Source organism: the organism of the source record quoted next, unplaced genomic scaffold (genome assembly GCF_019419815.1).
Source record: "Pyrus x bretschneideri cultivar Hongxiangsu unplaced genomic scaffold, Pyrus_bretschneideri_v1 Contig29, whole genome shotgun sequence".
Taxonomy (NCBI): domain Eukaryota; kingdom Viridiplantae; phylum Streptophyta; class Magnoliopsida; order Rosales; family Rosaceae; genus Pyrus; species Pyrus x bretschneideri.
In genome coordinates, this window is record NW_025999601.1 from 5,271,460 (window position 1) to 5,343,548 (window position 72,089).

The window sequence follows — 72,089 nt, forward strand, 5'->3', positions numbered from 1 at the left end:
TTAATAGTAATATGTTTACCTGAATTCTAATTATAATTAACCAGTTGCAGCCTCCAATGGGGTATATATGTATTGTCATGGCAGAATGATTATTTCATTACTTGTGTTTGTTTCAATTCATAGACTACTCCTACTTCCAGCATTTGCTGTTTTTTGTTTGCTTCAGTTTGTACCAAACCCTAGCGTCTTTTAGGAGAAACCCAATTACAATTGCCATTAGTTTATACATAAATAGAGAAAACAAAACAAATTTAGACTAATAATAAAAGTTTATCACATAAAAGAATAAGGAAAAGGAAGGAGAAGGTGATGAAAAATAATATTCACACTAATTTAAGGGTTTTTTTTTTTTGGGAACAAACAATATTATCTACATTAAGGGAGAGAGGGGTGAGCTTAGCAATAATGTGGTTCAAATTCACCTTTGGCGAGAATCGAACCTATAATATGTATCATCAACAAGCATTATTGAGGAAAATATATAAATTATAATAACTATATATATATGTGTGTGTGTGTGTGTGTGTGTGTGTGTGTGGAGAAAGAGGGAGAGAGTTTGTAAATGGACCCATGATCTCTTTTTAATTTGAGAAATTAAGAGACTGATATATAATGTTCTGCTCATCTACTACCTGTCTAGGTAATATGCCTTCTACCAATTATTCCTTTATGATATACGCCAATATTGATTGGATTTTAAAAAGGTGGTTTGGTTCAAATTAAGAAGTGTTTAGATGGATTAGGTGAACATGTATTTAATCCTACTTTTGTTCCCAGTAAACCTTACAACATCTCCTCCATATGAAAGATCTCCAAACTTTGTCAGATGATTACATATTGCATGCATAGAGAGAAAGATCTTACATTCCTTCCAACTGCAGTTGTTTATATGCTCTTTTGCTTGTTTTAATTATGCCTGTGTTTAGGGTTTTATAATGTTAATTAAATGGATTTAATCATAATTATTGCTTGTCACCTAAGCAATCAGGACGAAATAAATAAAATATATAGAAATGTGGTAATGTAAATGTATATATATTATTGGATTCAACCAGACCAACTTACATTTTATGACAACGTAAATTGCATGCGTGTCAAGTTTGTAAGGATACATGCATGCATGCATATAAATCTGCTCCTTGTATAGGTGAAGTGTAACTCACAAATTTAGGAAGGGGATGCCATGGAGGGTATATAAATATATATAGGTGTTTTATAGATCGTGGCGTTGACCTTACTCCTATTAATGACAATAGGATTATGTTGGCCAATGATTAATTAGCAATTAATAGACCCAATTATAAGATAGTAATCATGAACATCATGATTTGTAAAATTGATCAAATCTAAGAAATTAACTAGTTCTTGTTTGCAACAGGTGAGAAATTGAGTTTCGTAATGTGCTAATCAAGGGCGAAGCCAGAAACTTATAATGAGTTATCAAACTATTTTGTTAACAGGACTGGGTAGATGCTATTAATACTCTAAAAACTTAGGTATTCTTGTATGCGGCTCTGTAATTAGTGTTACTACAAATAACTTATAGTTCAATTAGTTACGAATATTTATGTTTAGGGTTAAACTCTATTTACTACCCTCATGTTTCGTGGTTTTCAACGTTTAGTACATCAAGTTTTTTTCATCCCAAAGTCATACCTAAAGTGTTAATTTTTGGACAGTCTCATATATCCGTTAGTCAAACTGTTAATTCTCCCGTTAAGTGATGACGTGGTGCCCAGGTGGACAATGACTGGGCGCCATGTGTCATTAAAAATATTAAAATAATTAATTAAATAAAATTTAAAAAAAAAATGGCCCATCCTTCCCCCCCCCCCCCCCAACATAGAAGAAGAAGAAGAAGAAGGAAAAAAAAATAAAAAAAAACGAGTTCACCATTTCCACATTAATGGAGATCTACCACAAAACCAGTCCAAAAATCATCTCAAACTCAAACTCCCCATCTCAAAGTATTTTCGGAATTCACCGACACTGAAAATCCCAAAAATACAGAGTTCATGGTCTGGGTTCGCGTTCGCGGTTGTGGGCCGGGGGGGGGGGAGGAGGAAGGCAGGTGGGTCGCAGGGAGGACTCCCCATCTCAAAGTATTTTCGAAATTCACCCACACTGAAAATCCAAAAAATACAGAGTTCATGGTCTGGGTTCGCGTTCGTGGTCGTGGGCCGGGGGGGGGGGGTGTGAAGGCAGGTGGGTCGCAAGGGGGGACTCCTCATCTCAAAGTATTTTAGAAATTCACCCACATTGAAAATCCCAAAAATACAGAGTTCATGGTCTGAGTTCGCGTTTGCGGGGCAGGGCAGGGGGGACGAACTGGGTTTAGGCTGCTGTTTTTTTTTTTTTTCTTTATCCTTCTTCTTCTTCTTCTGCATTGGGGGCCCTGGGGGGGTGAGAAGGGATAGTTTTTTTTTTTTTTAACTTTTATTTAATTAATTATTTTAATATTTTTAATGAAACGTGGCGTCCAGTCATTGTCCACCTACGCGCCACGTCATCACAAAAAAAACTTGATGTATTAAATGTTGAAAATCACGAAACATGAGGGTAGTCCTCACTGTTTCTTATGTTCATAGAATAAATATATATAATTTGTTACTTCTTATCCTATATGTAACTGGATGCATGCTGCAATGGGAAGGACTTGAAAGCCCAAGTGATGGTTGAAGTGGTCAGCAAGCGCAGCGGTGGCATATGCATAATCCAAATTTGCGCACCAGAAAAGAGAAAAAATATGCAAACGGTTTTGTATTTATTGCTCAGGGGTACATAGCCCTTGAATTATAAAATTGTTTGCTTCCCAATACACACATTCACACGGTTTGGAGAGAACTTGACCCACCCAATATGTGATGGCATGATTTTATTTTTACTTTTTCTTTTCAAAAAGAAAGAGAATTCCGTCAACACAACGCCAAAGAATACAAATTAAGGTACGGCTCGAAAATTTTTCCGGAAATCACAAACCAAATCAAAAAAATCTCAATCCCATACTGAGAAATTCTTAAACCGATAATACTGAATTTTTTGGGTTTCATATCGAACCTTTCGGTTCGGAAATCAGGATTACATATTCAATGATTCGGGAATCCCGAACCAAACCGAAAAAATATATATGTTTATTTTAGTTGCATGCATGTTGAATGTTGAATTTAAGTAGTTTGATAGTAGACTATATTAGAAATAAAAGTATGAAATTAAATAGTTTGGAACTTTGGAACATCAATTTGACTTGGTATGAATGAATTGATATTTCAATTGGTATGAGGTAAAAAGCCTAAATTTCAATTGATACAAAATTGGGGGACACAATTTTAGGTCAAATGCCCAAATTTTAACCCACAGCCCAAAAATCCCAAATTTTAACCCAAAATCCCAAAAGTTCAAAACCAAAAATCCAATCCCGATCCGTTCCAAAATACCGAAACCATTTCGGGAATCTCGAAAATTGGGAATATTGAAATTTTGGTTTGGGATTGGTCTTCAAATTCCCGTCCCAAAAATGTTCAGTTTGGGATTCAAGATCCCATTTTCAGTTTGGGATCCCATACCAAACCATCCCTAAATTAAGGCATGTCCATGACAACATCTCCAATTTAAATACGACAATTTCTCGTACAACCGGTTCACGTGACACGAAATGATACGAAAAGAACGGATTTTGGGTCAACATGTTAACTAATCGAGTAACTCGTTTCAAGCCGTTAAAAAAAAAGGTTAGTTTGGTAATTTTAACTACTAAGAAAACCTTACTACAATATCCATAGAATTTAATATCATATAAGTGAGATTAAATCCTTACCGTTGGTCAATGGTCAACGTTGGTCAGCAACTGGCAATAGTGATCAACGGTCTTAGTTGGTCAACTTTGACTGCTCATGATGAAATTATGAATTTCTTAATGTAATTTGATTTAGCCTACAAAATACCAACACAAGTCGAAATATTCATAATAAATAATTTACAAGTGTGAAAAACGCGGGAAAAAAAAAATATAAACGCTCATGATCGCACCCCTTACACATTGACAATGGGTACATCGTCGTTTGGATTTTCAAAACCCTCCAGACTCTCATGAACAATGTTTTTAGCGTGAGTTCAAAATAAATGAAAATTTATAATAATTAATGTACAAGTGTGAAAAAGGTGAAAAAAAATATAGCTCATGATTGCATCCTCTACGCTTGGATGATGGTTACATTATCGTTTGGGTTTTTAAAACCCTCCAAAATCTCATGAATATATATATATATATTTTTTAAATATGAATTTTTAGGGTGATTCTCACTTTACTACCTTGAAGTATTGTGGTTTTCAAACTTTCATACATCAAGTTTTTTTCATCTCAGTCTCATACCTATAGTTTTCTTCCATATTCATACTTCTTTTAGGTTGACTGTTAGTACCTTTGCTAAAGTGTAACGTGGGTCCCATGTTGATGATAAATGTGCATCCACGTGTCACTATGGCTCCACGTGGACTATTAAAATAATTAAAAAAATAAACTAAGGCTCAATTATTCAAGAATTTCAAAAATTCATTTAAAAATATTTAATATAAATAATTAATTAAAATTTTCTTCAAAATACTTAAGAAAAAGCTTAATCAACCATCTTCATACTTTACCGAGAAACCTGTAACCAAACAAAAACAAAAATGTTTTATCAACCCGGAATCCTAGTCCCTCATCCCAACTACCGCACCCTCAATCTCCAGATATGTCAAAGAACAAAAGGAGTTTCAGAGCATATTACTTAGTTGTCGCCGGATACACTTGGATCTGCTACATGTTGTTGGTGCTTGGGTGTTTAGAGTTTTTGAATGCAGCGTATTAGACTTCGACTGGCTAGAAACACAGTGTAATAGACTTCGATTGACGTGAACTGGTATTGTACTCTCCCTTTCTAGAGGTGCAGTTGTAGCTGCTTGCCTGAACCCAGATCAATCGCATCGATCCAACCACGAGCTACTGCGTGAACTAATATGCATGGCCGGCCTTGGCCCAGTGCCAACTGGGCGACCGTCCCAAGCCTAAAAAAATATGAGGCGCAAAATTATTAGGGTAGTGTATTCATATATGTTTCCATAAGTGTATAAATTAAAAACATTTGGTTGAATCATCAAGAATTATAATTAGAGGTGCTGATTTTGTTGTTGACTAATAACGAAATCAGCATGACTTTTTCTTTGCAATTTTTTAACTAATTTTTGTTTGGTTGTTAATTTCTTATAATTACTAGCTATGAGTAGATTGTAGGGGTTTTTACTTTCATTCCAATTTAAGTTTAACCTTCAACAAATTAATGTATGTGTGTCTTTACTAATTTAATTTGGCAAGAGCGGAGATTATTCAAAAAATAAGATCACTTTCAAGCAGTTGAAAAAAAATGGAATTTTCTTTTCTACCAAATCTACAAGGCTTTTACTTAGAAAATTGCTTTGTCCCTATGCTTAGACACTTTAGACATCAAATTGCTAGATTGAGTTTAGGATTTCTCCTGATGGATTACTCCTAAGTGATTTAAAACCTGAAACACCACAATTAACAGAAGCAAAGGAAGAAGGAAAAGATGCAGCGGAAAAATAAGAAGCAGAAAAAAAAAAAAAAAAAAAAAAAAAAAACATTACGCAAATATTCACATATTAGATATTTGCTTTTCCTTTTTTGTGTGAAGGAAGAGAAAGAAAAAGTACTCATCTGTATTGGAGACACAAAATAATCTTTGTTTACCTATTCTCTTACTCTATACATTTTAATACTAAGGATGAAGAGTGTAATTTTATTTATTGCTTAATTTTACTTAGAAGTGCATAACACTAGTACAAAAACATATTTGCGCAACAGAGCAAATTGCGTCGTGCAAAGTATGTTTGCGCAATGGTGACAACAAAATGTCATGCAAAGGCATTTTGTGCAACGGAACTTTGTGCGACGAAGATCGCCGTCGTGCAAAACAGCTTTGCACAACAAAGGAATCATCGCACAATGTTGGGGAAAAAACGGTAAGTCTTGATTTGGTGCTAAAATCTTACGCAACGCACATGCCGCATCACACAAACGTCCTTTGTGCGACGAATGTGCGCATTCGTTGCGCAAAATAGCTTCAAAATAGCTTTGCGCAACGTAAGTTCACCTTCGTCGCACAAAACTGTTTTGTGTAACAAATACTGCCGCAGCTTTGCGCGACGAAGGTGCACCTATGTCGCGCAAAGCTATTTTGCACGACGAATGCACACTTTCATCGCGCAAAGTCAACAACTTTGTGCTATAACATTAGATTTGGTGGTATCCACTTGTTTAAATATTTTAAATTGCCAATCGAATTAGTTCATTGTATTCATATAGGATCAAGTAGAGTAGCTGAAAAAAATCATCAAAATCGAAGTTAAAATAACAGTTAAATCATGAATTTTTGTTTATAACCGTCGAAAAGTTTTATCCCGTTACTTGATCTTTGAATGTTTGTTTTTTTGCGATTTTTGGTGTATACGATCTCGAAGCATATGCAAACACGTTTGACGGTTGGATCGTTAAAACTAGTTTCGTAGAATATGTATCCCATCAAAATAACATATTCACTAACACTTAAGAGTTTATTTATACTTTCATTAAGTATAACATAAGATTTTGTGGTATCCACTAGTGTAAATATTTTAAATTGAAGATCGAGTTTATTCATTGTATTCATATAGGGTCAGGGAGTGTAGCTTAAAAAAATCATCAAAATCGGAGTTAAAATAACCGTTAAATCATGATTTTTCGTTTATAACCGTCGAAAAGTTTTGTTCCGTTACTTGATCTCTGAATATTTGTTTATTGCAATTTTTGGCGTATGCGATCTCAAAGTATATAGAAACATGTTTGACGGCTCGATAGTTGAAACTAGTTTCGTATAATGCGTATCCCATCAAAACAATAGATTCACTAACACTTAAGAATTTATTTATACTTTCATTAACTAGTGTAAATATTTTAAATTGAATATCAAGTTCATTCATTGTATTTATATAGTGTCAAGGAGTGTAGATGTAAAAAATCATCAAAATCAGATTTAAAATAACTGTTAAATCATGATTTTTTGTTTATAACCGTCAAAAAGTTTTGTCCTATTACTTGATCTCTGAATGTTTGTTTTTTGCGATTTTTGGCGTATGCGATCTTGAAGTATATAAACAAGTTTGACGGTTCGATTGTTGAAACTAGTTTAGTAGAATGTGTATCCCATCAAGTTTAATGGTATATATATTTATTAATTAGTTTTAAATTTATTTATTTTGTATGTATAACACTTAAGAAATTGAATGGTATATATATTTATTAAGTACCTTTAAATTTATTATTGTAGTTCTAATTGGGTTTTTATTAGAAAAATATATTATTGTGTTTTATGTAAAAAAAATAAATAAATAAATAAAAAAGAATTTGAAAGGAGTAAAGTCACATTTTTAGTAAATTTTATAATAATTTTTTTTTAAATACAATTTGCGTGACATAGGTTCACCTTCGTCGTGCAAAACTATTTTGCGCAATGAATGCACACCTTCGTCCCGCAAAGTTAATAACTTTGTGCTATAACATAAGATTTTGTGGTATCCACTTGTGTAAATATTTTAAATTGACGATCAAATTAGTTCATTGTATTTATATAGGATCAAGCAATGTAGCTATAAAAAAAAATCATCAAAATCGGAATTAAAATAATCGCTAAATCATGAATTTTTGTTTACAACCATCGAAAAGTTTTGTCCCGTTACTTGATATCTGAACGTTTGTTTTTTGCGATTTTTGGCGTATGCGATCTCGAAACATATGAAAACATGTTTGACGGTTGGATCGTTGAACTAGTTTCGTAGAATGCGTATCCCATCAAAACAATGGATTCCCTAACACTTGAGAGTTTATTTATACTTTCATTAAGTGTAACATAAGATTTTGTGGTATCCACTAGTGTAAATATTTTAAATTGAAGATCAAGTTCATTCATTGTATTCATATAGGGTTAAGGAGTGTAGTTGTAAACAATCATCAAAATCAAAGTTAAAATAGCCGTTAAATCGGAATTTTTCGTTTATAACCATCGAAAAGTTTTGTCCCGTTACTTGATCTCTAAATGTTTATTTTTTGCGATTTTTGGCTTATGCGATCTCGAAGAATGTACAAACAAGTTTAACGGTTGGATAGTTGAAATTAGTTTCGTAGAATGTGCATCCCATCAAAACAATAGATTCACTAATGCTAAAGAGTTTATTTTTACTTTCATTTAGTATAACATAAGATTTTATGGTATCCAGTAAGGTAAATATTTTAAATTGAAGATCGAGTTCATTCATTGTATTCATATAAGGTCATGGAGTGTAGTTGTAAAAAACCATTAAAATCGGAGTTAAAATAATCGTTAAATCGTGATTTTTCGTTTATAACCGCCGAAATGTTTTGTCCCGTTACTTGATCTCTGAATGTTTGTTTTTTGCGATTTTTGGCGTATGCGATCTTGAAGCATATACAAACAAGTTTAATGGTTGGATCGTTGAAATTAGTTTCGTAGAATGCGTATCCCATCAAAACAATAGATTCACTAACACTTAAGAGTTTATTTATACTTTCATTAAGTATAATATAAGATTTTGTGGTATCCACTAGTGTAAATATTTTAAATTGAAGACATTGTATTCATAGTGTCAAGGAGTGTAGCTGTAAAAAAATCATCAAAATCGAAATAACCGTTAAATAGTGATTTTTCATTTGTAACCATCGAAAAGTTTTGTCTCATTACTTGAACTCTGAATGTTTGTTTTTATTTTTTATTTTTGGCGTATTCGATCTTGAAGTATATACAAACAAGTTTGGCAGTTGGATCTTTGAAACTAGTTTTGTAGAATGCGTATCCCATCAAGTTGAATGATATATATATTTATTAAGTAGTTTTAAATTTATTTCTTTTGTACGTATAACACTTAAGAAATTGAATGATATATATATATTTATCAAGTAGCTTTAAATTTATTATTGTAGTTCGGATCAGATTTTTTTTAGAAAAAATAATATTATTGTAGATTTTATGTAAAAAAAAAAAAAATTGAATTTGAAGAGAATAAAATCAAATTTTCAGTAAATTTAACAATAATTTTTTTCTTAAAAAAATTAACTTGCACAGCGCTGCACGCATTGATTGGTGCGTTGAGCAAAGTGTGTTTGCGCAACGGACAAATGTGTGGCGCAAATTGGTAAAATTTTGGCTGTCTAATTGAAAAAAATAGGCGTTTTTTTTTTTTTTTTTAATTTTTCCCAAATTACTCATAATGGAGGAGCAATTAAAAGAGTCCAGACGCTACCCTCTCTCTGTCTTTCACTTGATCTCTCTTTTCCCTCTCGCTCATCTTGCCCTCTCTCATTCCGTTAGACGAAGACAAAGACGAAGGAAGACAGCAGCCACTACCCACCCATCTGCTTCTCCTCCACTCCACCCTTCGTTGGCGTTTTGGTCGTTTTACTTGATAGGGATGTGCACCACCAGTAATGCCGCGACGTGTGGTGTGCATTCAACCGAGAGTCACACAATGACACAAGTACACTCTCTACCTGTAATCTTCGTCTTCGCACAACACACATATGTGGGTCGGTAAGCCCTTCCAGTTTCCCAATTATTTCCTTTCTCAATTTTCGCATATATGAATTCTCACTATTCCAATTACCAGGAATCCACAGTGTTTGCTTCTTGCGTTCCCATTTCACTGTAAATTTCAATCCTCACTGCCATTTTTCACCTTAGTTTCCAGTAATCAGTGAGAAAAAGTGTAAATTTACCTGTTTAAATTTGTGGGTTTTCGTTCTTTTACCGTATAATGGCGATTTCTATGCTTTACAGAGCTCAGAATCTCAAACTTATCAATGGAATAATAGCAGTAAAACCAAGTGGGTTAGGTTCTGGTGGGAAAAATTACCCTTATGGGGGTTTTCCCAGAAGGGTTTAGTGAGCTATGGTGATAGGAGTTGAAGGACCAGAACTTTAGTGGGATCGATATGCAGTTTGTCATCCTCAAGGCCTGCTTCCCAGCCTATTCTCATACAGCACAAGCAGGAGGCTTTCTGGTTCTATAGGTTTTTGTCTATAGTGTATGATCACGTTATAAACCCTGGGCATTGGGCTGAGGATATGCAAGACGAGGCGCTTGAGTCCGCTGAACTTTACGATAGGAATATGGTGGTGGTGGATATTGGAGGTGGAACTGGGTTTACGACTCTTGGCATTGTTAAGCATGTGGATGCCAAGAATGTGACCATTCTTGACCAATCGCCACACCAACTTGCCAAGGCTAAGGAGAATGAGCCCTTGAAAGAATGCAGGAAAATTAAAGGAGATGTCGAAGATCTGTCGTTCCCAACTGATTACGTGGATCGATATGTCTCTGCTGGAAGGTACAATTTCTGCTTGTTTTGCTTCCTATAATCAGTGTAATGAATTTGCATTTAAAGGAATCTCAAAGTGTAATGTGTTTGCATTTAAAGGAATTTCAAGTGGCGTTTTGAGCAATGGGGTTATTTGCCCGAAGTTTAGGTGTAGAAATGTATCATAAATTTAGCCAAGCTTATTATTACTTATTTCAAATTTTAGTGTCAAATTATGTTATAATGTTTCCTAGTGGGTTAATAGCACTTTATCATAATGTTTAAAATTTTAGTGTCAAATTATGTTATAATGTTTCCTTGTTGTCAGGTTTGTTTCAGATTTACATCTTTTTCCTTTTGCCTTTGCTAGATTTTCAATTCTGTTATAATGTTTCCTAGCGGGTTAATAGCACTTTATCATATTATACATGTAAAGCTTGGCATGCCCGTCTTTGCTTCAATCTTGAGGTCCAGTAGCTTTTAGTGTCAAATTCCATTTGACAATGAATTGTAGCTCATCGCCTGCTTTAAAATTCAGAACTTGTCTGCCTGCTTTGAATTGGAAGGATTCAGTTTACGTTTAAAACTTGTGATTTAAGATGTTGAGTTTTTTGCTTTTGCTTCAAAATGCTCATGGATTGAGGAAAATTTCCTGTTATTTGATTTAGTCCTCTCAGTTCTCAATGTGGTTATGCATTTATTGCGAATTCTTAGGGCATATTGCATTTGTCTTTGGGTATTCAATTATTTAGAGTTACCGTACTTACTCTTGCACTCTTGTCACCATTGATGATCTATCTACCTGTGTATTTGCTTTGTTATATATGTTTTGGGTCGTGTCTGTAATTTGTACTTCTATACTTAAATGTGTGGGGTTTGGCATTTTAATGTTTTAAGGTTGTTTAATTGCAGATAAATGGTTGAATTTTTCAGTGCAAAATGTTAACTAGATTTATTGTGGGATATAGTCAATGATTGGGCAATCTCTATGGGATTTGGTATCTAGAATTAAAGATTACTCCATTCTTTTCAGTTAATGCGGATTGATACGCTGCTGTATCTTCAGTCAGTTCCCTTTTTCAGGAGGTTTTGATGTCTTTAGGGTTTGGTGTCATTCTACAATGTAGTTTTGATTGTAGGTTTTTATTTTGGGGTATATATCTTGTATTGCTGGTCCATTGCTTGTTGTATTTTGCTGTTTAGCACATTTTAGTAAAATTTATCAATCTTCTACAAAAAGCATTATTTTTGTAAAGTGATCTGTATAAATTGTGCATGGCCTAAAGTGTGTTTTTCCCTGTAGGCATCTCCAATTCATTTACATTGAGGAGCGGAGGCCAAACAACGCTGGAGTAGCAGCTCGAGGAAGTATGTGCTTAATTTCATTATTCTTTTCTTAACATCTTTGATGTGGCAAAATTGTCTGACTTATGCATGCATGATGTAATTCTTAAATACTGTATCTGTTGGAAAAAATGAGTGTAAGGGGATGTATCGGGGATGTTGTGTGGAGTCCTCAAGTGGCACTTACGGCTGTGTTTGTCCTAATGTTGGCAGCTGTTGCAAGGAAGTGGTATTGCCTTCATAAATCTTAGAAATTTTTTGTGGTAGAGATAGAGAAGATGCTTTTTCATAATCAGTCTCGGAATCAAATTTGCATTGCAATCTTCCTTCTTCTAAGATGTCGTTTAGATGTGCATTACTCTAATTTGTCAGTACGATGTGCATTACTAGTGTCAAGGTTTTTCATGGAACCAAATCATTTGTCCTGTTCATGAGCTTACTGAGTCTATTGGCATAGCCAGCATTTAGAATGTGATCTACCAAACTGCTAAGCATCTATGCATCTGTTTTCGTTAGACATAAGATTTAATTTGCTCAACTTTTGGTATCCTTACGTGGATTTTGAATTTTTCAACCAGGAAGATGGGGCAGAGGCAGAGGAGGTTACCAAACTGACGCCGCAAGGGGGCATTTTGGTCGTCGGAGTTCAGGCAGGGGTAGTTACCAGGATGGAGATTACAACAGACCGAGAGGCAATGGTTTCCATCAGCGTGGCAAGGCTACACCACCAGCCGATACTCAGTAGCCTAATGCATCAAGCCTAGAATACTACTTCTTGTAGTTTTTTCTTTTATGTTTGAACATCTTGTATGTACATTTTCATATATGTTATAATTAAATACTTTTTCTTGGTTTATTAATTATTATTTATAATTTAATTACAATACTTCACCTTCGTCACGCAAAAGAATATTTATAATTTAATTACAATACTTCACCTTCGTTGTGCAAAACCTTTTGCGCGACGTAGGTTACTTCTTCGTCACGCAAACCCTGCTTTCACAGCCTTTGTGAGACGGTTTGCGCACGACGTAGATGTCGTTGGGCTAATTTTCATGCGACGTTTTTGACTTTGCGCGACGAAGGTACCTGCGTCGCGCAAATTGTTTTTTATACTAGTGGTAAGGACGATATAAGAAAATAGCCTCTCACACAAACTAACAGAGAGACAAGTATTTTTTTACCATATGACAATCTTCTTTTCTTTATAGCAAATTGACCAAGTATTACTATGTAACTTTATTCTTTATACACGACGAACTTATTGTCCAACAAAGAAAAATACATATTCAAATACCTACTCGAAAAGGAGGAAAAATCCCATAAAAAACATAAATTTTCTTGTGCGTAGTTGTAGGTTTGTGGACTCGTTTATATTTTTGCCTAGGGCCTCCAAAATGTTTGGACCGGCCATGCTGATATGCTGCATCGGAACGTCCTAGCCTTTGTCATCGCCTCCACCGTCTCTCTCTTTCTCTTTCTCTCATCTCTCTCTTGCGTCGGGTGTCGTCTTGTTTTCTCTAGCATCATCTTCATCGATGCAACGTCTCCTCAGGCATCGTCTTCATCCTTGTGTTCACCGACGATCTTAAGTTCAAAACCCCCAATAGCGATTGAATCACTGAATCGACTCAGTACTTCATATTTGTAGCCAAGTCGCAAATCCAAGAATGATTCCATTGCCGAGTCGATTCAGGCCGACTGCAACTCCTGTTAGAACCAAAGAACAAACACAAGAGTTTCTGCAACGCAACATTAGAGAGCTTTCACAATTCAGGGAGAATTCTAATTTGATTGAATAACATTTGTGGCTATTAAATAGCCTTACAATGAAACTGAAAAGCGAAAACAACTGCCCACGATTTTACAGCTCCTGGGATCGTGGTAAAGACTACGTCAAAACAGAAAATGCATACTTGTCCCTTAAGAATAGGGATTATTGAATAACAACCCTAAAAGCTAGGAACCCTAGCAATAACAGAAAACCCTAATAACTTTAACATCCTCCCTTAAACTGAATACCTCAAACATTCAGTTTACTTCTGAAAACTTGCAGACGCCCAGTAATCCTCGCAACTTCAAGAAAACATCACCCTTCAAAGGTTTTGTGAAAATATCTGCAATTTGTTCTAGAGTTGAACACTGCACCAGCTCCAGAACTCCACTTTTAACTAAGTCTCGAAGAAAATGAAACCTTACATCAATATGCTTACTACGACCGTGCATCACAGGATTCCTTGAAGGTTTGATTGTTGAGACATTATCACAATACACTAGAATGGGACCATTTTGTTCCTGATCAAGACTATTCAGAATTCTTCTTAACCATACGACTTGACAAGCACTCGATGCTGCAGCTATGAACTCCGCTTCAGTGGTGGATAAGGTTACAACTGGCTATTTCTTTGAGGACCAAGAAACAGCCCCTGAACTTATTATAAACACATAACCTGAGGTGCTCTTTCTATCGTCTTGATCACCTGCATAATCGTTATCCGTATATCCAGTAAGCCCCTCAGTTCCTCCCTTTTTGTAGAATATCCCTAAATCAACAGTCCCTTTTACATACCTCAGAGCTCTTTTTACTGCCTGCATATGAGACTTAGTTGGACGATCCATGTATCGACTTATCAAACTTACAATAAACATCAGATCAGGTCGTGTAGCTATTAGGTACATGAGACTCCCCACCATCTGCTTATAGACAGTGTTGTCCACCTCAATACCTCCCTCATCCTTTGTAAGTTTAAAGCCAGGAACCGCAGGATTTAGTACTGGGTTACATTGGTCCATGTTGAATCTTTCTAAGACCTCCTAAGCATATTTTTGTTGACTGATGAAGATCCCTCAAGAACTTTGATTTACTTCAATACCAAGAAAGTATCTCATTTTTCCAAGATCAGTCATGTCGAATTCATCCTTCATTGATTTTTTAAATTGTTCAAACATTGCATAATCATTGCCAGTAAAGATGAGATCATCAACATAGAGACATACTATTAAGATCTTACCTCCTTCTGCTGACTTTATGAACAAAGTATGCTCATAAAGGCACTTGTTGAATCCTTCCTTTATGAAATATGACTCTATACAACTGTACCAGGCTCGGGGGGCCTGTTTCAGTCCATATAAAGCCTTCTTTAGTCAATACACCTTTGACTCTTGGCCCTTCTGTTCATATCCCGGTGGCTGATCAACAAACACCTCTTCATCAATCTCCGCATGCAGAAATGCAGATTTAACATTAAGCTGGTAGATCACCACATTCCTTTGTGCAGCGAGAGAGATGACGATTCGAATGGTATCTAGGCAAGCTACTGGTGCAAACACCTCTGCATAGTCAATTCCATACTGTTGACAGTAGCCCTTGGCAACCAAACGAGCTTTGTACTTGTCCACTTTGCCATTCTCATTCAGCTTTGTCTTAAACACCCACTTCACCCCAATAGTTTTCCCTCCTGGTGGTAGCTCTATCAATTCCCACGTATTGTTTTTCTCTATGGCCTATATTTCTTGATCCATAGCATTTCTCCACTTCTTAGACTTTACTACATCTTCAAAGGTAGTGGGATATTGTGTAATACATAACGCCAAGTGAGCCATGCTAGCACCCTCTTCATCAGATAAGCCTTGACCCTTCTCATAATCTCTCATCCACACTGGTGGTCTTCGAATTCGTCCCTCGTGGGGTGAACTCTCATCACTTTGCATGTCCCGTTCAACCAATAAGTCACTTGAATCCGAATCAGGTTCAGTTTCTCCCATAGCTTCATCTTCATCAGACTCAGGGTCATTCTCCTCCCTTGATGAGTTATTCTCTTCATCAGTGTCCCACTCAAGTTCTGTCACTATGGCTTCCTTGTGACTGTCTCCCCATTTCCACTGTTGATCCTCTTCAAACACAACATCTCGACTAATAATTATTTTCTGCGAAACAGGTTCATACAGTCGATATGCTTTAGATTCTTCACTCACCCCAAGCAAGATACACTTACAGCTTTTGGCATCGAGCTTCACCCTTCTATTGTCAGGGACATGAGCATGTGCAATGCAACCAAAAATCCTGAAATGATCCACAAATGGTTTGTGTCTATTCCAAGCCTCCTCCGGTGTTTTGTTCTTTACAGCAAGAGTAGGGCATCGATTTAACACATGCACCGTCCAATTCACCGCTTCAGGCCAGAAAGTTTTAGGGATTTGTTTTGCTAACAGCATGCTTCGCACCATGTTCATGATGGTGCGATTCTTCCTTTCTGCAACCCCGTTCTGTTGGGGAGTATAAGCTGCAGTTAGTTGCCTGTGAATTCCATTCTCAAGACAGAAGTTTGCAAACTCATGCGAGATGAATTCTCCTCCTTGATCTGTCCTCAGACTTCTTATAAATACTCCAGTCTCTTTTTCAGCCCGTGCCTTGTAGGATTTGAATACGCCAAAAGCTTATGACTTTTCTACCAAAAAATAAACCCATGTTTTTCTACTGAAATCATCAATAAACGTAATAAGATACCTCTTATTGCTGTTTGAAGTAGGGTTTATTGGCCCGCATATGTCTGCATGAATCAGTTGAAGGATCTCGGAGGCTCTCCATAGGCTTTCTTTGGGAAATGGATCTCGATGCTGTCTTCCTACCAAACAATCTTCACACACCCTTTGAGAGGCTATGAACTGAGGCAATCCTCTCACCATGTTCTTCTGTTGTAGTACTTTCAGCCCGTTCCAACTGAGATGCCCAAAGCGACGGTGCCATAGGTTTGCTGGATTTGTGGTGAGAGAGGAAAAACACTTTTGTTCCTTTGGAGAACAGCGAGTCAACACTGCAAACATTCGATTGTGACTCATCGTGGTTTCTATAATTAATCCTCTCTCAGCGTGAAAGATCTTGCATTTTCCATGTTGAATGAGCACTGTAAGCCCATTCTCTTGCAACTGACCAATGCTCAACAAGTTGTTTCTCAAATCTAGCACATAGAAAACATCTGTGATCACATGTATGATGTCGTTCACCTCCATTCGCACACTTCCCTTGCCTTGCACAGTCAAACTTGAATCATTTCCCAACTTAATTGATTCTCTGAAACTGTCATCAAGCTCACAAAATAGGTCCTTCTTGCCACACATATGGTTGCTGCACCTGGAATCCAGAAACCATATGTGCTCCATTGTTGTCTCCTTGATATCCACGAGTGCCATCAGCAGCATCTCTTCCTTTGTCTCCACAAAGTTTGCTTTCTCTTCCTTGGATTTCTTAGGGCACTCCCACTGAAAATGCCCTAGTTCATGACAATTATAGCATTCTAGGGTTGACTTGTCAAACCCTCTACCCCGTCCTCTTCCTCTTCCTCGAAAGGTTCCTCGTCCTCTCCCTCCTTGCTGGACTCCATGAGTGACTTGGAGAGCCTGTTCATCTACCATATGTCGGCTGATCATTTGCTCGTGGACCAGTAGACTGCTTTGAAGCTCATCAATGGATAAAGTGTCCAAATCGTTAGATTCCTCAATGGAACAAACCACATAGTCAAATTTTGAAATCATGGATCTCAAAATTTTCTCTATGATTACCAAATCATTCATCTTCTCCCCATGAGTCATCATCTTGTTTGCTATGGCAAGTGTTCTCCCAAAATAATCATTGACTGTTTCTCCATTCTTCATATGGAGTACCTCGAATTCCTTGCGCAGAGCCTGCAACTGAGCACGTTTTACACGTGCAGTTCCTTGATACTTTTGCTTCAAGAAGTCCCATATATCTTTTGCAGTATCCTTCTTCAGGATAGTCTCCAATATTGATCGATATATGGCTTGAAACAAATAGTTCTTCGCCTTCAAGTCCTTCAACTTCAGTTCATCCAGAGTCTTCTTCTGTACTTCACTGGATTCTGACCCTTCTGCTGCAGCAGTAATCCCATTCTCCACCAGGTTCCAATACTCTTTGGAACGAAGAAAGTTTTCCATCAGCATACTCCAATGGTCGTAATGACCATCGAACCTTGGAATAGCTGGTTGCACGAAACTGTTCTCGGACGCCATGTTTGTTTCTTCACTCTAGCACCTAGGTTGCAAGCTATTGATCAGGCCCCGTATCGGGGCTCTAATACCAGATGTTAGAACCAAAGAACAAACACAAGAGTTTCTGCAATGTAACACTAGAGAGCTTTCACAATTCAGGGAGAATTCTAATTTGATTGAATAACATTTGTGGCTATTAAATAGCCTTACAATGAAACTGAAAAGACATAACAACTGCCCACGATTTTACAGCTCCTGGGATCGTGGTAAAGACTACGTCAAAACAGAAAATGCATACTTGTCCCTTAAGAATAGGGATTATTGAATAACAACCCTAAAAGCTAGGAACCCTAGCAATAACAGAAAACCCTAATAACTTTAACAACTCCAACTTAATCAATCATCTGCATCTCCATCCGCAACAAACTCGAGGCGATGAGGTTGATGTGTTGCATCTCCATTGTTAATATTTTGTAATGTTCTAAGTAGATGCAAACCTGAATTATGTATCAAAAATCCTCAAATTCCAGTTCAGTTAGTAATTCTAATCTATGATAATTCAACCCAATTTCATAAATCTACCAAAGAAACTTATTCCTTTGCAAAATAATTTTCTGGGTATGCCTCAATTCAGTTTCGTTGGCCCTACATCTCAACCGGGTCAGCCAAATGTTGGGTTTTAAGTGCGCAAAGTAAAGGGCAAGGAATAAGCTCGAATGGGCAATTATGGTCAATCATAGGATTTTAACCACTTGCAAAAGTAGGGATAAAAACATTTAAAATACTTACAAGATAACAAGGTAGTTGTAGTATAAACAGCTTAAGTAATGTTTTTTCCACATTAATTATTTAAAACAATTTATGCAAAACCAAAATCTTAGTTAATTATTTAAAAACAAAGATTGGAAAGGGTTGTTTTTTTAATTTAAATATAACAAAATCGGATTTAATAAAAATAATTTAGGAAAGACAACTAGTAATCAATTAAGAAGAAATCATATCAAAAAGAAAAGGTTTTGAGAAATAAATTTGGAAAAGAAAAATAAATAAAAATTTGGAAAAGCACTAGAGTTTTGCCATCCCCTTAACAATCCTATGTAGATTTACTAATTACTTATGAATTACCCATGCAACTTTGAAGGTTAGGTTTTCCTAATGTATATTCTACTTGTGGCATTCAAGCTAGAACGTACATCAAACATGCAATCAGTCTATGACATTCAGATCAAATATAAACATGCATGACTCATTACGCTTTGTGAAAATCCTTTAAAAAACAATGCAACCCTTAAGACATGACATTTGCCATAAGTGAAATTACAACTATCAATCACAAGAAGCAATACTCAATCCTCCGGTGGCATTCCAACTGAATTGCATCCGATTACTTATCTAAACATGCTAATGGTAGCTAAGCATTAAAATATAGAGATGGTTTAAACACAGTGATTAATAATTCAAAGTATGCATGCATAACATCATAAGCAATTAAAATATTTATGCTAAGGTTCAAGACATCGTCTTAGCAGACGGAAATTAGTTACGAACAACCATAAAACAAAATATTATTGAGAACATGGATAAAAAAAACACATTTTAGGTAAAAAGTCAAATAGTACCTCCATTCCCTCCCTAATGGCTAAAAAGCCTTATTTATACTACTACAAAATAAAACCTACCTAGGAAAGGTCTTAGAATAAAACTATGAAACAAAATAAAATAAGATAACTAGCAAATAAAAGGTTTCCTATTTGAATTGAAATTCAGACTTCTCAGAAAATCAGACTTATGACCGACCAAATCAACTCTGATTTGGTCCCATAATGTCATTTTTTTTTTCTTTTTGTTTAAAGCTTGAGACGTCCCTAACAAATCCTTAGAATGAATCTTCCTCAAAATACGTCATCTTAACCTTCAAAATACCAAAAACGTCCAGAAACATCAATTCGGGAAAGCTACGCGTTGGACTTTCTTTTCTTCGCCACAGTCAAATGGTTTGGTAGAAAAATCTGGAATTTTGATACAATCATCTTAAAAGACTCATGAACATCCTGCAATTAGAATCACTCTAAAATTCCACCATTTGATTACGTTTTGCTCAAGAGGAAGTCAAATGTCCTACATTGAAAATATAATCCAAAGTATCAAAATCTCACAAAATAACCAATAAATTAATACTAAGATTAGGGTAAAATATATAGTATAAAAGTGACTCATCAACTCGGCTTGTTCTTCGTCGGCGTAGGAGAAAGACATCAAGATGGTAATCGGCATGCTCGACTCTAACGCGGTGGAGTATTTGGTGGCTATTATAGAATATTTATTAAGGATTTCTCTCAAATAGTCATTCCCATGACCAAGTTAACACATAAGGGAGTTAAATTTATTTGGATTGATGAATGTGACACTAGTACAAAAAACACTTTGCGCAACGCAGGTCCTTCGTCGCGCAAAACTTTGCCCAACGAACCTTCGTCGCGCACAAACCGTTGCGGCAAGACAGTGACAGAAGGCTTTGCGCGACGCATGTAACCCCTTCGTCGCGCAAAGACACTTTGCGCGACGCAGTTTGCGCGACTCAACATACGTCGCGCAAGTGTCTTTGCGCGACGCAAGTAAACCTTTCGTCGCGCAAAGCCACTTTGCGCGACGCATTTTGCGCGACTCAACCTACGTCGCTCAAGTATCCTTACGCGACGTAGATATGGTCGCGCAAAGTGTCTTTGCGCAACGCATGTTGCGAAGTTGCGCAAAGATACTTTGCACGACGCAGTCTACGTCACGCAAAGATACTTTGCGCAACTTAGGAACATGCTTTGCACGACGTATCGTATGTCGCGCAAAGTGGATTTTTGGTTTTGGTAAAAAATATTACTTTCTTAATTTTTAATAATATTGTAATTAAATTCTAAATAATAATTAATTAACCAAAGAAAAGTATTTAATTATACAATATATGAAAATGTACATACAAGATGTCCGAATAAAAAAGAAAAAACTACAAGTAATCTTCTAGGTGAAGTGGCTACTGGGTATCGGCAGGGTGAAGTGGCTCGGAGGTTGAAGGTGTAGCAAGATCAGGTATTGGTAGCGAGATTTGGAGGCTGGTCATCTGTATGGCTCGTATAAGATCTCTCACCTGTCCGGCATAAGTATGCAGCTGCTCGCCCTGGGCCCTTATCTGCTCCTTCATCTGCTCGCCCTGGGCCCTCATCTGCTCGCCCTGGACCTCAAGCTGACCCTTTAGGGTTATCACTTCCTCCTTCAATGAATCGACCTCTGTGGTGTTCGATCTGGAAGAAGAAGCACCAGTCTCACGAAGTCGTGCTTTCCCCATGCACCGAACAACCTTGCCGTGACGACGACCGAAGTTCTGATCCAGGACATCAATTAGGATCTGAAAACCTGCATCCTCAGGTACCGTGACGTCCTCAATTGGGGTCTCTGGGGGAAGCTGCGATGTTGCTTCTTGGAGAACAGTAGTGCTCTTTTCCACCATAAGAGCCTGTAATAATAAAGAAAAAACATATATATAAATAATATTTGAACGATTCATACATATAAGAATAATAACAATTACATATACTTACATGAAGCTGCCCAGCGGTCTTATCTCCAGGTCGAACGTAAACGTCCTCGAACATGTCGATCTCTGGGAACTTAGAACCCTCCTGAAGAAAGAAAAAAAACACTAAGAAAATTTTATTAATCAATAATAATAAATAAATTGTATAAAATTTCTAAATTAATATACTTTTACCTGACGTCGTGTCTGAAGCCTATATGAAAAGGGCTTCGAACCGGAATGGTGGAGAAGTGTCTTTGACTCCCGAGCTATCTTGCCAGCAACAGATTTCTTCTGTTAAACACACAATATACATGTTAATGCGACTATTTGAAATAAATTAATAAAAAAAGCTTTAAAAAATAACTAAAACAATAATAAATTATTATTCAAATATTATGCACATACCACAAATTTTGGGTCCGTAAAATGTTTGCAAAGCCATTCCCAATCCTCTGGCCGATCCTTCAACTCGGTTGGGCAACCATGTAGGCGAGCTATCTCCGGAGTATCCCATAGCTTAAAATGCATGTGAGGATAGTTCTTCCAATGTTTGTACCGGATTGCTAAGGTCTCGTCTAAGTAGGCCTTGACCTCGGGGGATATATCATCAAGATCAAAAATTACCTACGAATATGAAAAACAATAAAATAATAGTAAGAAATATAATAATATTAAGATAATATATTTTGGTTTTTAATATTTGTAAACAAAACTAAAAAAATGATATTGAATCCGAATTTGTTTATTTAGATGAAGAAAAGAATGCAAGAATCGGAAAAATAATTTATGAACCCAATGACATTCATGAACAAGCAACTCAGACATGGCATAAAGTACAAGATTATAATAAACAAGAATCGATAAGATTAGCTTATGAATTTGAAAAAGAAACAGAAGAGTTAATTTCAAAAATTGATGAAATAGATCAAAATGAATTAAATAACCAGATAAAAGAGTTGGATGATTTAATTTCATTACTAGATTCGATACATACCTAAGTAATCCAGTGAGTCAAAATGAATATACAGAACATCAAGAAGAACAATACTTTTATGCAGAACCAAGTAGTTAAAGGTTAAAAATTAATATACTAACCGACAACTTGTCTCGCACCAAATCCTTCGTCCAATCTGGAATTTCTGCCCACTTGTCCCACTGCATAGGACAATTTTGTTTAATAACAACACCACAGCTACTAGCGACGATGCTATGTTGTTGTACTGTAGCCGCTCCACGATGTAGTGGGTCATACTCAATCTTGATCTTGGAGCCAGTTAGACGTACACTCTGTGACGGCTCCAGCATTCAACTAGGCCCCCTAGTTTTTTTTTTAGCTGGCCAAAAATACTTAAATGGTGAAAACCTAAAGCTTAAATTTGCACAAAAAATTCAACACAACTTCCCTTAATAGTATAGCATTTCCCAAAACCTTAAAACAGTAAAATAACAATAATTCACAACCCAAAACACATTTTCACAATCCAACAAATTTTTAGCATCATAAAAATAATAATTTTAAAATGACAAAAAAAAATACAACGTAGTCATCAAGAATTAGAAAAAACCTACCTGGATGGGAGGACTCACCCTCGACTCTGGATGCTGCGGAAGTGTGATCAGAAGGGTCCGGCTCACGGCGACGTCAGTGAAGCCGCCGTGAACTGAGCGGGTGAACGGATACTGATGACGTCGATGAGACAGGCACTTGGGACACCATAGGAGTAGCCTCAGTAAGGGGTGTAGGCTCCCCATTCAATGGAGCACTCACGCCTGGAGCAGTAGATGCTAATAATGTGGGAGGCGCATTGGTCACGCTCCGACGATGAGTGATCAAATGCGACATCTATACACTTTTTGAATCATAAAATTGTAACATTAGAAACTATTCAATTAGCATCCAAAGTAATAAGTAGGTTACCAACACTCTTAATTTCAAAACAAGTACGGGCAATGTATATTTAGATTGAGCAAGTAACAAATTATATGCAACAACCTTATGAACAACCCTGATCACAAAAAATTATTGTATGTGCTTGTGTATATGTGTGTGGATCAACAATTAGATACACAAAATAAATGTGTTTGTTGTATGGCTGATATTATTCATTTGCAATTTGCCAATGTCTAGTGATTCACTTCTTGTCAGCTACTATCCAGAGATATCAATGGCAAGCACCAACTTTTACTTGTCCTAGAGTTGATACTTCATTTTATTTCAAGGAAAAAGGTGATACTTGTCAGCTACTGTCCAAAGATATCACTGGCAAGCACCAACTTTTACTTGTCCTAGAGTTGATACTTCATTTTATTTCAAGGAAAAAGGTAATACAAAAAGAGGATGACAACAAAGAAGAAACAATATCTTCGCCAATATGAAGAATCAAAACAAAAAGCTAAAGCACATAAGTTTACATTATTACAGATGACATTAATCTACAGAAAAAGGTCAAATTTAAGTCATTTTTCGGTACGAGGGATGAAGACTCAAATTCAAGTCTTACTTTCGGTGTTCTAGTTATGTAGTTAAGAATTTTGATATCAAGCAAAGTAAGAAACCCATTAACCCATTTAAAAAGCAGAACTTAAATTACTGATATGGTTAAACTAATCAAACTATTATAAAAATTAAAACAGAACAAGAAATGGAAATTCCAAATTGCAGTGGCAAACATTTTGCAATCCATCATCCAACCAACTAACAGGGGAAATTGACAAAAACCCATTGGACTAAAAACATTAGAATACTGCAGATTCATTTCAACAATGCTCAAATGACATCACCAAAAAACCAATTTGACAAAAACCCAACATGCAATTTGAGCCTAAACCCTAAATAACCAAAACCCATCGAAAATCAGAAACCCTCACCTTGATTTTGGGACTTAATTTGTGTCGGCTTCGAGTTTGGCGTCGCTGCCTTGCAAACGAGAGGGAGAAAGATGAGTCTTAAAAATCAAATTCGGATTCAATATATGGGAAAGAGGGAAAGAGGGAAAAAGGGAAAGAAAGAGGGAAAAAGGGAAGAAGGAAAGAGGGAAAGAAAGAGGGAAAAAGGGAAGAGGGAAAGAGGGTTTATACGGGAGGGAAAGAGGGAAAGAAAGAGGGAAAAAGGGAAGAGGGAAAGAGGTTTATACAGGAGTACGGGAAAGAGGGAAATAAAGAGGGAAATAAAGAGGGAAAGAGGGAAAGAGGAAAAAGGGAAACAGGGAAACAGGGTTTTTACGGGAAAGAGGGAAGGAAAGTGGTCTATTAATTATATGGGAAAGAGGGAAGAGGTCCACATTTAGGAAAATTTAAAAAATGTGCCTATTTTTCACTATTGGACCGCCAAAATTATCATAACTTGCGCGACGTAGGTATACAATTTGACGTCACGCAAAGTGCTTTTGCGTGACAGTCATGTTAAGGCGTCGCGCAAGGTAATTTTTTTTTTCAATTATTATAAAAATTACTGAAAATATGACTTTTTTCAAATTCAAAATTTTTTTACATATACCCCACAATAATATATTTTTCTAATAAAAACCCACAATAATTTTTTTTTACATATATATTTTTCAATTTCTTAAGTGTTATAATTTGAATTAGAATTTAGGGTCAATCAGCATTTTTTTTGGCGCATTATGAGTTATGTGGGATCGTTTAAGTTTATGCATGTTGTTTAATTAGTTCTTAATTTGTTTCGAGTTTTGAATTTGCATCGATTTTATCTAGGCATCAGTTGCTTTGATTGAATATTTACTTGAAATGGTTCAAATTGTTTTACCCAACTTGAATTGTGGATTTGTTGCTTCAAAAGCACTCGATTTGCATCTTTTTGCTTTGAGAATTTTCTTAGACTTTTGTTGCTCTCGGTTCAGACTTGAGCGCTATCGAGTAGAAGAATTTGTGGAAGAATGTTCATTTAGTCTACTCAACTTACTTAGAATTAGGCAACTTAAATGAGACAAGCAAGATTTTTGTGATGAGTTGATGCAATGTACTTGTTAACTGGTTTCCTTCAATTTTTCTTAGTTATACGAGCTAGTGGTGCAACCCAGAGGTCCTTTATATGGTGTTGTAGATTTTTGATCAAATTCTGGTAGAAAGTGTAATTCTTACTGTTGGGTGTTCACTATTTGCCTACATATTTCTTGTCGTCAAAGTCACCAACAGAGCTCAATACAACGTCACCATCCACTGGTAACTAACAACATGTTTCTTATGTTGTCTAACAGTTACATAAGAAATTAAAAATTATCTACTCTTCACTTTCTCATAAAAAATAAACATTTCATGCATAGGATTAGGCAAATGAGAACTAGATGGGCAGATGGGCCAGAATTTGTGACTCAGTGCCCAATTAGGCCAGGAGGGAGCTACACCTACCGCTTTACAATTCAAGGGCAAGAAGGTACTCTGTGGTGGCATGCTCACAGCTCATGGCTTAGAGCCACCGTTTATGAAGCACTCATCATTCATCCTAAACAAGGAGACTCCTACCCCTTCACGAAATCGAAAAGAGAAACAACCCTTCTTCTCGGTGAATGGTGGAATGCTAACCCTATCGATGTCTTCAGGCAGACGATGATGACAGGAGGAGCTCCAAATGTTTCTGATGCATACACCATCAATGGTCAACCTGGTGATCTTTACAACTACTCAAGCCAAGGTACCATAATTGCAATTCTATCCTTGATAAAACATTATGATATTGATGTAACAACTAAGTTTAACAATCCACGCACATAAAATGTGTTTAAACTTACCCGGTAATTAATAATTTTTATTATGATTTCTGTATGCAGACACTGTCATAGTTCCTATAGACTCTAGCAAGACGAACCTCAACCAACCTCTTTTCTTCTCCGTAGCCAACCATAAGCTCACCGTTGTTAGAGCTGATACCTCCTACACCAAACATTTCACTACCACGGTTCTCATGTTAGGGCCTGGGCAGACCACTGATGTTTTAATCACCGGTGACCAGTCACCAGCCCGGTACTACTTGGCGGCAAGTGCTTATTTCAACGCGCAAAATGCAGCATTCGACAACACCACCACCACCGCCATTCTTGATTACAAGTCTGCCCCTTGCAGCCCCAATTAACAGCCTCTTAGCATGCTCCACCACCGATTTCCCTATTGGGTGTTCACTATTTGCCTACATATTTCTCAAATAGAGGAATGTTAGCATGAATGACAAAACAATTTTACGATAGCATAAACAGTGATTTATCTCATCCTAACTACTCTACAAACACTAACATTTTTAATGCAACTACGCAAATGAAGCTTTTAATGTACAAATTTGAAATATAAGCACCAACCTCTGTGGCAATAGAGACAACACAAAACTCCTCCATTGAGTAATTGGAGACGACCACTGCATTGACTACCATTTCCCAACTGTCAGAGTCCCTGTTTTATCAAAGCACCAACCTCTATGCTAAAAAATGTCAGTAAACGTCCAGACATCAATAAAGTGTCAAATGCCAAAAATGTATCAACCTTCATGACTTAGGTACCATTTGTTCAACTTTTAATTTTAGAAAGGAAAAAAAAAAAAACAAAAAGAACGAAACAGTTATTAGCCTTGTTATCAAAAAAGGAGTTGGGGAGAACTCTCCCTTAGTGAGAGCTGTTATCAACAAGAAAAGGATCTAAAACTTGGCGAGTATGGCTTGCTGACATGGACAAAGTGCATATAGCCACCAATCGTCCAGAACCAAAGAGTCATATGAGACAGATTCCAACTATGAAATGATTGTTGCATATTCAATCCCAATACATACATAAAGAACATCCTTCATACTCAATCACATAGATTGCATTTAGTTTTATGTCAAGAGCCTAAACGTTGACAGAACGGAGGCAGAGCGTTTCACTGGTCAGAAATGAAGTGCATAACTTGTTATATTACAGAACATCAACATAAACTATGTTGGTAGCATAGGTCATAATACAAAATGACCAGACCAATATGAGGAGAGCAACTTCATAACAAAGGAAAGACGAGAAAACGGACTACACTTGCACCCTCAGACATATGGATAGTATCTAATCAGTAATTGTCTTTTCCTAATACCAAAACAAACAGGTTTTCGACATCCTCGGAAGGAAAAGTAAGTAGGAACAAGTATAATGAAGCTACACCAGCAAAAAAACATGAAAATAAAATGCATGAAAAGTTGAAAACCCATATTCTGAATTGAAAAGCAATTTGTTTCCCAGGATAAGGTGGTCTTACCTTATGAGCCTTTTTGAGTGCATTTCCATCCATGATAAGAACACCTTGCCAAGCACCTTCCCTGTTGCAACCATTACTGCCGTAGGGGTTGCTAGTCCCATGGCAAAAGGGCAAGCAACCACTAATACTGAGATATCGAATTGTAATGCCAGCTGAAATTTATCCATGCCTTTTCGTATCTAGTTTTCTAGAAAAAAACCAAGTTCTCCAGGGATGAACCATCCAAGCCATGTCAAAAATGCAACAATGACAACTTGATGTAGGAAGAAAAAAAAAATCAATCATGCAATTGAAAATTTGTCATAATACGTGGTGTACTTTGCCTCCAGCTACCAATTACCCAATTTGTCAAGCAACAAAATTCAACTTTAAACAAAATATGATTTTTGAGGCAAAAAAAAAAATACGCGAAAGTTATTGGATAAAAAGCTCAAAATCGAAAAACTGGGCAAAAGGAAAGGAAAGAAGCCAAAGACATATAAGAGAAACGAAATGACGAGAAACCTTAAAAAACAATAAGAAGAAAAGCAACGCCTAGAATATAGGGTATTGATTTTTTACATTAATAATGGCATTTTCATTAAGAAAAAGCATATCCTGCTGACAGTCAGATACAACTTCGCCAAAACATCATATGTCTTCCCTTTAACCAGAACTTCTAAGTACTTTCCCAAGAGTATATCAACATAGAACTAGTTTCAAAGAAATCTTGCCCTTCAAATTTATCCAAAGCATATGCTTACACAAGTGGAATATATTCACAGTTTTTTTGAAATTTCAGCATCAAAATAACGCAATTTTCAAATGCAACTAAGAGTAAAACAAAAAGAAAGCTAACATAAAACATACAACTTACATGATATCTTTATCTTTATAGAACAGAGACGATCAGACGATTTGTTGGGAATATTAGTGTGGTAGATGAGAAGCGGTGTTAAACCTTCAGCCTCCTGCTTTTTCCTTTACAAGTTTAAATTAATCCTCATCCGAACTACAATAATAACTCTCGCTATCCTCACTACTATCATTTCCGGATTCCCATTCATCCTCATCTTCGTTTGCCTCTCCCGGTGCATTGTATTGAGGCAGATCACCAAGGTCAATTGATATTTCGAATTCGGGAACTCCATGTACGTCAAATGGTTCTTGGACAATATTAGTATCCCGGAGTGTTTCTTCACCAATTTCTATCGAAGATGATAACTGTTGGTCAACGACGTTGTCATCGTTGTCATCATGATCTAGTTCCCGAATATCATATAGCCATCTTTGATCAATCTTCTGAACAACTTTCCAACCATTGCTAGTTTTAGGGTCGTCTAGATAGAATATTTGTTTCGCCATAGTTGCCAAAATGTAAGGGTCTTCATAGTACCAATGTCTCGTAGTGTTTACTGATAGTAAACCATGATCTCGCTTAACATTTGTTCGGTTATGTGGGTTAGTATCAAACCAAAGACACTTAAACAATATCACTTGACACCTATTTTTGTTAAGCAATTGTACTACACTAGTTAGTTTGCCATAAAAATCAATGTCTTCACTGTCGCCCGCACTCGGGACATGGACACCACTATTTTGAGTAGACACCTTGTCATCACGTGTTGCCCCCAAGAACTTGATCCCGTTGACATGACAACCCGAGAACAATTCAACATGAAGTGGTCCTCTCGCCAAGTTATATAATTCTTCATCGTAAGAGGGTGAATTCAATTCCTTCAATTTGTTCATCTAATATAACATATACAAAAAGTTAACTTGTTAGTATAACCAAATTTAAAGACAGGCATGAACAAGTTGGAAAATATGCTCAACTCAAACCACATACAACTTACATGTGTGTAAAACCACGAAGGAAACAAGTCACGGTGCTTCTTGGCATATAAATGTGAAAGATGTTCCCGCTTCATCAACAGTTCATGCTCTTCAAGGTATGTCAAAGCCTCGTCACAATTGTTGAATATGAACCAATGCGCTATCTCCATGTCATTTTTGGTAAACGATTCGCCTTTTACAGGATCGCCGAATGGTCGTGCAATTGGGGCAAAAACAGACAGTTTCTCTTTTCTGACACCACCGTCATTATTGTGTTGAGGACGATTGAAAGTTGTCTTAACATCTTGAAGATACATTGCACAAAAAGTAAGTGACTCATATGCGACCCATGCCTCCACCAGTGATCCTTCGGGCTATGCCCTGTTTCGAACACACTTTTTCAACTCACCAAGATATCTGCACAAATAAAAGGTATGCTACAAATTATTCAAAGCATTTGTTGATCATGAATATATATATATATATGAGCTTAATTAAGTACCTTTCTATTGGATACATCCATCGACAGTTCACTGGTCTGGCAAGCAATGCCTCATCTGGCAAGTGAATCATCACGTGAATCATACTTGTAAAGAAAGTTGGGGGAAATATCTGTTCAAATTTGCATAAGACGTTCACAATATCGTCCTGCAATTGTCTAACATCCGACTTCCGCAAACACCTTGCAGTCAACTGGGAAAAAAATCTCGACAACAACACGATTGGTTTCACCACATCAAGAGGCAATAAGTGTCGAATACCAACCGGAAGAAGGCGTTGGAGTATCACATGACAGTCATGACTCTTCATGTTTGAAAATTTACAACCCTTCACGTTCACGCAACGCGAGATATTGGAAGCATACCCATCCGGAAACTTTACAGAAGAAATAAAGTTGAAAAACTCTTTCTTCCCATTCGGTTTAACTGTAAAAAAAGGATGGCCTTTCTTCAATGTACAACCGACTCTCTGCATCCATAAGGATGACATAATGCCCATTCGTTCCAAATCGAGGCGAGCTTCGATTATGTCTTTTGTTTTTCCTTCAATGTCTAGAATTGTCCCCACCAAAGTATCAAACACATTTTTCTCAATATGCATAACATCTAGGTTGTGTCTCAATTTTAACTTTGACCAGTATGAGAGCTTAAATAACATACTCTTGTGCATCCAGTTCAAATGTGTAGTTGGTCTGGACTTATTGACCCTTTTGCCGAAATTACCAAATTCCAAACGATTTAACTAATCCAAAATCTCATCTCCAGACCATTATCTTGGTCTTAGCTGGGTCTCTTTTGTGTCGTGGAGGGCTTTATCATTCTGACGCCACTCGTTGTCCCAAGGGAGCCATCTACGATGACCAAGATAACAAACTTTTCTCGCATGCCAAGACGATGTTACGTTCTCCTTGCATATTGGACATGCCAAATAAGCCTTAGTCATCCACCCAGAAACCATTGCATACGCTGGAAAATCGTTTACTGTCCACATAACTGCCGCTCGCATGGTGAACATCTGCCCAGTATACTTATCGTATGTACGAACATCGTTTTCCCATAAATCTTTTAGCTCATCAACCAACGGCCACAAATAAACATCAATGGACTTTCCTGGATCTTCGCTAATTAATAGAGTCAACATCATGTATTTTTTTTCATGCACTTCCAAGGCGGCAGATTATAAGGAAACACGACGACCGGCCAAGTGCTGTGGATTTGGTTTAAAACCCCAAACGGATTAAATCCACCGGTGGCAAGTCCCAATCTAACGTTGTGCGGGTCAGCTGCAAAATCAGGGTACATCCAATCAAATTCTTTCCATGCCTCTGCATCTGCAGGATGCCTTATAACATCGTCATTTACCCGTCCTTCTTTATGCCATCTCATATCGGTAGCTGTATGCATCGACATGTACAATCGTTGCAACCTAGGCTTCAATGGAAGATAACACATTACTTTTTGTGGAATCTTGGTCTTTCTATTCTGTGATGTCATTTTAAACCTCGGCTCATTGCAGATAGGGCATTTATCCAACTGTTTGTTCTCCTTATAAAACAATATACAATTATTTACACATGCGTGAATTTTTTCATACCCCATTCCGAGACCCTTCAACACTTTTTAGGCACTTTTATGATCTTCAGGTAAACAATTCTCCTTTGGAAGCATCCTCTTGATAACTCCCAAAAAGTAATCAAAACACTTGTTTGTGATCTTGCCATGCATTAACTCCACAATTGCTGTGAACACCGAAATGTTCTCGCAACCCGAATATAATTCTTGCTTGGCATTTTTCAATAGTTTTTCATAGTTTTTAAATGCCTCACTGTCCATGGTTGGACGGTCTTCATCTCCCCCTTCCTGATTGGTGTTGCTCAAGGCGTATGGATAAACGTCATTTACAATATTCATAACTTGTTCACTAGGATCCACATTAGATTCAACAGTCTCCACTCGTGTCACATATGAAGACAAAGCTTGGTCTAATCGTTCTCCATGATGATACCAAGTAGTATAGGTCTCCATCATCCCATTTCTTACTAAATGAAATCGAACATTTTCGAATGTCTCCCACATTGAGTTGTTACACCTCCTACACGGACATCGGATATGAGTTGAACCTTGGCTGTGTCTAATGGCGAATTTAGTGAACTCTTCTATTCCATCCAAGTACTCAACATCACATCTATTATGATTATGTATCCACTGTCTGTCCATTTTGTCTGCAACCCCAATAAAAGTACAAGAGTTACAACAACTTCAACTACTGTATTGTCACCTTATTCCTCCGGTAAAGGCCTTATCCCATTTAGGAATGCATAGTTATGTGCCGTAATTTACGATTCCAATGGATTAAATTTCGACGTGGGCTAATTTCGGCAACATCTCCTTACAGTTCTTCAAGTGCACGCCGTAGATACATAATATCCACCATGTACTCGAAGAACAACAGGAAATGTTACCAAAATTTCCACTATCGAAACCTAATCTGTGAACCGCAAACTACAACACATAACTATGCATTCCCAAACTGTCCATAAAATGGGACAATTTAAGAATTAATTGGACCGCAGTCATGCTGTTGGATCCATACATGAAATCCAACTAATTCTCAAATAGGAAACTAAGCTTTTCTTGACAAAAGTGTATGAAGTTAAGTAGTATTAATTTCGTACAACACAAAACAATTTTGTACGTGATGTACAAAAATTTGTGCATACAAATAAATTAAATCCCAATAATTACTAAAGCTAAATAAAATAGATAAAATTAATAAAGATCAATTACAAATTCAATCCCAAAAAACTCTAACATGACCAAAAAAGGGCATAGCATGCAGGCAAAAGTACACAATAACAAGTATAAGGAATCTGAAGTTAGTTGCTCAAAAATTGGTGTTCATATGTGATCAGGGGAAATAATATAGCTATATAAAATAGGTTAAAATGAAAACCAAACTCTTGACCGAAATTTTAGATCTTTACAATCTTCCTTAAAATATTGCTTTTGCTTTTATATTTTTATGGTAATTTAAAAAATTTCCTATCCATGAGGATTAAAAGCTCCTTTGCACCATTAATAGATTCCGTAAATCTTCATAGAGGGCATGATATGATATGCTATAAACTGTAAAGATGAAAGGCTTGTTCATAAATTTCCAAAGAGTGTCCTGTTTGTCGACCCTTCTTGTTTCATATATCGAACTAGACAGCTATTTTATAATGTCAGTTTTGATTTATCAGTAGCCCAGTGATCATTTCGTTTAATTCAGATTGTTTGTTCATGTAATGGTATTCGACAGGTAGATTTTCTTGTGGGACACTAATATCTGTCATATGTGTGATTTTCTTGTTGGTGAAGATGCGAACCTAAAGGACGAGAAACTTTGAAACCCTTAAATCCCGCATAGGCTATGACTGGGTAGATTTAGAGTGCTTAAGTAAGTCGTATAATGTTTATATCCATTATTTGTGCCTTTTGTGAATAAGCTTTTAGCTGTTTAGTGGTTGCTTAGTTTTATTTGTTTCTGTGCATTATGTGTTCTAGGTCCTTAAGTATGTCATGCTATTGTTTTTTGTTTAATTCAGTTACACAAACTCAAAAGAGCCCATTTTGTGCAATCACCTTAATTTACCAGACTTTTTCAAATGAATTTAATTTATGATGATTTGAAGTAAACGTCATTTTAATTTCCAGTGTTGGTAGATTCGCACAAGACATGTATGCTTGTATTAGGCTATAAAATGAAAAGTTTTCCCTTCGTTCAATTTCACGTTTTTGCTCACGTTTTAATCTCTCTTCCTTGCATTGCCTCTCACGCATCAACCTCTCTTTTCTTTTCGTCTCTCAAGTTTTTCCATTTCCTTGTTTTATAAACAGAAAAATCAAAATATCAGCATATTAATTGCTATATATGCTTCAGAAAAAATTGTTTAGGACTTAAAAATAGAACCTTTCTCCTCATAATTTCTTGTTTCTCCAGCTCCTTGCGGATCCGCAACTCATGAGCTTCAACTTCTTTAGCGATTCTCGCTTCTTCACCTACAAGATGCAACTGGTTAAGTCCTTGGTTGACAAAATATACTATACTAAAGTTAACTGAACAAGTATACCTTGCGTTTCCTCTCAATTCTCAGGATAGAGTCATTAATTTGGCCTTCAGATAATACGTTAGAGTTTTCTAGTGCAGGTGCAACAACAGGGGGATCACTAAATTGAGTATTTACCCTCACGTTAGAGAAGGAGTCCCTTTGTGCCACACTACCATCATCAATAGGAGATCAAAATTTTGAATATATTAGGAATTTACCAAACTGAGTATTTACCCTTAATCATATATGCATGATAAGAACAAAACAGATCAAAATTTTCAATATATTGGGTAATATTAACAACAATTTCAATACAATCATATATATAAAAAAATGGATGAATAACATAGATGTTTTTAAATCACCTGAGTGTGATCAGGTGGCTATGAAGGTCTGCAGGTGAGGAAGAGGGGAAGGCAGCTATGGAGCTTTTGACTTGGGTTAGAACACTGGAAAGAAAGACAAAAAGGGACATTTTCGTGTTGACTTTGCGCGACGTAGTGAACCTGCGTCGCGCAAAGTTGGAAAAAAGCGGTAAAACATCCATAGTTTGGCGCCAAATCTTGCGCGACGCATACCTACGTCACTCAAAACAGGTTTGCATGACGCACTTATACCTACGTCACGCAAAGTCCTTTTTTTTTTTTTTCTTTTTTTTTACCCGTTTTGCTTATGAGTACAAAATAAATAAAATAAAATCTACTTAGTAAATACATATACCATTGAATTTGATAGGAAACACATTGTCCAAAATTAGTTTCAACGATCCAACCGTCAAACTTGTTTGTATATACTTGGAGATCCCATACGCCAAAAATCACAAAAAACAAACATGCAGAGATTAAGTAACGGGACAAACCTTTTCGACGGCTATAAACGAAAAATCACGATTTAACGGTTATATTGACTTTGATTTTGATGACTTTTTTCAGCTACACTCCTTGATCTTGTATGAATGCAAGAAACTCATTCGATCGTCGATTTCAAATATTTATACAAGTGGACACCACAAAATCTTATGTTTATACTTGATGAAAGTATAAATAAACTCCAAGTGTTAGTGAATCTAATGTTTTGATGGGATACGCATTGTACAAAACTAGTTTCAACGATCCAACCGTCAAAATTGTTTGTATATGCTTTGAGATCGTATACGCCAAAAATCACAAAAAAAAAATGTGTAGAGATAAAATAACGGGACAAACCTTTTCGACGGTTACAAACGAAAAATCACAATTTAATGGTTATATTAACTCCGATTTTGATGATTTTTTACAACTACACTCCTTGATCTTATATGAATGCAAGAAACTCATTCGATCGTCGATTTCAAAAAATTACCCAAGTGAATACCACAAAATCTTATGTTATACTTGATGAAAGTATAAATAAACTCCAAGTGTTAGTGAATCTAATGTTTTGATGGGATACGCATTGTACGAAACTAGTTTCAACGATCCAACCGTCAAACTTGTTTGTATATACTTTGAGATCGCATACGCCAAAAATTGTAAAAAACAAACGTGTAGAGATCAAACAACGGGACAAACCTTTTCGACGGCTATAAAAGAAAAATCACGATTTAACGGTTATATTAACTCCGATTTTGATGATTTTTTACAGCTACACTGTTTAACCCTATACGAATACAATGAACTGATTCGATCTTCAATTTAAAACATTTACACAAGCGGATACCACAAAAGAAAAAGGCAATGCAAGAACCCCAAAAGAAAAAGGAAAAGGTCACAAAAAAAGAAAAGGACTTTGCGCGACGTAGGTACAATTATGTCGCGCAAAGTCCTTTCTTTTTTTTTTTTTTTTACCCGTTTTGCTTATAAGTACAAAATAAATAAATTAAAATCTACTTAGTAAATACATATACCATTGAATTTGTTAGGAAACGCATTGTACGAAACTAATTTCAAACATCCAACCGTCAAACTTGTTCATATATACATGGAGATCCCATACACCAAAAATCGCAAGCAACAAACATGCAGAGATTAAGTAACGGGACAAAGCTTTTCGACGGCTATAAACGAAAAATCACGATTTAACGGTTATATTAACTCCGATTTTGATGATTTTTTACAACAACACTCATTGATCCTATATGAATACAACAAACTGATTCGATCTTCAATTTAAAATATTTACAAAAGTGGATACCACAAAATATTATGTTATACTTAATGAAAGTATAAATAAACTCCAAGTGCTAGTGAATCTAATGTTTTGATGGGATGCGCATTGTACGAAACTAGTTTCAACGATCCAACCGTCAAACTTGTTTGTATATGCTTTGAGATCGCATATGCCAAAAATTGTAAAAAACAAACGTGTAGAGATCAAACAACGGGACAAACCTTTTCGACGGCTATAAACGAAAAATCATGATTTAACGGTTATATTAACTTCGATTTTGATGATTTTTTACAGCTACACTCCTTGATCTTGTATGAATGCAAGAAACTCATTCGATCCTCGATTTCAAATATTTACACAAGTGGATACCACAAAATCTTATGTTATACTTGATGAAAGTATAAATAAACTCCAAGTGTTAGTGAATCTAATGTTTTGATGGGATACGCATTGTACAAAACTAGTTTCAATGATCCAACCGTCAAACTTGTTTGTATATGCTTTGAGATCGCATACGCCAAAAATTGTAAAAAACAAATGTGTAGAGATCAAACAACGGGACAAACCTTTTCGACGGCTATAAACGAAAAATTACGATTTAACGGTTATATTAACTCCGATTTTGATGATTTTTTACAGCTACACTGTTTAACTCTATACGAATACAATGAACTGATTCGATCTTCAATTTAAAACAATTACACAAGTGGATACCACAAAACAAAAAGGCAATGCAGGAACCCCAAAAGAAAAAGGAAAAGGTCACAAAAAAAGAAAAGGACTTTGCGCGACGTAGGTACAATTATGTCACGCAAGCCTGTTTTGCGCGACGCAGTCATACCTACGTCGTGCAAAGTCCGTTTTTTTTTTTTTTTTTTACTACCCGTTTTGCTTATAAGTACAAAATAAATAAATTAAAATCTATTTAGTAAATACATATACCATTGATTTTGATAGGAAACGCATTGTACAAAATCAATTTCAAAGATCCAACCGTCAAACTTGTTTGTATATACTTGGAGATCCCATACGCCAAAAATCGCAAAAAACAAACATGCAGAGATTAAGAAATGGGACAAACCTTTTCGACGGCTATAAACGAAAAATCACGATTTAACGGTTATATTAACTCCGATTTTGATGAATTTTTACAACAACACTCATTGATCCTACATGAATACAACAAACTAATTCGATCTTCAATTTAAAATATTTACAAAAGTGGATACCACAAAATATTATGTTATACTTAATGAAAGTATAAATAAACTCCAAGTGTTAGTGAATCTAATATTTTGATGGGATGTGCATTGTACGAAACTAGTTTCAATGATCCAACCGTCAAACTTGTTTGTATATGCTTTGAGATCGCAAACACCAAAAATTGTAAAAAACAAACGTGTAGAGATCATACAACGGGACAAACCTTTTCGACGACTATAAACGAAAAATCACGATTTAACAGTTATATCAACTCCGATTTTGATGATTTTTTTACAGCTACACTCCTTGATCTTGTATGAATGCAAGAAACTGATTCGATTGTCGATTTCAAATATTTACAGAAGTGGATACCACAAAATCTTATGTTATACTTGATGAAAGTATAAATAAACTCCAAGTGTTAGTGAATCTAATGTTTTGATGGGATATGCATTGTACAAAACTAGTTTCAACGATCCAACCGTCAAACTTGTATATGCTTTCAGATTGCATACGCCAAAAATTGCAAAAATAAAACGTGTAGAGATCAAATAACGGGACAAACCTTTTCGACGGTTATAAACGAAAAATCACAATTGAACGGTTATATTAACTCCGATTTTGATGATTTTTTACAGCTACACTCCTTGATCTTATATGAATGGAAGAAACTCATTCGATCGTCGATTTCAAATATTTACCCAAGTGGATACCACAAAATATTATGTTATACTTGATGAAAGTATAAATAAACTCCAAGTGTTAGTGAATCTAATGTTTTGATGGGATACGCATTGTACGAAACTAGTTTGAACGATACAACCGTCAAACTTGTTTGTATATACTTTGAGATCGCATCCGCCAAAAATTGTAATAAAAAAACGTGTAGAGATCAAACAACGGGACAAACATTTTCGACGGCTATAAACGAAAAATCATGATTTAACGGTTATATTAACTCCGATTTTGATGATTTTTTACAACGACACTCATTGATCCTATATGAATACAACAAACTGATTCGATCTTCAATTTAAAATATTTACAAAAGTGGATACCACAAAAGAAAAAGGCAATGCAAGAACCCGAAAGAAAAGGAAAAGGTCAAAAAAAAAAAAAGGACTTTGCGCAACGTAGGTACAATTACGTCGCGCAAGCCTGTTTTGCGCGACGCAGTCGTATGTACGTTGCACAAAGTCCTTTTTTTTTTTTTTTTTTTTTTTTTACCCGTTTTGCTTATAAGTACAAAATAAATAAATTAAAATCTACTTAGTAAATACATATACCATTGAATTTGATAGGAAACGCATTGTACAAAACTAATTTCAAAGATCCAATCGTCAAACTTGTTTGTATATACTTGGAGATCCCATACGACAAAAATCGCAAAAAACAAACATGCAGAGATTAAGTAACGGGACAAACCTTTTCGACGGCTATAAACGAAAAATCACGATTTAACAGTTATATTAGCTCTGATTTTGTTGATTTTTTACAACAACACTCATTGACCCTATATGAATACAACAAACTGATTCGATCTTCAATTTAAAATATTTACAAAAGTGGGTACCACAAAAGAAAAAGGCAATGCAAGAACCCCGAAAGAAAAGGAAAAGGTCAAAAAAACAAAAAAATGACTTTGCGCGACGTAGGTACAATTACGTCGCGCAAGCCTGTTTTGCGCGACGCAGTCGTACGTACGTTGCGCAAAGTCCTTTTTTTTTTTTTTACCCGTTTTGCTTATAAGTACAAAATAAATAAATTAAAATCTACTTAGTAAATACATATACCATTGAATTTGATAGGAAACGCATTGTACAAAACTAATTTCAAAGTTCCAATCGTCAAACTTGTTTGTATATACTTAGAAATCCCATACGACAAAAATCGCAAAAAACAAACATGCAGAGATTAAGTAACGGGACAAACCTTTTCGACGGCTATAAATGAAAAATCACGATTTAACGGTTATATTAGCTCCGATTTTGTTGATTTTTTACAACAACACTCATTGACCCTATATGAATACAACAAACTGATTCGATCTTCAATTTAAAATATTTACAAAAATGGATACCACAAAATATTATGTTATACTTAATGAAAGTATAAATAAACTCCAAGTGTTAGTGAATCTAATGTTTTCATGGGATACGCATTGTACGAAACTAGTTTCAGCGATCTAACCGTCAAACTTGTTTGTATATGCTTTGAGATCGTATACACCAAAAATTGTAAAAAACAAACGTGTAGAGATCAAGCAACGGGACAAACCTTTTTGACGGCTATAAACGAAAAATTACGATTTAATGGTTATATTATCTCCGATTTTGATGATTTTTTACAGCTACATTGTTTAACCCTATATGAATACAATGAACTGATTTGATCATCAATTTAAAACATTTACACAAGTGGATACCACAAAAGAAAAAGGCAATGCAACAGCCCCAAAAGAAAAGGAAAAGGCCCAAAAAAAAAGAGGACTTTGCGCGACATAGGTACTATTACGTTGCGCAAGCCTGTTTTGCGCGACGTAGTAGTACCTACGTCGCGCAAAGTTCTTTTTTTTTTTTTTTTTTTTTTTTTACCCGTTTTTCTTGTAAGTACAAAATAAATAAATTAAAATATACTTAGTAAATACATATACCATTGAATTTGATAGGAAACGCATTGTACAAAACTAATTTCAAAGATCCAAACGTCAAACTTGTTTGTAGATACTTGGAGATCCCATACGCCAAAAATCTCAAAAAACAAACATGCAAAGATTAAGTAACGGGACAAACCTTTTCGACGGCTATAAACGAAAATCACGATTTAACGTTTATATTAACTCCGATTTTGATGATTTTTTACAACAACACTCATTGACCCTATATGAATACAACAAACTGATTCGATCTTCAATTTAAAATATTTAAAAAAGTGGATACCACAAAATATTATGTTATACTTAATGGAAGTATAAATAAATTCCAAGTGTTAGTGAATCTAATGTTTTCATGGGATACGCATTGTACGAAACTAGTTTCAACGATCCAACCGTCAAACTTGTTTGTATATGCTTTGAGATCGCATACGCCAAAAATTGTAAAAAAAAAACGTGTAGAGATCAAACAACGGGACAAACCTTTTCGACGGTTATAAACAAAAAATCACGATTTAACGGTTATATTAACTCCGATTTTGATGATTTTTTTACAGCTACACTCCTTGATCTTATATGAATGCAAGAAACTCATTTGATCGTCGATTTCAAATATTTACACAAGTGGATACCGCAAAATATTATGTTATACTTGATGAAAGTATAAATATACTCCAAGTGTTAGGGAATCTAATGTTTTGATGGGATACGCATTATACGAAACTAGTTTCAACGATCCAACCGTCAAACTTGTTTGTATATGCTTTGAGATCGCATACGCCAAAAATCGAAAAAAAAACATGTAGAGATCAAATAATGTGACAAAACTTTTCGACGGTTATAAACGAAAAATCACGATTTAACGGTTATTTTAACTCCGATTTTGATGATTTTTTACAGCTACACTCTTTAACCCTATATGAATACAATGAACTGATTTGATCGTCAATTTAAAATATTTACACAAGTGGATATCTCAAAAGAAAAAGGTAATGCAAGAACCCTAAAAGAAAAGGAAAAGGGCAAAAAAAACAAAAAAATAATAAAAAGGGACTTTGCGCGTCGTAGTACAAAATAAATAAATTAAAATCTACTTACTAAATACATATACCATTGAATTTGATGGGGGTACAAAATTAGATTCAATGATCCAACCGTCAAACTTGTTTGTATATACTTCGAGATCACATACGCCAAAAATCGGAAAAAAGAAACATTCAGAGATCAAGTAAAGGGACAAAAAATTTCATCAGTTATAATGAAAAATCACAATTTAACGGTTATTTTAACTCCGATTAATGATTTTTTTACAGCTACACTCCTTAAGCCTACGTCACGCAAAGTTGGCAAAAAAGGGGTAAAGTATTCTTTGTTTGGTTCCAAGATCTTGCGCGACGCACAAAACGTCGCGCAAAAGGCATTTGCGCAACAGAACTTTGCGCGACTAAGGCTGGCGCTGCGCAAAACACCTTTGCGCGGCGTAGGAGCTGATGCGTCGTGCAAAGCTGTTTTGCGCGACGCCACTTTTGGTTGCGCAAAGTCCTTTTGCGCGACGAAATTTGATCCGTCGCGCAAAATTCGGTTGCACAAATATGTTTTTCTACTAGTGTGAAGAATAATTCCAAGAATTTAAAATTCGATTAACAACTGCTCAATTGTTAACCATTCCATAAAGAGACGCCTATTACACAGTTTTCTTTGATGCATCATTACATGGATTGGGATGTGTTTTAATGCAATTTGGAAGAGTTGTTGCTTATGCTTACGTCAACTAAATCCACATGAAAGAAATTATCCAACACGTGATTTAGAACTAGCGGCTATTGTTCATGCATTGAAGATGTGAAGACATTATCTGTTTGGCGAGCAATTTGAACTCTTTTCTGATCATAAAAGTTTGAAGTACTTATTTACTCAGAAAGAGTTGAATATAAGGCAACGACGCTAGATGGAATATCTTGAGGATTATGATTTTGGTTTACATTATCATCTAGGAAAGGCCAATGCAGTGGTGAATGCCTTAAGTAGAAAACCCCAATAACTTGCAACTAATTTGTTTCACCAAAAGTCAAAGATGGTATAATCTCTTTATGATTTTGAGTTGCATGTGAAAACACAAGAAGGTTGTGCATATTTGTGTAATTTATTCACCACTTTGATTAAGATAATCATCGACGCACAATAAAGTGATTTTGTATCTCAATCTTTTCAAACAAAGTCATCTCAGGATATACTTGAAGAATAAACTTCATGCAGATGGTAAGGTACTTAAATAGACTATATGAATTGGAAAGTTCCAATTTAAGGAATGTAGTTCTTCAGGAATGACATTATTTATCTTATACGATCCATCCTAGAGGAACCAAGATGTATAAAGATCTTCAGCGTCAATTTTGGTGGAGTGGTATGAAGAGAGATGTAGTAGATTTCGTGGTAAAATGTCACACTTGTCAACAAGTGAAAGCTGAACATCATAAACCCTTAAGTTCAATACGATCATTACTAGTGGCAAAATGGAAATAGGATCACATCATCGATTTTGTTATTGGTCTACCAAAATCCCCAAAACAACAAGACGCAGTGTGGGTTATTGTGGATCGTCTAACCAAGTTAGCACATTTCTTACCAGTCAAAACCCCATACTCTACCGAAATACTTGGAAAGCTTTATGTTGGGGAAATAGTTAAATTGCATGAAATCCTTATTTCGATTTTGTTTGATAGAGATCCCATATTACTTCAAAATTTTGGGGGAGTTGACAAAAAGCATGGGTACAAAACTTAATTTCAGTAGTGTTTTTCATCCCCAAATGGATGGACAATCAAAACAGACCATTAAATCTTGGAAGACATATTAAGAGCTTGCATTATGAATTTTGAGGAAGCTGGAAAGATCGTCACTTGCATAGTTTGCTTACAATAATAGTTATCAGTCGAGCATACAAATGGCACCATATGAAGCTTTGTATGGATGACATTGTCGACCACCCCTATGTATGATAGAAGTAGGATAAACTATGTTGTTAGGACCTAATCTAGTACAAGAAAAAACTAAAAAGATTATGGTTATCAAATAACAGATCCTAATGACTCAAAGTCGACAGAAGAATTACTTCCCCCTCAAACTAAACTTGGAGTATCCAAGTGAAGTTTGAACTAGCCAGGTATTTGAGCCTGGGATGATTGACTGGTCATCTTTCTGGATATAGTCTGATTTAATTTCCAAATGCTCAGAAGCATTCGTTACCGCACCTGATGTGACACTCCGTGAAATTGAAGGTATAGAAAAGGCTTTGATTAGACTATTAGTTACATCTCTAGAAGACCATAGCTCTTTAACATTACTAAGACTTATGCTGTCAAATATAATGTCATCATTGCTGTAAATTTGGTCAAGATCATCAAAAAACTTCCAATGTTAGCCCATCTGTAGTCAACAAGATCACCTTGTTCTTTACCTTCATTAGAGTTTTGAAAAATTTCACCATCTTTATCAAGTTGGATTCCCTCAGCTATGCAATGTTGTTCACTTGTTCCAACATTAGATAATGATAAATCACGCCGCGAGTCCATTCCAAAGTCAGAGGTAGAAATTCCTTCACTCTTGTCAAAATTAGAACTGCTTTCCAACTTTCTGTCCTGCAAGTCAATTTTGGACCCATGGGTCTTCTGTTCGGTAAGCTTGATGGGGTGAGATTCTTGTTTACATTCTTTCTTGTTGCAATAATCATCACTTGGCACGTTATACGGCACAATATGATCATTACTCTCACCTGCCGCACCCCATATTATGTTTGCAAGCTCCTCGTCGTTTTAATCAAACATGTCTGAAGAAGCCACAATTAATCGCAAAACTGAAACCGAATTCAAACCATTTCGAATAAAGTTGATGATCCAACATTGTAGCACTTTTAACTACACCAACTTTGGATTAACTTGACAGCAAGCTTGCTGGAACAAATGTAACAAGTAACTCTCTGCATTTTACTACTGCTGAGGCTAAACCGTAGTCCCATGAAGGCAGATAGTCTTTGCCCACTCCATTATCATCACACAAGATTACAACTTTAGTCGTTGATGAAGCCATGATGAAAGCCACAAGTAAGTTCCATGAATGGAATTCATTGAAACAAACCCAATAGGGAGAAGGTACAAGCAAATAGCACGTGATGAAGAGCAAACAAATTGGGATGCCATGCATGCGGTTCCCTAGAAAAAGGGACAAAATATTATTAGAAAATATTGTGATCACCATGAGGAAAGCCACTTACGTGGCATTGAAATTAAAGAGTTGTTCAAGTAACAAGGTTTCCTCTTTGATTTAATGCACCAATAGGCAAAGCCTTTCTTTATCCTCTTTGCTTCTACTGAGCACCGAAAGCACCACATGATGGAGAACAAGTATACAAGAAGTGGATGTAAACCAAAAAGAAGCATCCAGTGCCTACTGCCTTAGTAACTCTTGCGACTTAAATATTAATCCTGATTATAACTAAGTCATCAATATTAGTCATCATTATGTTTGATTCTTCAGTTAAATTTGTGGAGTTTCAAAAGCACTGAGGACTGCAGCAAGGGAGGAAAATAAGAGCTCCTCCAAAACTTGGAATGTCGTTCACGTGGGCTCTGTTGATTGAATATGGTGCAAGTAAACATGGAGTCAACGATGACCATGAAAATTATACAAATTACTCCAAATACCGTAGACGCGAACCATCTCAAGCAAAAAGCTCAATAGACTTACCACCTCAAATCAGTGGATTTGCGCTACATCAAAACAAATGGATCAAGCTCCCGTTAAATTACCGAGTTGACCCAAATGACACGAAGGCACCAATCGCTCCAATGGCCCAAAGTTCTCGCCCACATGAGCTAAAACTGCACAAGTTACCAACGCTCCACTGGCTTAAAGTCCTCGCCCGCATGAGTTTAAAACTGCACAAGGCATTAAATGCTCCTTGCCTGCATGAGCTGAAACTATACAAGGCATCAAACCCCAACAAATACATAAGGAACTACGAGTGACTTGATCCCTCAACGAGGGTACGTAGGCAATCTAGGGCTCTACCTAGATGCAGTCACAAAATCAAATAAAAATCCCCGAGTTACAATTTATTCATATTAGAATCAAAGGGTATTCCTTTCCCAAAAGAAATGTTGTAATTAATAGGCGCGTAGCCTAGAATGGGTCGAACTCAAATTAATAAAACCCTCTTCAAAAAAAATGAACGAGGGTGAAATTGTGTCAAGTGAATTATTTGTTTACATATTATGTACAATTTTTGCTCAACAGTTTGAAAATCCAGCAAACCAAATGAAGTCCATGACAAACACTAATCTTGAAGCAATGAAGAATCTTGAACCCAAATATCCCAAATATCACACTAATATCCCAGAAAAGACTCACAAGAAAGATGAACAAGTGGTGTGTAAATTCAATATACCACTCTTTGGCTATCGGCCTTACTAATTGACAAAATAGCAAACATTTTCTTATTGAAACATTTAATCAAACAAATTATGTGCACTGTGAAAACCAGAAATCAAGAACTTGATAAAAACTTCAATCTTGAGCCAAAGAACGCAGAGGAAGCAAACCAGAAACCTTGGCGAATCAATCTACCAACTAGCAGCAACCATGGCTTTCCTTTCTCGCTCACACACATTGAGAAATCGAAGATTGAGCAAAACCCGAGTGAGAATTGGTTGTGGGTTTGTCTCTAAACGCCGCAGTTCGGCTTCCCTCGATGACCCCCGAAGATGGTCTGGTGAGCCACTCATTGGTCTCCACAAAGACAACGACCCAGAAGACGGCTGAGCAGAAGAAGGGCTGCCGCACACTGGTGGTTGAATCAAAGAGCAAAGGGGAATCATCGCTGTCTCTTATCAAAACCAAGGTCAAAATTGGAGCCTGCCCAATACGAAGTTCTTCTTAGAGGGAGAAATCTTCAAACCAGAATAATCAGCCCAACAATCGTAACAATCGGGATCCCACCAATCGTAGAAAATCAACCCAAGAACAAACGCGGAAGCATCGAAAATCTAATGAAAATTTGGAAAGAAACTAAAGCTAGAAACAAATGAAAAATAATGAGAAATTGAACCACCAGAATCAAAGGCGTGAGTCTGGTGGCTCTGATACTATGTTAACTACATTGAAATACCATGTTAACCAATGAATCTATAAAAGATTGAAGAAAGAAACGATGGCAAAAAGATGAACAAGGAATACATAATGTTTAGGGTTACCGCCTTTTCCCATTCATTTAGTATTTTATTATTATTATTTTCATTCCTTCACTATATTTTATTCTCTCCCTCATTTATGTCAGTTCTCTCTCTCTCAGACTTTTCCTTTTCTTTCTCAAATCTTCGTCTTCTTTCTCTCTAAACTGAGACAAAGAGCAACAGGTAGTTTTCCTTCCATAACATAACTTCAATTCTTCTTATTACTCATCTATCTTATCTGGATGATTCAATTTTATTTGGGAATTAAGGTGCTTATTCATCCACATATTAGGCTGATTAGGCTAGCCTAATAGCTGGAGTTGGAAATCTAGGTCTAACTCTTAATCATTAGAATTCGTCCTACAAATAGTGGGCGTTGGAAACTCTAATTTGATTTTCCCAATCTGAGTGTTTTGAGAATTTTGTATATCTGCATACGAAAGGGGAAATTTCAAGTCCGTTTCTGTAAGTTTTAGCTTCAAATTCGTATTTTAATTTTGATCCAGTTTTACAAATTTCTTAAAGAAGTTTATTAATGTTTATAACTTTTGATTTAGTTGTTCAGAGTTGAATTTTTATTCTAATCTTTGATTTTAAATTTTGTTCTATGCATATATGTGTTTGGGATTAGAGCGAAGTTGTAGGGTTTGAAGAGCTTACGGAGAAATTCAATTTCTGCAAATAAGGTAGGCGGTTATGGGAAACCAACATGACATCTTGTGTTGAAATGACTGTGTTCTGATATATGAATATGTAAATGTTTCAGAGATTAAAGTGGTTGTATTCTGATATGCATATATGTTTTATAAATGTGATTTGGATAATGGTGTTATTTCACTTGTTTCTTAAATATGCATATACTATCGATCGTATTGTGAATAATATTTCGCTAGTATCACTGTGCTTGTTAAATTAATTTGTCATCTGCTTCAATGCAGATTGAAATTTCTTTGTTTTTTGTTGTCTAACGAAAAGATGAAATAAAAATATGATTGTTACGTTGTGAGATTGAATAGTTTTAGTGCGAAGAAAATGTATTTTGAGATGATCGAGGTTAGGATTTTTATGTAGTTGAGCCGATTCTTGGTAGGTACCAGACTCCCAGGTCTACCCAATTGCACAAGGTTTTGTTAGGATAATTCGGAACTGGTGACAAAGAAATTGGCAAGATGACTAGCAAAAATGGGTAATTAGGAATGATTTGGGTTTTGAGTGATTTGGAATAGTTTTTCACTTGGAATAGTACGGTATGGGATGTACAAATTTTAAGTGATTAATTATTCGAATTAGGGGATTAAGTGATGCGTTTTTTATTATATTTTGTATCTACATAATTGATTAAACTCCTTTTCTTTTTTTTCTTTTTTTTTCTTTTTCTTTTGAAGGTATAGGTCCCTATTGAGCTTTTAGCTCACCCTAATTAAATTTGTGCAGGTCATGGACTGGAGAACCAGTTGTGTCTTTTGTGTGAAGTCTGGAGCAGTGTGTATACAAATAAATGAAGAAGCTTGGATGTTTTCTTCTTTTCTTTTTGTTATTTTGCTTTCTTTCGTCGTTTTTGGTTTGTTGGAATGAGGAACTACTTGTGTGATTTTTTTAGTAGTAGCCCAAAAGTTGTAATTCCGAATGTAAAAGTATTTTAATAAAGTTCATGTTTCCGCTATTTTTTTTATTTTTGTGTATAATTATAAATTTTTATTTCGCTCTTCACATTTTAATTACTTCAAATTAGCTAATTTAGTTAAAATGTAATCATGTCCTAATCAGAGGTTTAGACTTAATCTTGAATTGGGGTGTGACAAACTACCACCACTCAACTACGTAAAGCCCAACCATCCCATCACTATGATTAATACCTCATGACTATCATCTTTGAAATTGCCGTGGAGCTTAACACATGAACAACATATATTAAGTGACGTGGAACATGTTTAATGGTTGGATTTCACACATGGAATAATAGGTATCACTATCAATGGTTGAGCTCGTCGCACGTGCACTAAGAGTCGGAAGAAAATTATTACACCAAAATGGCCACCACTACCATCACTAAACTACGTAAAGCCCAACCATCCGGTCACACAATATAACCATCTTCTTCCAATCTTGACAGATTTGCGACCTTTTGAGGTCCTGCTCCTGGATGTGTGACTTTTATTTTTGTATTCCTAGGTGTAGTTTTTTTTTAAATAATAAAATATTTTCCTCGTACTGTCTAAAGTTTCACCGAGAAAAAAAAGGGTTCAAATGAATGATAAAGTTTCGACTAAATTGTTAACGAACATAATGAAGGTGGTACATATTAGACTCGTAAGTTGAAATCGGTTGGTCATGGCCCTACCCAGCCCTTTGATGTTCGGCTTGAGGAGTTAAACGAATTGATTTGAGATATTTATGGCCCAGCCCAGCTCAAGGGCCAATAACTCTCTTCTCTTGTCAAATACCTATAAAGTCTGACCCTACCATCAGGATGGGCCAACCTTGTACGTTTAAAAAATGTTCAAACTCGGCCTGATCCATAAGTCCTTGGCAAAATCTAGCCGCTCAAAGTATTGATAGGCAATACCATATGCTTTTCACATTTCACGTACCTTTTAATTATATATCGAATGATTTGAAGATGATTAAGTGATATAAATTAACAGGAGATGTCAGGATGTAAAAAGAGGTGTGTGGATCACACAAATTTTTTTTGGTTCAAAAGTTTAAGATTAGGATTTTAAATTTTAAGTAAGTCTCACGCTATCTAAAATTTAAACTGAAATTAATTTGACCGCACAAAATGCCTGAATTTTAATTTAACTAAGCAAATTTAACGAGGCGAAAAATTCCCATTATAGGTGCTCTTACAAACTTAGTACATGCCCAATAAGACATGAGTTTACGTGGCAAATTGACAAGATTTTTCAGTTTGCATTTGTGCATGCTAGAAGTCTACAGGGGATGAGAATCCTATTCGGATCTTCTTTGTGAGGATTACATCAGAGCCGTTCATCGTATATTATGCGATTAGTTTTTGTTAGGAATTATTTGTGTTTAATTTTAAATAAATAAATTCAAAATTATTTATGACTACATGATGTACGATGAATAGTTAAGATGTGAGAATCCCTAGGATCCCCACAACTTAGATTCGAATGAGATCCAAATCCTCCATATGGTATTTGTTCAATTTTCCCAAATATTTCATCGTTGAAATTAAATTGGGCTCGGTATTATTTTTTATTTATTTTTATTTTGAACAAACAATATGATCTACATTAAAAGTAAACTGTAGCAATGATCCATCAACTTTAATCAAATTGGAGCAATGGTCCCTCAACTAAAAATCAATTACCATTGGTTCCTCAACTCATCAAACTGAGTAGCTATGGTCATTTTCCTTAATTTCGTTAGAATTTTGTCAAAATAAGTTATGTTGAAAGGACTATTGCTACAATTGAGATTCCTCAGTTCATCAAATCGTGTGGCTATGGTCCTTTTCGTCAGAATGTCGAAATGAGTTATCTTAGAATGACCATTGCTACAATTGGGCTAAAGTTGAGGGACTATTACTCCAATTGAGCTAAAGTTGAAGGATCCATTTCTCCAGTTGGATCAAAGTTGATGGACCAATGACAATGAATTTTTAATTAAGGGACAATAGCTGCACGTTTTAATGAGTTGAGCAACCAATGGTAATAAATTTTTAGTTGATGGACCATTGCTCAACTAAAGTTGAAGGATCCATGACAATGAATTTTTAATTGAGGAACCAATAACAATATAGCATCGGTTTGACCAAACCCATCTGTCCAGAGTCTGCACTCTTTCTGAATCCAGAGCTACTGCTGCTGCTACTTCTTGCAGTTTTTCGTTGCAAATGAGTCTCCTGGTGGTCCTCCTCACGATCCTTACATTCTCAGTTCCTTCTGCGACAGCCTCAGCAAGCGATCACAGCTACAACGTAGGAGATCATGTCCCCTTCTTCGTCAACAAAGTTGGCCCCTTGAACAACCCCAGGTACCATTATCTTCCCCATCGCCGATTGAATACAAATTGTTTAAATTCTCTAAATTTTTTGAGAGGAAAGGCTAACAGTTTAAAGTTCTTGCATCGTATGATCCGCCGAAAACTCCTTTTTAGTTTTCGTTTTCTTCCCAATTTTTCTGAAACACTGAATTTGAAGATGGAGTGCGAAACCCATTTGAATGGTGCTCAACGAACTGATTTTCGTAAAACGATATTGTTTTTAGGACATTAGGAATTTGATGGGTTTTGATTGTGGAATTCATGAGTTTGAAATGAAGTTTAATTGACAGCATTAGGGCTAACATTTGAGGGGTAGCAAATTTACGGTGACTTTTAGGAAAGCGAGACAATGGTTGTATATGTAGGCTGTGTGAATATTCGATGAAATTAGTAGTTCTACGATCCAAGTTTGAATTCTCACTTCGTAATAAAAAGCTGATCTGTTCCTGTTTCCTTAACAATTTGCATTGAATTCTCATTTCGTAATGAAAAGCTGATTTGTTCCTGTTTCCTTAACGATTTGCAAGGTATAACAATTGATAGTTCGAATAAAGATGAGTGCTTTTTAAAGGATTGGGGGGGCTTGAGATGCAAATTAATCTTGTTTATTATGTACAGTATAGCTTTAGATCCAGATGACATTGGGTATACTGCATGCTAGGAGTTAAAGATGAATAAACTTAAATGAAATAATCTCTCTTTCCTTGGTAACGTTGCCTTCTTTCCGCTTTTAATATTGTTTCCACTTGTTATTCTCTTGCAGTGAGACCTATCATTACTATGATTTGCCATTCTGCCACCCAGGTTAGCCTTTAGGGTCAGAGTGAAATTTTTATTGTGCAATGCTTAGTCGAAGAAGTAACTGAAACCTTGTATCAAGATTAGTTGTAACTTGCGCCTAGGTTTTCTGCAAGTACGAACGATGCAACATCAGAACAATGAGTTTTCCATCGTTTAATATCACCAATCTTTGCATTACATAAAGAATGTAGGGAAAAAGTTAAACATATTATCATATCTTTTTGCTTTTCAAGCTTTGTTTTGACCAGAAACTGTCTTGCATTGCAATTTTATTTTCAATAACTTAGTAAGAGTAGTGATGCCGACCATTGTGGCTTGCAGATCCGGTAATCCAAAAGAAAGAATCCATTGGGGAAGTTTTGAATGGGGATCGTTTGGCCAACTCCTTATATCAGTTGAATTTCAGGCAATACAAAGCTGGAGAGAGTCTATGTCAGAAGAAGCTTAAAGTTGTTGAAATTGTGAAGTTCAGGGATGTTATCAGTAATGAATTTTACTTCCAGATGTATTATGATGATCTTCCAGTCTGGGGGTACATTGGGAAAGTTGAAGATGAGAGTTGGGAAAAAGGGACCAAGTATTATCTGTTCACACATTTGTCTTTTGATGTTCTTTACAATGGAAACCAAGTAATAGAAATACATGCTTTTAGTGATCCAAATCATGCCGTTGATATAACAGAAGATGTTGATACTGACGTTGAGTTCACTTATTCGGTTAACTGGAATACCACATCAACTCAGTTCCAGAACAGGATGGACAAGTACTCAAAGGCTTCATTACTGCCAGTCCGCCAGAAAATTCATTGGTTCTCATTCATTAATTCCATTATCATCATTGTGCTTTTGATGGGATTGCTTACCTTGCTCATAATGCGACGCCTCAAAAATGATCTGAGAAGGTAATACATTATTCACAATATTTTCCAACTACATTATGTTTTTACTTGGTCAGCCTAGTGTAATGAATCTTGTCATAGGTTCTCAAATAGCGATGAAGAAGAAGACAAGGAGGTTGGCTGGAAATACATTCATGGTGATGTTTTCAGATATCCTCCAAACATGCCATTGTTTTGTGCTGTCTTGGGTGTGGGTACCCAACTGCTTGCCATGTAAGCTAATTTATCATTCTTCAGTCAATTCTCTTCTTGTTTCATAGCTTGTTTCATAGCTTTATGTTTTATAGATATCATGGTGATAGATATTTCACTCTGTTTTTACCGTGAAGGGAACACCTATAGAACAGAGGGACATCATACCCTCTGTAAATGTTGGACAGTCTAATGTGACCTTTCTTATGTGCTTTCACACATAATTTCATATATGTATAAGATGTAGGACAATAAGAGTAATTAGGCTGATAAGAAGATACTTGGACTCACTCCATCCTTTGGCATCACCAGAAGGTTCCCTAGAATCACTCCAAGGTTGATGTGCCTCACACAAAAGCAGAAAATCCAAGATTTCTTTCCATTAACACTGATTTTGAAAGCTAACAAGCTTGCCCCTTTTAGGCAAATTGATACATGAACCTAGAAAGATCCTCATTAGTACTTAGGAATTCTAAAGACTAATTTATGACACTTACTGCATTAATTGTAACTCAAAGACAATGAACTTGCTGACTATATGTATAAACTGCACTTATTACATAATACTCTAATTTATTGAATTTTGAACTTGGCTCCTGCATCAGTATATTAACCTACAGTAGAATATTGTGATTTTTCAGTACTGTTAAAAAACCGCAGACTGTATGAGTGTCAACTTTTAACCTTTGTTTTAGTTTTAACTTTGATTATTTTTTGTTTTAAATCTTCAGGCTATTTATCTTATTTTTGCTAGCATTTTTTGGAGTCCTATATCCGTATAATCGTGGAGCTTTGTTCACTTCTCTCGTCTTTATATATACTCTTACTTCAATCATCTCTGGGTACACTGCTTCTGCTTTCCACAATCAATTTTCAGTGACAGGATGGGTAATTTTCTTCATCATTTTGCTCTAGGATTAGTCTTTTGTTTAGCATCTTATTTATATCTTTTCACACAAACAATGCTAATTTCCAGGAAAGGAGTGTTCTTCTAACAGCTATTCTCTACCTGGGTCCATTGTTCGTAACATCGTCTATCCTTAATACAGTTGCTATATCTTATGGGGCAACAGCTGCAATTCCTTTTGGCACTCTTCTAGCAATTCTTCTCATATATGCATTCCTTGTCATCCCATTGCTTGCTTTTGGTGGGGTGATTGGTTATTGTATAAGATCTGAATTTCAAGCACCTTGTGCTATAAAGCAATATCCAAGAGAGATCCCACAATTAGCTTGGTACAGGAGAACCCCTTGTCAAATGTTTATTGGAGGTCTCTTGCCTTTTAGTGCAATTGCTGTTCAGTTACACCACCTGTATGCAAGCATGTGGGGCTTTAAAATTTACACTCTACCTGGAATTTTGTTTGTTACGTTTATCATCCTCATTATAATGACTGCAATCTTGACTGTCGGCTTGACATACATTCAGCTTTCTGTTGAAGACCATGAATGGTGGTGGAGGTATATTCTCTTCCTCATGCACTCACGAATATGCATTGAGCATTTAGTCTTGTACATTTGCATGAATGCATGTTTCTTCAATTCTGATGTGCTTAACTTTCTATTTTTTGCCTGTCATGTTTTGAATAGAATGGAAATGTTGAATCAAGCTCTTTTCTTGTTATTGGCATTTCCTGTTAGACTTCACTGACATTGCTGTGTTTGGCTTTAAGTTGTTGATGGTATTTGTTTCAAACTCCACTAAACTTTTAACATTTCCCGTCAGTGGTTATAACTTAGTGTTGTGATGCCTTTGCGAATGAGCAGTCTAATAACTTGAGCAAATGTTTAAACTTTATTATCTGCTGTGTTGTACTGTAATTATGGAAGAATGAAGAAAATGTTACTCGATCTAGCAGGGCAGATGATGTTATCTTCTTAAATGACAGGTCCTTTTCTCTTTGCAAAGAAATTTATTTTGTTTCGGGGCTACTGGGGTTTTCTTGTGTTTCCTATGCTAAGTGAGTGCATTGCTTGAGCCAATGTTGACTCTGTCTTGTGGCTGATGCAGGTCTGTGTTGTGTGGAGGATCAACAGCTATTTTTATGTTTGCGTATAGCATTTACTTCTATTCGAGATCAAAGATGACCGGTTTTATGCAGCTATCCTTCTTCGTTGGATATAATGCTTGCATGTGTTATGCATTCTTCTTGATGCTCGGTGCCATTAGTTTCCGTGTTTCCTTGGTATTTGTTCGCCACATATACGGTGCTGTTAAAAGTGAATGAACAATTGCGGCCACCATGCCCAAACCCCTGGTGAGGAAACGTGCGAGTAGTCGGTCACATTTGTAACATCTATGATTGAAGAATTTGAAACCACAGTATGAAATCACAACACTCAACTGTGGATGCCGATGTATGCATGCATTCCATTGTAGTAGTTTTTTTAATGATCATGCAACTACCGCAATGCTGGTTAGTTTCTTCTCTATGCCTCCCCCTCTTTCGAAATGTTGGTTAGTTGTACGTATAGTTATGCATTCGGAAAGAATGAAGTTTGATCTAAATATTAACCAATTATTAGCAATGTGTTTACGCTTCCAATTTATGTGGTGGCACAAGTCATTTCTGATGCTCTCCTGCCCGCGTTGCTTGCTGTCTGTCCTTACTCCATCGAAATCACACCATCAGACCACCACTCTCTCCCTCTCTCCTCGTCCTGCTCGACTACCACAATGGCTCCCTGGGTGAGCAAATCCAGATGGCCGTTCACCCAAAGCTAAGGCCCCCTCTCTCTCACGTCCTCCATTTCCAACTTCTCGTCTTTGGGCTTTCAGAATTGGATTCTGGGTTTTTTGAAACAGAGGGTTCTGGGTTTTTTGGACAGGATCGGTGAAATTGAGGAACAGGGGAGGAGAGAGAGTTTGATGAAGAAGGGTCTTTTTCATTTGGGTCGGTGAAATTGACGAACAGACAAGGTTTGTTTTGCAAATGGAATTCCATGAAAGAGGATTGGGTTTTGCGAATTGAGGTTGGGATTTTTCTAGGTTGGATTTGAAGAGGAAAGAAAACAAATGAAACGAAAGAGAAATTATGGGTTTGATTTGAAGAGAAAGCAAAGAAAAACAATATAAAATACGGGTTTTATTTTTTCTGGGTTTGAATTTAGAGGAATTCTCGGGTGCGAAGAATAGAAAACAAGAAAGAAAAGTGAGAAATGAAAGAGAGTAAAAAAAAAAAAAGAAGGGTTTTTATCACAAATAGTCTCTGAAATTGACTCTCACCATCAAGATGGTTTGTGAAATTAAAAGTCAACAAATGTAGTCTTTGAAATTAGGTGTCGCAAATCAATGTGGTTCTTCCAAAACAATTTTGTTAAAAAATCTGTTAAGTGCTGTTGTGGCACATAAATGGGCCCTATAAGTCTTTTTTTTTCCCTCACAAATGGTCCTTGAAATTGACCCATGACATCAAAATGATCATTGAATTGACCTACGACATCAAAATGATTCCTGAAATTGAAAATTGATTAATTAGTCCCTAAGTGTCTTAAATCAATGTAGTCATTTCGTCACAATTTTGTTAAAAATTCTGTTATGTGTTGATGTGACACATAAATGGTCACACAAGTTTAAATAAATTTAAAAAAAAAATTTACAAATATGTTTAAGAATTTAATAGTTAATAAAAAAATTGTCAACCTAAAAACCTAGTCCTGCAATCACCTTTAATCCCAATTCACATTTCTATACCTCCTTCACTCTCTATTCTCTCTCTCAAAAAAAAAAAAAAAAAAAAAAAAAAAAAATCTCAATACACCTATCTTCACACATTTCGACACCTTTCATCGAATAGAACCTGGATTGAGATCACCTTTGGTGACGACTTGGCCCATTGGCAATGACTTATGGGACATCACTGTTAACATTTAGGCGATCAACATCCTCACAACCTTAATCTTGGAGAGCTTGTTCGACGCTTCTCTGGTGGTTTAGTGATGCAAAGAACGAGGATGTTTGCCTTTAGATAATGAGGTTATAACCGAGGTGCGTCCGTTGTTGGTTGAAAACTACTTCCACACCCCCTCTTAGGCCTTGGTTAAGCCTTGTGCCTTTGAGAATTTATGGAATAGAGCTCTCTTCGGAGTAGGCCTTACTATAAGAAAAAAATTTCATTGTGTAAAAAAGTATTTAGACAACTTTTTTAATTAATTATTAAACACACATCAGCACATAACAAATTTTTTTACAGAATTGTGGCGGAAGGATCATATTGATTTGCGACACCTATTTTCAAGGACTGCATTGATTGATTTTCAATTTCTGAGACCATATTGATGGTGTGGGTCAATTTCAAGGACCATCTTGATAGTGTGGGCCAATTTTAGGGACCATTTGTTATAAAAACCCGTAAATCTTGTGGGGCCCATTTTTGTACCACATCAGCACTTAACGGAATTTTAAACAGAATTGAAACGGAATGACCATATTGATTTGCAACACCTATTTTCACATTGATTGATTTTTAATTTCATGGACCATCTTGATGGTGATGGTCAATTCAGGGACCATTTGTGATAAAAACCCAAAAAAAAGATGTAATATTAATAACAATAAAATATTAGTAAGATAAACTAAAAAATAACAAAAAAGTATTTGAACCCCAAAAGTAATTTAATATGTGATTTAGTCCGGATCATACACTTCACTATCCTTATACTACTTAGTCCATACCAAGCTAATCTAGCTTAGTCCTTGAAGTTAGTTCGATGCAACAAACGCACCCCTAACGTGTTTTTTTGGGTCCATAAATGGAATTCATTGAAACAAACCCAATAGGGAGAAGGTACAAGCACATAGTATTATTACCTCATGCGGGGAGTAGCACATCCTAGAAATCAAGGGCTAACAAAACTAACTAAATCATGTAGGCATTCAATCACTGGCGCTTTGCGCACCTAAATGTTTGTGCAACCGTTGCAACTGCTGATCTGGAGTGCTTCGATTCTATCTGGAGTAGTTGTGGATTGATTCTCGTCTTCTTCTTGTTTTTTTAGTTTTTTATTATTATTTTTTTATTTTTTATTTTTTTTTAATCTGGAGCGATAATTGTGAGATGCTTAATCTAATGGGTGAAATTAATTTAAAGTGTGGGTGTTTTCATCCGATGGTCGGAATCACTATTGAGGTGGAATTTTACATTATTAAGTGAGGATATTTTTGGCATTTCGGAATGCTTCACCATTTTGTGCCTCACTATATATATAGATAGATACACACTATATATATTTAACCAAAAATCAATGAAAATTTTACAAATTAGCCAATATTTAACTGGCTGATTTTTGTTTTGGATTTCACCAATATGATATTTTTATTAATTAAGTTTAGGTCAATAAGAAATCTCACGTAAATTTCAAGCCATATATATTGTTAGAAAATTAATTTTTTGCCATTTGTGATTAGAAAAGTAATTCCATTTTATGGGCAAAGAAAAAAGTAATTTAATAGCTATCTCTTATATTGCGTCACTTAGGTCTTCAACAGTAATTGAAGTAGTTTCAGACAGCATGAATACTATTACACTATTGTTGACTTATTGTGATTTTAATAAAGAAAAACTAATGAAAAAGACTTGAAAACTTTGAATTTTAACGATAAAGACAAAATAAAGAGTAAAGTGAATAGTATCAGAATTGACTTTTTAGTGTAAAAATGTGGTTTTTTGTTAAAGTGAATAGTACTGGGAGCTTTTCGTTAAAGTTCTCCTTTAATAATTGTAGGAGTCATACTTTTTTATGTAGTTAGATTATGTATAATTTTAAAAGGAAATTAACAAAAAGAGTTTCAAAATTTTAATTTTAAACTATAAGTATTCAAACAACTTTATTTAATGATTACTAGCATTTACCTATACACTTTATGTGTATGAACACATTTTTTTTAAAAATGAGAAGGAGAGAGAGAGAGAATGTGGGGGGAGTGGGAGGTTTTTGTTTTTGATTTTTTTTTTTAATATTGGAGGTATTTTAACAACACCTGTAGGTGAGGCTTCAATAAAAACAATAAAATTCGGACCTATGAAATTACATTATGGCCCATCATTTTTTTTTGTGTGATAGAAGACTAATTTGTCTTTTCATCATCTTTTGGTTGACAAAGATAATTTTATTAATACCTCAACTATTGGGTCATTAATAGTTTCATACCTCGTCTTTAAAAAGTTTCAATGTCATACCTTATTTACGAATTTGCTGTAATGTTCTACCTCCGTTACATTATCTATCAAATCCTCCGTTATATGCTGACCTGGCTTATGCTGGGTCCCATCCTCTCCACATATGAACTTTCACGTGGTCCCCCACGTAGATTTCCTGCCAAAATTAATTTCCATGTCATTTTTGAAAAAATAAATTTTGAATTTTTTTTTCCAACTATATTTTTTCCCGCCAAAAAAAAATTTAAAAAAATTAAAATTTTAAAGGGTCCAATTTTGGAAGATAATACAACCTAAAAAACCAAATGGAAATTCTACATAAACACATGATCCCACATCAACACATGATGTAAGCTAGAGATGAACACAAATCCTACATAAACACATGATATAACCAAAAGATGAACACAAAGTCCACTTCAAACATTTAATCCATCCAACATTTACAAAGATATCCATTTGACATCCTTGTATATCCCAAAATGTACAGTGCACTGATTCAAAAAACCTACTGTCAAATCCATCTAGCAAAACAGTGCATTTTTAGGGTTCCAAATCAGTTCAAAAAACCAAAAGAAATTCAATGTTTGTGATGTCTAATTCCAGAACCCATGTACCATAATTTCAGTTCCTATTGCACATAAAACATGAACTAAAAAATAGTAATTTGTTACAATTTGTAGCATCTTTAGGTCTTGGTTTGCCTTGTCTTTCTCTGCTTAGTGGATCTCGGTGAATGAGCTTCAGGATTTGCATATGAACCATCCCCTATTTGTGATGCCTAATTTCAATGTTCATTACAAAAGGTCAGATGCAAAGCAAAGTTCTAAACTAAACTTGCTGTTGTAAACAAAGGAGAGGATTACGTTTTTACCTTAGATTTCCTTGTCCTCTTTTTAAGTGCAGCTTCGGCTGATGATGATGCTCTCCCTTGTGCTAATGTGGATGCCTATAACAAAGTACAATATCATTGGAGCACATAGATTAAGGGATTAAGGATTAAAGGATTAAAGAAAGTACAAAATGTTACCTGTTTGTCCCTTGGAGGAAGATGTGGATGATGGGTCCTTGAATTATGTCTTTCTTACTTGCATATAGTGCACTTCAAAGGACCTTGCCCTTTCTTTCCAAGCTTAAGTGGCTTAGGAGGACCTTCAGGATTATTTGGTGGGTTGGTGGGAGTTTGTTCACCATCTTTCTCCAATTAAGTAGCTTCTTTGTTTCTCTTCTTCCTTGGTCTTCCGGGTTGCCTTGTATATAATGGAGGCAAGATTGGTGGGTTTTCAGTATCCTCCCACAATGACATACCATTCATTGGCATTATTAAGTGAGAATAAACTTCCAAGTACCGTACCTTTGAATAGTAAGCATCCACATAATCCTCAAGTTTTTCTCTTTTGAAATGGATGGCAAATATTGCATGGTTGCAGGTTTTCCTGTCAAGTCATACTTCCTACAAGAGCATGTCTTGTCAATTAAGTCCACCACATATTGTTCCCTACCTCCAACATCCACTTGAAATTTGGTCCCTCCTGACCATTGTGCAATGCATCTGCCACTTAAGAATTTGGCTTCCTCCAACTTCTTCTTAATCTTAAAGCAGAGATCTCCTACTTGCTTCATCATTATACCTCACCTCATTTGAATTCGGCTTTTGCCTTGGCACTAGTATGACTGCATTGAATGTTTCACACAAATTATTTAGGAACATGTCACACTTTGGATAGGTATCAAAGTGGGGCTTACTCCATTGAGTTGCATGCTTATTCACTAGCCATTTGTAGGCCTCCTCATCTAGCTTGTTAACCTCCTCCATTGCCTTTTTTAAGTGTGGAACCGTTGTTGTTTTGGCAACTGCCCCTAGAGTATCCTCAAAGTTTTCCCCTTGAAAAAATTCCTATAGTTTGTGTACAAATGCCTTACACAGAATCTGTGGTGGCATCTGGGGAGAACATTTTGAAATGCTGGAATTAGCCCTTTTTGCTTGTCATTGATAAATGTCTACCTAGGGGTGGTTCGGTATGGGATCCCATACCGAAATCATTGTCCCGATTCCCAAACCGAAATTTTTGGGAATCCCAAATTCAATCCCAATCCCAAACCAAATTTTCGGGAATCCCAATTTTCGGGAATCCCGAAATAATTTCGGGATTTCGGGACAAATCGGGAATCCCAAAATGCTTTTGGGCTTTTGGACTAAAATTTGACATATTATGTTTTTGGGCTAAAATTTGACATATTATAAAGTAATAAATAAAGTAACAAACTCAAAAGCAAAAATCGTAGTTACAAGCCAAGGTTTATAAATAAAGTAACAAACCCAAAATCAAAAAAATTAGTTATGAGCCAAAATTGTGTTGTATTCTCCTCACCTCCCAAATTAGCCGTGTCTAAAACAATAAACCACAAATCATTTACATTGAATTATAGTCTAATAGATAATAAATACTAAGAAAATAAAAGAGGAAATTAAATTGTTTACAACTAATAAATAATGAATAATTCAAATACAAACTTTTCATATCACTAACTATTAGTACTAGTTAGAACTTAAACTACATCAAATATTAAGGTGCATCAATTATAACTATCAGTATACCCTTTATTAACCTCCCTATAGTGAATTACACCACATCAGTTATATTAATTAGTTTTATTAATGTACTAGTTTATCAATTAACAATATGCATGCACAATATTAAGGTACTAGTATAATATATGTATACTGATATATATAATCAAACTTTTCTGATGAACTTAAACTAATACCCAAAGATTAATCACATTAGTTGAGACAACTGGAATATAGAAACAAACAAAAGATTAATCATATTTATTTCAATTCGGTATGGGAATACCGAAAAAATGGAGATGGAATACCGAATCCCATACCGAAAATTTCGGTTTGGTTCGGGATTACATACCGAAAATTTCGGGAATTTTGGTTTGGGATTTTTTTGGTTTGGGATCGGGATTTTTTCGGTTTGGTTTGGGATTTTTGGGATTTTTTTCCAGCCCTATGTCTACCCATTTTGGTTTTCTATACCCACATCATCAGCTAACAGTTGTAAAAACCAAATCCAAGTTGCCTTATTTTGCATTTCCACCACTGCATAAGCAATAACCCATGTCTCATCATTTAGATCAATGCCAACAGCACATAGCAACTGCCCTCCATGTAAAACCTTTAAGTGGCACCCATCTAAACCTATCAAAGGTCTACATCTTGCCTTAAAGCCTTCTTTGCATGCCCTTAAGCAAACATATATCCTCTAAAACCTTCCTCCATCCAACTTCAACTTCACAGTGCTTCCAGGGTTAGTCCTTCTTACTTCTTCAGCAAAATCCCACAGTTTTGTATATTGCTCTGCATGTTTCCCTTCAATAATCTTGAAAGCTTTATTAAATGCCCTATAAGCCTTCATATTTGTACAACCATGATTCCACTAGGATTCCACAGTGGATAAAAAGGATTCAACATGCCATGTGGGATTGAGCTTTATCCGATCCAAGTATAGATCTGTGAGTAAAGAAGCAGTCATATTCTTATTTTCCCAAATCCTCCTATATGTGTGGTCATCAAGGATTGTCTTGATTTGGATGCTGTTTGATCCATACATCTTGCTAGCAGAACACATCCAAGGGCAGTCCTTTGCACACTTGGCAATAATCTTCAACTTCTCATTCCGATGAAAATGAATTTCCCCATATCCATTCACCAAGGAATACATCATCACGGCTTTCTTAAATTGCACATTGTCTTTGAAAATAAGCCCTAGAGTAAATTTTGGATTCTTCATGTCCGTTTTCTCATTAAACTTTGGATAATGCTCTGTTTTTTTTGCCTCCTTCATCATCTTCAGAATGTACACTTTCCAGATCATCAGAATTATAATCTGGATCATGAACCAAATTCACCCCCCCATCTCCAGCTTCTTCAACCTCTTGTTGTCCTTCTTCTTCTTGTCTCTCCCTTTCTCCTTCATTGACTTGCTCTTCTTCTCCTTCATTGTTCTTCTTAGTTTGCCTTTTTTCCTTTTTTGAGATTGCCTTCGTGTTCTTTGCTCATATTGCACCTCATATGCTTCCTAAATCACATCATACTTAGCAAAATTTGGGTTATCTTCATCACTCCCATAATCACTCTCTACAAAGTCACTGTCTTCATCAGGATCTTGTTCATCACTTCTTTCTTGGTCTCCTTCAAATCTAAGAGGTACATCAAAGAAGGTATCACTTTGTTCCCTTTCACTTTGTTCACCAACTTGTACATCTTCATCCTCAACTTGTTCATCAACTTGTACACCTTGTCCTCCAACTTGTTCACCAAGTTGTACACCTTGCTCACCAACTTGTTCAACAACTTGTACATCTTCAATCTCAGCTACACTTGTACCTACCACCTATTTTTGGTGAAAACCATCATCCAAGCACATAACTGTCACCTCTTCTTCAACAGACACCCCCTTATTATCGAAGGGTCCTTCAATAGCTAACAAACCCTTTCTTTTTCTTAGTTTACAAGTCCTTGCCATAACATCCCTTTCCTCATCACTTAATTCCTCAATAACCACTGTGCTTGGACTGGTGTACACCATAGACTCCATAAAATATTGTTACTTGGTAAGGGCTTCTTCTATAGACAATTCTTAAATGTACATGTCTATTAACCGAGCCTTTGGAACAAAGTTGCACATCTTCGGCATCACTTTGAATGGGCTTCAAACTATTACTAATGTCCATGTTAGGAATCTTGTAGTAGTAGTTCATGAACATGTCACTATATCCTAGAGCTTCCACCCTATCATCTATCTTAGGGAGTGAAGTTGGTGCCCAGGCTGGGGCAGCGGGGGTGAAACGCTGAATGATGCCATTGCTAAGAGTGTCAGAGCTGTTGAAAGTGTGGTGACTGAGTAGTCGTGGGATGTCCAAGCTACTGAAGAGTAGTATTCTAGGTAGCCTTTAGGATTTTCTTTGTTTTCCATGTTGATTTTTGCTTTGCATAAACTCATACAACCTTTGCCATTTGGTTATCAATTTTGCTAGAAAATTTAATAAACTTGCTTTCTTTGTTTTTCTTCATCTACATCATTTTTGTTTACACCCAACCTTTGACCTTCAAACTAGCAGCAGACGTGTTGCTTTTCTATAAGCAGACAAGCCCAAGTAGCCTATGCATTTGTAGGTGTTGGTGTAGAACTTTTGCAAAGTTGTTAGCCATAGGGTCGGCAACCAGATGCCTTATTTACTAAAACAGATGAGTCCGTGTGACCACTTCGATGTTAACCTTGGCTTTCTTCAATCCTGTGAGTTGTGTGGCCTGCATCACAACATACTAAAGATTTTTGGGTCACGAAATTCACTAACCTTTCGTATCAAAAGTACACAGCTGTATGGAATTTTGTAAGCAAAGGTCCAACAGAACTTCTTGCTCTTTATGTAGCCAATTTCATGGGTTGTGTAGCAAGTATCATAACACTTAAGGAATTAATGTAGATATAAACCATCATTCCGTGTGTGGCAGAGGTAAAGCTTATCAACTACATAGCATATCGGCAATGGATAGAGCTTTGTATATGCACGCTAACCGTTTAACCTTTCACAAAGATATGTTGTCTTACTGCTTGAAGGGCAAGCCATAGACAGTCTTCTGGGAATCGTAGGCTACCTTAGTGCACTCAGTAGTAGCTTTAGGGTTCCAGGGCAGCTGTCCATAGGGTGTACAACATAATGTACCTCATCTGTCTCTAAGGCTCGGTTCCTCATGGATTAGGTCAAGAGACCAAAAATCCTTCAGTTAGCTAAACCTTGAAAAAGACCATTGTGGCTATTTCTAGGAATCCTAATGCAAGCCATCGTGCATCTAGTTACACCAGGGCAACTTGACTTATCCATATCTGGATATTTGAAGTGCATAGTTTATCCTCATGCATCAGAAAGCAAAGCTATATGGGTGTTAGGGAATTGGTTTACTCTCTCATACTGGAGAGCATGGTTGGTCCCTAATGGTGTGCAATTCCTGCGATAAGTCCCTAAGAAGGGCGCGATCTTCTTTTGAAGTGCAGGAGTGATAAGTTATTGTAAGCATGCAGTCGAGCCAAGTTATAAAATTACTTCTGAATTCGTCATTGAAGAATAAGTGAAACGAACAAAAATTAATTGTAAAGTAGGAACTACGTAACAACTGGATAGTCATCGGCTTGAGAGGTGGTGCCCATCGAGCTCCTTGAGTTTTCGGGCTTTGATGTAGCAGAAGGTCATGCATGGTACTTCCTCATATTTTAGGCATTCCACTACTTTTTGATCTCTTTGTCATTCATGGTGGTGAGGGTGTAACTACCCTTGCTGCTTACTCTGCTAATCTTGTACGAACCTTCCCAGATGAGATCCATCTTTTTGGAGCCTTCTCTGTGGGCAGTCATGAAAGCTTTTCTTAAAACTCGATCTTTAGGCTAGAACTGCTAGATCTTGGCCTTTTTGTTGTAGCTAAAGAAGAATTGATGCTGGTAGGCTGCGATATGGGTGATGACATTCTCACGTTTCTCCTCTGCCAGATCTAAGTTTGTGGCCATCTATTTTCTGTTTTGCTCGATGCTGGGCAGTAAAGTGTTGATACTTGGCAGGATGAGATTGGGAGAAATGATTGCTTCTGAACCAAATGCCAAAGAGAAAGGAATCTCACCGATTGCTCGTCATTTGGTTGTGCAATACACTCATAGACATCCGAGAAGTTCGTCTGGCCATTTTCCCTTCTTGTCGGAGAAAGATTTCTTAAAGCAGTTGAGAATCATCTTGTTGGATGCTTCGGTCTGCTTATTGCCTTAGGGATACCTCGGTGTGGATATATGTTGCTTAATGTTGTATTTCTGGAAGAATTTCAACAAATCTTTGCCTATGAATTGCAGCCGTTGTCTGTGACGATGGATTTAGGGATGCCAAATCAACAAATGATGTTCCTCCATATGAAGTGCTCTATGTCTGTCTGAGCTATGGTTGTTATGGGCTCTGCTTCCACCCACTTGGTGAAATAGTCAGTTGCCACGATCATTATACCTCTACGCCTAGTAGCGGGTGGCATTAGCCCTACCAAGTCAATTGCTCACTACATGAGTAGCCAATGACTCGTATGTGGGTGTAGCTTGTTGGCAGACAGTGCTGATATCGGCTTGTAGCGTTGGTAGCAGTCGCACTTTTGTACTAACTCCTTAGTGTCTTGATGCATAGTAGGCCAATAATAGCCTGCGTTAAGAGCCTTCTGTGTTAAAGATCGACCTCCAAAGTGATTTACACAAACGCCTTCGTGGATTGAGCTTAGAACCTTTAGGTCATTGGGAGGCACTAGGCAGTGGAGATATGGTCCAGTGTAGGATATTCGGGCGAGAATGCCATTCCACATGTAGTTGTATATTGCCTTCGTTTGGAGCTTTCTAGATTCCAATCTTTCCATGGGGAGTGTGCCATTGACCAGGTAGTCTATAATGGAATCTTGCCAGTTTGGAGTTGTACTAACCTGTGACACCTCGGCTGCTGGCTCTGCCTCTATGCTTGGCTTATCTAGATATTCCACTGAAATAAAGCATTTGAGTTGAGGGTCGAGGGAGGAGCCTAGGCGGGCTAACGCGTCCTCGTGGGTGTTGTCTGGCCGCGGAACTTGAGTGAAGGTGTAAGTCTGAAACGCCTTAAGTTGCTTTCATACCTTCTCTATGTATTGCGCCATCTTCGGATGTTTTGCCGTGTACTCCCTAATAGTATAACTGGTGATTAGTTGGGAATCATAATAAATTGCAAGTTTTTTCACCGCCAAGTGTTTTGCCATTTAGAGGTCTGCTAGTATGGCTTCATACTTTACTTCATTGTTGGTTTCTTTGAAGCCTAAAGTGATTGCCTGCTTGAGCATCGAATTGTCTGGGGTGACAAAGACCATGCCTACACCTGAGCCCTTGTAGTTGGATACGTCATCGAAGTGCAAATACTAAAAGTCTCCATCAAGTGAAGCAGGTGTTGCTAGGGCATGCTCGGTTACCTCTGGGACGTTGTTGGATTGCTCTGTCGCGTTGCCTAAGCTAGGCTTGAATTCTGCTATGAACTCCGCTAAGGCTTGGGCCATTATCGTCGTACGGGGTCAGAAAACTAAGCCGCATTGGCCAAGTTCCAACACCCATTTCATTACTCGTTGAGAAGTATTTGGACCATGTAAGATTGATCGTAGAGGATACTGAGTCATAACGATGACTGTATGAGCTTGAAAATATGGTATGAGCTTCCAAGCAGCAATAACTAGCGCCAAAATTAATTTCTCAATCTTCGAATATCTAGATTCCTCATCGACAAGACCTTTAGAAGTGTAGAATACCAGCAGTTGGGCCTCTAACTCTTCTCACATGAAGGCATAGCTCATTACTACTTCCAAGACATCTAAGTAGATGTATAAGTCATCTGCTGCTTCCGGCTTGGATAGTAAGGAAGGTGATGTCAGATACTTCTTCAGGTCTTGGAAAGCTCTTTCGTACTCATCATCCTATTTGTCTCGTTGTGCCCTCTTGATTGCTTTGAAAAAGGCTTGCATCGATCAGTAGATCGTGAGAGGAAGCGGTTGAGCGTAGCTGCTCATCTGATCAAGCTTTAGATCTCCTTCAAGGAAGTGGGATACTTCATCTCTAGGATTGCTCGAATCTGCTTGGGATGTGCTTCGATTCTTTGCTGGGTTACTAGGTACCTTAAGAATCTACCTGAAGATACTTCGAATGCGCATTTGGCGGGATTGAGCTTCATCTTGTACTTTCTAAGGATATCGAAAGTTTTCACTAAGTTGCTGATGTCGTCTGATCACTACTTGCCCTTCACCATGATGTCGTCAATGTAAACCTTTATGGTTACTTCAATTTGCTTCTTAAACATCTTGTTTACCAGTCGTTGGTAAGTGGCTCCTGCATTCTTGAGGCCAAAAGGCTGGACCTCATAGCAGTAGGTGCCTCACTCGATCACAAACGTGGTTTTTTCCTTGCCGGGCTCGTGCACGGCTATTTGGATGTAACCAGGGTATGCATTCAAGAAACTGAGTAACTGGTTCCCGAAAGTTGAATATACTAGTAAATTGATTTGGGGAATTGGATAAGAATCCTTTCGGGTATGCTTTGTTGAAGTCGGTGTAGTCTACGAAAACCCTCTAATTGCCTTTCTCTTTCTTCATTACTAGCACGACGTTGGTAAGCCATGCTGAGTGTGCTACCTTTTCTATGAATCTGGCCTCCAATAGCTTATCGATTTTCACTTCGATGATTGCCACTCGTTCAAGTGCAAAATATCTTCTCTTTTGGATCACTGATTTGGCAGCGTGGTTGACGTGCAGCTTGTGGTAAGCTATCTTGGTGTCGATGCTGGGCATATCGAAAGGTGACTATGGCAAGACGTCACAATTTTCCTTAAGGAAACCCGTGAGTTCCTCCTTTTATTTTCGTCTCAGACATGAGCTGATTCTAGCAGTCTTCTCTGGCTATTAAGGATTAAGAATGATGTGCTCGGCGTCCTCTTCGAGTTTTCATCCATCTCGTTCGCTGGCGTGTGAGATGTGCTGGGCGTCCTCTTCGGGTTTCCTTTAGACCTCAGTAGCCTTTACGGGGGTGAAGGTTTTTTTTTTTTTACTCTTTCAGTACTTGCACAGTGCATCGTTGAGATATGGCCTGGTCAGACTTGATTTCTAAGATTCTTCCTATCGGATACAAAATCAGATTTTTTGATACTTGATAAAGGTTACGGCGTCCAGCTTTATCAGCCAAGTCCGCTCTAGAATCCCATTGTCGGGAGACGGGTCGCTTACTAGACAACTGGCATTGTTCTCACGTCAAGTGTAATGTTGCCGATGACACTCGAGGTTTATCCGTTGAATCCGGTAAATACCTTCGCTCATATAATTGTGTTTTCCAAGCCTATCTTCTGAATTACTGAAAGCTGAAGTAAGTTGACTGCACTTCCATTGTTAACCATCATTCTGTCAGCTATAGCGTGGGTTAGTTGGACAGATACCACTAGTGCGTCATCGTGTGGGAAGTTGATGCCTTCAACATCCTAGTCAATGAAGCCAACAATGGTTTTAAGTTGGGTGTTAACTACTAGACTTATGAGACTAGCAGAGCCTGCTGGATCTTCCTCTTCTTAGAGTTGTTAGTGGCCCCTAAGTAGTTGGATTCCACGAAGATGACATTGATCCTAATTATCTTAGTTGGTGACTATTCGTCGGCGTCTGCATTTCTTCTAGGATGTGCAGCTGGCTTGTCCAAGTATCTGCCGGCCTTGCCTTCTTTCCCCAGCTTCTCTTGGTATTTCCTCTAAGTGTAGCACTTGATGTCGCAGAGGATTTGGTGGATCGGGACCGAGAACTTAAAGTAGCTCTTGGGCGTCAGGCCTCCTTCAGTTGGGGATCGGTCTTTGCGCTGGGCCACCTGCCAGCTTTTGTTTTTGTATTGTTTCCTATCCTCATTCTTTTGAGCTAATGTCGATTCTTTTCGAAACTGTCAAGTGCCTTATCTGCTCGCCAAGCTTTGTCCCAAAGTGTATGCTTCATAGCTAGAGCAAAAGAGTCTGCAGAGAGTTAGATCTTCTTTCATGATCAATTCTCCAAATAACATCTAGTCTATTGAGAGTCAATATTGGAAGGTTGCAATGGTTATTGAGTCGTTGCATCCGACTATCTTTGCCTTCTCTGCTTTGAACCTCTTCACATAGTCGCGGAGCGACTCCTTAGGGTTCTTCTTGACACTGAATAAGTGGTCGGACTTCTTTTTGATCGAGCACTAGGATGAATACTCTTTGATGAAAACCAATGAAAACTCATCAAAACTCCAAATAGATTGCAGTGGCAGGGTGTAGAACCAATCTTGCGCCCTGTCTTGTAAAGTGGTGGTGAATATCTTGCACATGAGAACGTCATTATTTCGATAGAGGGTCATTGTGCTTCGGTAGTGCTTCAGGTGTCTCTTTAGGTCTCCATCCCATTTGAAGATGTAAAATATGGCATGCTGAACTTGTGTGGAGGCTCTGCTTGCTTGATCTCGTCCGTGAATGGTGGCATGCTTATGTTGGTCATGTCCCGTTGTAACGCCTCATCAATGACCTCATTGCGTTGGAAATCATGTAATCGCTCAGTCAGGAGCCTCCATACTTCTTCTTGAATTTACCCTTGTTGGGGTAGCAGAGTTCTCGACTGCACTTGGTCGTGACCTACTGGTCTACGTTATTCTTTCATGTGTTCGACTCGTCTGTGCCGTGGCTGCGGTGTATGTGGTACGTTCCTATCAGGCGAGCGAATTTCATGCAAGTTGCCAGTTGAACTTATGTTGGATTGTGTGATTGTTTCTCTCTGTCCTTCGTGCTGCCTACTCCGATGTAAGGTGAAAGATGTTTCTTGCAAGCCTAGCCGTGAATAAACACTTTGCCTAGAAGGTTACTCATGTTGATTATCGGAGTGTGGCCCCAACCGTGAATGTATGGTCGTTATGGGCCTAACCAAGAGTGCACGCTACTCTGCACGCTAAGATGAGAGTATACAATATCTCGAAGGCCCAATCGAGAGTGTACACTGCTAGAATGCTCGGTTCGTGACTGGTTGAGTGGCTGCTTGCTGGAACACTGTTGGAGAGTTTCATTGTCTGCCCTTGTCCAACTTCGGGACACCTCATCTGAGGCACGCTGCATTTCGATACGTTGCAAGAGCTGATTCACCAAGGTTGTTTACTGCGCGAGGGCATTTGTTAACTCTATGACTTGTCAGGACAAGTGTTGTTTGCCATTCAGGTTGGAAGAGCTTGGGCGGTATACGTCTCCTTGAGTAGTGGAAGTATAATAGACTCCGGGCGCGAGATCTAAGTTGGGATTTATCAAATCTGCGGAGAAATGGGGTGAAAATAACCCCGGTTCAATCATCAATCTAGAAATTTGAAGCTGGGACTATTTAACTAGTCTTGGACCGGTTGAGATTGCTTGGAGGGCCACGTGCGTGGGCTACTTCGAGTGCGTTATGCGTGAGTGTGGTGTAGCCTGGATTGCTTGGCGTTGGGCCGAGGGTGAATTAGGCTTGCACTAGGCTTGGAGCTCAACTTGGGCATGGGCCTATGTGGGCTAAAGTGGCGTTGGGCGCTATTGCCTTAAGCATGCAGCCACTTGGTTTTGGGCCTGCATCTCCTGGGCTTGTTGGGGCATAACATTTTATGTTGCTTTGCGTTGGGCTTGCTACCTTGTGGCGCTAGCTTAGGTCTGCTTCTACGAGGTGGCGCGGGCCTGGGCTTGCTGTTGCATGGCTGCCTGCTCACCATAAGTAGAGGGCTCGCCAAATGCTGCCATAGTGGTTGTTGTTGTGTTGGCTACCACGGTGGTGCCCCGTGGGGGTGGTGTTGCTTCACTAGCCATTGTGTTAAGCCTCGTGGATCGTCGTGGTAAGGCTATGCCTCGATCTCTATCGCTTGGTCCAAATCCTTGAACGTCGGAAGTTCCGTTCATTGTATTTTTTTTAATTTCTAGTCATTGTACTTTTCTTTTACATTTATTCAAAGAACTTTATAAAAAAATTCTAGGAAATGTACGAAAAATCTACAAATGAACAAGAAATGAGAAACTTTGAATGCGAGAGTCTTATACGAGCGTGTGAATCAAACTCTCAATGAAAGTACCAATTTGTGGATACAAATTTCCGCTGTCTTCTCCTTTGACAAAAATGCACCTACAAAATAATGACACCTAAGATTAAATCCAAAAACCTCATGCGCCCACGATAAATGGGGGAGCTTTGGCTGAAGAATCTCCGATGCCAAAGTTAGAATTCTGAAAAGAATGCGTTTAGGAGTTTGTGGGTAGCAAATGTTAACTTTTTAGTGGGATAATATGACTATTTATAAGGGAGTGGCCAGTCCTATTTGGAGAATAGTGGCTAGCCATATATGGTGAAATTGTGTGAACAATTGCAAGATATTATGTGAAATAATATCTTGCAATTAATATGGCAATTAATCCTAAATTAAATAGGAAAATTGGAAGTTATCTTTTGAATAAGGATTTAATGAGGAGTGATGAGATGGATTTGAAGAAATATCATTTTGATCACCTTCGACTCTTCTTTGATTGAGCTGTTATTGTTCGTTGCATGCGCATGGGAATCCCAGTGTGACTCGAGGGTAATTTTATCTTTTTATCCAAAAATCCACGTGTCACCTCCACAATTTTCTCAATTATTTTTGGCTCCACCCTATTTGGGAAGGAGACGAAGATCTGAGGGTTTGAATTTGGAGCATCGAAATTTTGGTTCCCATGTCCACCCATGCTATCCTCTTTTTTAGCATTGGGAATAGTGGTTCTCTAGTATTTGGTGCAGCCACTGGTGCCATCGCCTTGGGTGTTTATGTTTGCGATCTTCTAGCATGTTCAGAGATAGGAATGCAAGATATTCATTTTAGGGTATGGATAATCAAGGCAAAGTTTATACCTTACTTTCTAGCATTACTCTGGGGAGACCACCTTCACATGATGGACATAATCAACATCTAATGTGATAAATCGCCATTGAGTGGTTCAGTGATTGGGAAAGAATTTCAGGTTCGTATTCCACACGGCATGTCTTGGGTTTAATTTCTAAAGCTGGTGAATCGCACGATGGTTTCCAAGAGAAGGTTGAAATGCTTCCGTGAGTCTTCCCGGCCCTTAAAAAAGTGGACTGCCATGGCAAAGCCACAAGCTGGTCTCCTTAAAATAAAAAAAAATAAAAAAATAAATCTAATGTGATAAAATCGTAACTTCATATGTAAACATTACTTGCCGCATCAAATAATCTATCGTTGTGGTATAAAAATGTAGTCATCCT

The 72,089-nt window shown here is 36.8% G+C and overlaps 3 protein-coding genes, 3 long non-coding RNA genes and 1 pseudogene across 6 annotated transcripts; 4 read left to right on the top strand and 3 right to left on the bottom strand.

The window, feature by feature from the left end:
- The first annotated feature begins 9,327 nt into the window (after positions 1 to 9,327).
- On the top strand, positions 9,328 to 12,599 carry LOC103935664 (annotated as a pseudogene).
- Positions 12,600 to 20,746: 8,147 nt separating this feature from the next.
- Positions 20,747 to 21,414, bottom strand: LOC103935673. The gene is made up of 2 exons (XM_009345474.3): positions 21,340 to 21,414; positions 20,747 to 21,254 (listed from the first exon to the last, which is right to left on the bottom strand). Exons 1-2 carry the CDS (start codon positions 21,391 to 21,393, stop codon positions 20,775 to 20,777), a joined length of 534 nt encoding a protein of 177 aa, XP_009343749.3. The 5' UTR covers positions 21,394 to 21,414; the 3' UTR covers positions 20,747 to 20,774.
- A 4,196-nt stretch (positions 21,415 to 25,610) lies between these two features.
- On the top strand, positions 25,611 to 26,406 carry LOC103935674 (laccase-5-like). The gene is made up of 2 exons (XM_009345475.2): positions 25,611 to 25,968; positions 26,105 to 26,406. Exons 1-2 carry the CDS (start codon positions 25,611 to 25,613, stop codon positions 26,404 to 26,406), a joined length of 660 nt encoding a protein of 219 aa, XP_009343750.1.
- A 5,592-nt stretch (positions 26,407 to 31,998) lies between these two features.
- On the bottom strand, positions 31,999 to 34,074 carry LOC125479430. Its single transcript, XR_007260011.1, has 3 exons — positions 33,974 to 34,074; positions 33,814 to 33,902; positions 31,999 to 32,083 (listed from the first exon to the last, which is right to left on the bottom strand). It is a non-coding gene; the product is annotated as an uncharacterized LOC125479430 (long non-coding RNA).
- Positions 34,075 to 46,179: 12,105 nt separating this feature from the next.
- On the top strand, positions 46,180 to 47,846 carry LOC103935665. The gene is made up of 3 exons (XR_665485.3): positions 46,180 to 46,366; positions 46,815 to 46,869; positions 47,618 to 47,846. It is a non-coding gene; the product is annotated as an uncharacterized LOC103935665 (long non-coding RNA).
- A 2,101-nt stretch (positions 47,847 to 49,947) lies between these two features.
- On the top strand, positions 49,948 to 54,614 carry LOC103942388 (transmembrane 9 superfamily member 5). The gene is made up of 7 exons (XM_048588890.1): positions 49,948 to 50,185; positions 50,958 to 50,998; positions 51,317 to 51,896; positions 51,975 to 52,106; positions 52,817 to 52,973; positions 53,062 to 53,546; positions 54,097 to 54,614. The coding sequence occupies exons 1-7, from the start codon at positions 50,046 to 50,048 to the stop codon at positions 54,311 to 54,313; spliced, it is 1,752 nt and encodes a 583-aa protein (XP_048444847.1). The 5' UTR covers positions 49,948 to 50,045; the 3' UTR covers positions 54,314 to 54,614.
- Positions 54,615 to 58,640: 4,026 nt separating this feature from the next.
- On the bottom strand, positions 58,641 to 59,540 carry LOC103935667. Its single transcript, XR_665487.3, has 3 exons — positions 59,274 to 59,540; positions 59,118 to 59,192; positions 58,641 to 59,024 (listed from the first exon to the last, which is right to left on the bottom strand). It is a non-coding gene; the product is annotated as an uncharacterized LOC103935667 (long non-coding RNA).
- Positions 59,541 to 72,089: the final 12,549 nt, after the last annotated feature.

Coding starts and splice junctions, on each gene's coding strand:
- LOC103935674 (XM_009345475.2), top strand. CDS start 25,611: ATGAGAACTAGATGGGCAGATGGGCCAGAATTTGTGACTCAGTGCCCA. Junction 25,969..26,104: donor TTACAACTACTCAAGCCAAG/GTACCATAATTG, acceptor TTCTGTATGCAG/ACACTGTCATAGTTCCTATA.
- LOC103942388 (XM_048588890.1), top strand. CDS start 50,046: ATGAGTCTCCTGGTGGTCCTCCTCACGATCCTTACATTCTCAGTTCCT. Junction 51,897..51,974: donor CTCAAAAATGATCTGAGAAG/GTAATACATTAT, acceptor ATCTTGTCATAG/GTTCTCAAATAGCGATGAAG. Junction 52,974..53,061: donor AATTTTCAGTGACAGGATGG/GTAATTTTCTTC, acceptor GCTAATTTCCAG/GAAAGGAGTGTTCTTCTAAC.
- LOC103935673 (XM_009345474.3), bottom strand. CDS start 21,393: ATGTTCGAGGACGTTTACGTTCGACCTGGAGATAAGACCGCTGGGCAG. Junction 21,255..21,339: donor AGACCGCTGGGCAGCTTCAT/GTAAGTATATGT, acceptor TTATTATTACAG/GCTCTTATGGTGGAAAAGAG.